The sequence below is a fragment of the Buteo buteo genome, chromosome 6 (assembly GCF_964188355.1).
Source record: "Buteo buteo chromosome 6, bButBut1.hap1.1, whole genome shotgun sequence".
Taxonomy (NCBI): Eukaryota; Metazoa; Chordata; class Aves; order Accipitriformes; family Accipitridae; genus Buteo; species Buteo buteo.
Genome location: NC_134176.1, coordinates 17666730 through 17738818, shown reverse-complemented (window position 1 = coordinate 17738818; position 72089 = coordinate 17666730). Strand labels below are relative to the sequence as shown.

The window sequence follows — 72089 nt, the reverse complement described above, 5'->3', positions numbered from 1 at the left end:
CCTTTGAAATGCTATTTATTTGCACATATGGCTACATTTATAGGATTATGTTTTTGAGAAGCCCTCCTATAATTTGTAAGATTATAGGAAGCCAGAGCATAAGGAAAATATACATCTTTATCTTTCTTTGACAGTTTTTTATAACCTGGCATTTAAAAGAAATAAGTGATCCTCAAAAGAACATACAAAATAGTATGACACCCAAAAAGCTCTGTATCGATTGACTGGTTTGCTATGGGATAGCTTCATATAATTCCCAGCACACAATAAATGTTATGGGCTTCCTCTTTCCATGTAATTACATGGTATCATGCTTAGCCCTGGGACATCCTGACCATGGCAAGCTTTCATGGGCAGTACAGAGACAAAGATAACAGTTATCATTAACATGTCACAGCTTCAGGACATCTTGGCTACCCTTTGCCCCTGAACAGCTAGGTAAATGCATTAAAGCTAAATTCCTTTGAATGTGTGACACAGGTCCCCTTAAACAGATTGTGAATATTCTTCAAACTGGTTATTTAACAATAAACATTAAGATGGCAAGTGGCCAGGTGATGTCAGAAGAGCAAAACAAGAAGCAAGGAGTGAAACACAGTGGAGAGGGATCAAAAGAGGAGAACAGTACATCTAGTGCTGTAGCATGGAGATCCCCCTATTTACAGAACATTAATCAGGCAATGATTGATTTTTAAGGAGAGGCTGGCTACTGTGGATAAAGGCTCATTATTATAATAATGCAGATAAACTGGCGCCCTGCAACCTGTCTGGAGAAGTGTTCTGCATTTGTCTAAATAATGGAGGTAAGGTAATGAAAAGCTCTGGGAGGCTGGAAGCCATCTCTGAGCTCGAGGTGGAGGGCATAGTGCTGTGCAGGAGCAACCACAGTTAACACAGATGGGGAGAGGGAATAAGGCAGATCCTGGCTCACAATGGGACTGGGTTTTTTCTGGCAGCTTGGTGAAGAGACCAAAGGGGATAGATCTTTGCTTTCGATAAAACTGAAGTTACTGGACTCCAGTGGGATACATGACTGTTTACCAGATGAAGATCTCAGCTCATTTCTATGAAAGGAGCAGGCTTATGGCAGCTGCTCTATTTTGTATGAAATTGTGTAATCCTATGGGAGGGACAGATTGCAACATGCAATCATTAGTGGAGCAAGACTGCATTATTTCTGTTCTTGGGTGACTCTTCTTTATCAGAAATTGATAACTTACCCATAAAACAGTTCTTTCTTTCATTACATTGGTTTTTGTGAAGAAAAAAAATGCTATAAATCATGGTAGTATCCAGGAGAAAAAAAATATGGGGAAAAAACCCTCACTCATGAAAACAGAATCAACCAGTAAACAAAGTACTGAACAAAAGAGAGAAAAGAGAAAACAAAAGAGAACAGAATTTTGAAGAGTGGTGTCACTTCTGTTACCTCCATCATTTGAACTTAGTGACTGGGAAATGGGATCAGACGAATGACCTTTTTGACCAGTTTGTCTTTTCCTACAGCACCGTCTTCCAGTAAACATAGGGTGTATGTCCCCTTTGGGAAGTTGAAGGGGCTCTGTCTGAGGAATCACATTTGCCTTCAGGGACGTGATGGGTGCCTATGGAAATAATTGTCTCTGGTTCTCCAGGGCACTGGAAAAACAATTCTCCTGACTCCAGCAAATGCTCTTTGCAGGCCCTGCATTGATGTCTCCAAATTAGTTGCCTCAGTTTACCTCAACTTTGGGACTATGTTCACTGATGCTGGCTAAGAGAAAGACCAATCGTACTCTCTGTGAGCTGTGAAGGCTAATACAAACTCAGCTTGGGGTGATTTGCCTGTTGCCTCTTTCACCCACATGGTCCAGGGAGAAACTGAGGCTTTGATTCTTCCTTTGTCCAAAGTTTTAAAGCACAAGCTAAATCCAGGAAGCATTTATCCTTAAAAAACAAGCAAACAAACAAAAACGCAGCCCTCTGAGACAAGATCCAGGTAGGCAACCAGCAAAGCAGCAGCAAATGCTTGTATGAGCTGCAGTGCTGTATCTGGAGATGAGCGTCTGGGTACCTGCATCCCATCAGAGCCTGACTTTGTCCACGGGTTCTTGTGCCACCTGGCAGGTACAGGAGAGCACATCGCTACAGCCTTGCACAGGTCCCCCCAGCCTGCCAGGGGTCATGGGGAAAAGCTTCTGCCACATCCCTCATTACATAAATTCGGTTTCCATACAGCTGGTGACACTCCCTGAGCTGCTGGGCAATCTCCCCTTCTGGTTTGTGGATGCAGGTGGAGCCCATCAGGGTACAGTTACATTGGTAACAGCAGATGGGGGAGTTTAAATTTGGCCTGAAAATGTGGCTCTTTGCTAAAAATCTGTCTTTTTGTTGAGTTATTTTGAATCATGAAGATGAAGAACCAGGAAAAACACATCACCTTCCTTTTCCAGAACAGTTTCAGATTGTGTTTTCAAGGACCTAGTAGCCTGTTTCATTTATCATAGCAGTAAGACTGATTCCCTAAACGTTGTATCAAGAATGTACAGGCTGGCCTTGTGATTATAATTTGACATCAATCCAGAGAGGAAGACGTGATCTGCACCGTGGGCCTCATCAAAATGTGACAGCTTTTCCCTTTGGTGCATTTCCAGAACTGTGACTTTCTCTGAGGATGGCTGCACGTGGCGCGCGGGGCTGCGAGGCAGAGCAGGATGGGATGCCTATTGCTCAGCTCTGCTGAGTCAAATAGTCAAATAAAAAAATAAAGTCATCTGCTGAGAAAATCACATTTAATTAGAAAGGAATAAAATGAACATGCTGAATAAAAGGAGACCGGAGCTGTTGCAGAAAGGAAGTTGAATTAATCCATCTGGGAATTCTCTGAATAATGATTATTATTAATAACACTGAGCACTTATGTAGCATTTTTTGGGTCAAGTTCATTGCTGTGAATCATCACAACAAATGTGGAATGTAGGTTATTCTTCAGCATCCAAATGTCACGTCTAATTTATATTAGTTAAGTTATCACTATCATATGATATGTGGGTGAATTCTGTCTTCGTTACTGAAGGGTTTTTTCCCCCTCTCCTGCAAATAAGAATCTCATCACTTGTGCATCTCCTTAGTCTGTCTCCTGGCATATTGAGTATGGAATAAAATGTGCAGAACGTAATATGGAATAACTGTTTTAGTTTCCCCTGTAATTTTAAAATGTGTTCCGTTATGCAAAAGGAAATTTCAGACAAATCTTTTATACTTTGGTTTCAACAAACATCCTCTTACCTACTTCAAGCCCCAGAACTCTGCATGAAATGTAACAGCACTCTTCCTGGGCTTGTAAGCCTGAACATGAACCCACCAGCAGCCAGATCCTACACCAGCCAAGTCCATGGGAGCCCAGCCACTGAAATCAGTACACATAGTGCACCACCCTATAAAAACATTAACCACACATGTCTGCTTCTCCTTTTCAGTTCTACAGATCTGGCAGCATCAGAAGATCCTTAATCGTTAGCAGCCAGGATCATCCACTGGGCATCGTACTTTCTGCAATGAATTTGATAGTTGGTATCCCCTTCTCCAATCTAGCATCAAGGGTATGCAGCCTCAGCTGAAGACCTGTCTCGTTCACACACATTATCTACAGGTCATTGTCTTAATTCAGCTACAGTTGAACATTAATACAGGTCAAAGCAAGATTTTAAATTATCATTGTTTTCCAGGCAAACTCTAGATGTACTGATGCATAATCTGACCGAGAAATTGTTCTGAAGCAGATGTCACCCTGTATAGACAAGTTGTTTGTGTAACCAGGAGAGCAGTTACCAGGTTTGAAAAACAATCATGAAATGGCTATTTAAAAAAATTCTGTTCATGCTACAAATAACATCCCCAGGTACATTCCTGTAATAAAAGTGTATTTTCCTGGAGTAAACAGGGCTTGTGAGCTTGAAATGTTTGGGAAAGGTGGATTGGTAGCTGGTATATTTTACATTCTCTTTTTTTAATATTTGGTTTTCTTATTTCTGCTGATTAAATGTAAGTCAAGGCAGAAAATCCCTGAAAACCCCCAGACAAACTCAGTGCTGATTGTTTTTAAGCTTTCCTAAGCTGATGGAGTGTCATGTTACTTTCAGCTGCTCGGTTCCCTTGGAGAAAGGGCACGTCTGTGCAATGCGTGCTGAATTCAGGCGACGGTGACAGGCTGCAGTCATCAGAAAGGATGAGTTGGCTTTTCGGGCACCTCCAGTCATTCTTGTCGATGGCGTGTGACCAGCCAGCTTGGACAGATGATGCAGTCCCTTGCCCTAGGGGCGAGTCAGTTCAAAGGACATTCGCTTCCTCACTTGCTCATCTGAGTAGTTTTCCCTGATATGAGAAACTGGTCAAAACCAGGAGGAAGTACAGATTTGAATGGGGTGTTCTATGGCCACTTCAGTTTTTTTCACCTAAAAAAGACAATGTGTTGTGGACAGGGGGAGCTTAATGTTTTAATACGTTTGTAACCTGCATTTCCATGTTCACTTCAACACTGGAGAGATGGCCTTGCCACAAAGCTGGGCTGGGACCCTGGGCTCCTCTGCTGTATGCTCTCCAGACCCCCGTGAGGTCCCAGTTTAGGTTTCTGTCTCCAGAGAGGGAAGCTAAGCCTCCGAGCAGCCGCGACCCCACAGCTGCTGTGGAAGCCTGCGCTGCGTGTGCTGCTGCCTGCCAGGAGTGAGGAGGATGCACCACAGGCTTTTCAGTTGTCCTGTTCAGTGGATGCCTGACCAGATTGTGCAAGTGACCTCAAAGATATTGTCTGCCCAAGAATCATTATTTTCAGAATAACATTTTTCTACTCAGGCCGAACTAAATTGCATACATGTGTGCTCATACACGCACATGCACACACACACGCACGCACAGAGGTTTTTTTCATATTTTCTAAAGTCTTGTTTTGTATTAATTAATCCACTGTGTTTTTTGGAATGAAGTTGGATTTTCTGTACAAGTTTGTAGGAATATGTCCAGTTCTGGATGGACTGTTCCTACTCTGATTATTGATTATTATTATCCTTATTTTGCATTATTTCCCACTAGGATGGGCATCTAACATCATGGGACTGTATGACAACCCCCTGCTGAAATGCCTGCATGCAGCAGCATCTGCCCTCTCACCATCAATAAATTCAGACCCTGGGAGCCACATCTCGTCTTACAGCAGTTGTCCCTATGCAACCAAATAGGCTGGGGCTATTCAGTCCCCCTGCCAGGCGTAGGTACTTATTTCAGGGTAAGATGGATTGCCATCTGGAGGTGCCGTCTTTCTCCACTGATGACAATATTCTAGATAATTTAGAGATATTAAACACCACACTTTTAGTTTGGTTAAAATTAGGTGAGAGGAATCCTGCCTCAGCTATTCAGTGGCTTTGTAAGTGTCAGGCTTCATAAAACATAGGTGTTGAGAATAAACCTCTTCTCCCATATGACAAATGAAACTGCAATATTATTGAGATCCCTCAAGGTCCTGACAGCAAAAGTTGAGCCTGTTCAGATTACATGGTGCTGGGCAGAGAATGTCTCTCACCACGTTTAGACAGCAGCCAGCACAGTAGAAATACCAAATGGGATTTCACCATGAGACTCAGCTTGGTAAGTTAAAACTCTTTTAAAGGGAATGTTGAATTTAGAGCATCCCTCAAGCTTATGGTGGCTCAGCTTTCTGTTTGTACAGTAAATAGCATTTCAGAGAAGACTATTTTTTTTGGCCCAGAAATGGTAAATTTTAATTCTAAAAGTGCTTGGCTCCATCTTCTGTGGGATCTTAACAACATAATTCCTACACAAAATTACTATTACTAAAATAAACTTCTGGTGCTTTTTCCCATGCCTATTGCTGCTGAGTAGTTCCACTGCTTTTAGTACGGCCAGTGAAGCTGGCAGGTTACCTTGTGGGTACCATACAGTCTGATGCCTCAGCTAGGGAACTGCTTGCTAAATTTGCATTTTTTTTCCTTCCTGGACAGCCTCCTTGAATACAGCTGTGGGTCAGAAAGATCATAATCTGAAAATGATGAGTTGCTCAAATGCAGCTGAAAACCCAATTTGGGGACCTGAATTCATACTGCAGGTGACGAGGCGTGAGAAAAAAACGAACACAACTGCTGAATCTTTTTTTTCTTCATTTGGGTACATTCCTCCATCCCCATAAAGCCTCAGTAACTTCAGATGTGCACTATCAGTACTTCAAAAAGTTAGGAAAAAGGATAAACCCAAAGATATCTCGCACTCCATTTCCCCCCTGTCATTTTTCAAAGGAGAATCAGATTGTAACAATTTTGCCTTAGTGATCGGGGCAGGGAGAAAAGTTTGCTTCAAAAGATGCCCTGAAACACTTTACGTTGCATTGTCATGGAAAATTGCAAATAGTTGCAGCTCACTTCTGGACAGACAGCATGTGTCTATACATATCTGCGTGTGTGTGCCAGTGTGCCTACACGCAGGAGGCATGTTTGAATAGCCGTTGAATTGTAGCTTTGTCTAAGCACTGCCCAAGGTACCAGGAAAGAGGAGGCTGGAGCAGATTCATGTGGTCATTCATCTGAGGGATTTCTCACGCTGAGGGTCTCTACCTGCGTGTATGATCAGCATCACATGTTTCAAGGCGATGTTGAAAATATCCTTCGTTCCCACTAACACAGTGAGCAGGAAGATTCTCCTTTGTTGAGACTGTTTATTTCTGCTAAGTGGTTTTCCTATTCTACTGAGGCCTGTTTCTACCAAGATATCCAAAGATGAGAGCATCTAACTCTCTAATTATTGCAAATATTTGGAGTAAAACTGCTAATTTTTGAACTGAATTTGCAAATAGTTTTGATCCTCCAAAACTAGGGTTTTTAAAACAAATGAGTTAAACTGCTGTTATTCAGCCCTACCCTTGACTTTATTCACAGATATTGAATTCATTAATTCTTGGACAAGAACTGATGGAAATTCAGTGTCTTAATTCTAATAGGAATGTCAGACACCGAGCAATCTCACCGCAGACAGACTTTTCAGAGGATTTACCTGTCCAGTTCAAGTGGTCTGTAAGGAAGGGAAACCATGAGTTTCCAGAGGCTTGTAACTGGCAGTAAAAGCATTGATCTGCTTGTCAAATCTAATCCCTTCTCCAAAGACTTGAGGATTTAGAGATTCTCAATAAAACAGTCAGAAGTTACTGTTGGGTTTTGTTTTAATACCTTTTCCCAAAATATCATTCTTGGAAGCAATGGAATTGTTCTTCTGCAACTCCTAGATGAATACAAAGGCCACCTTGGAGCAGACAGTCAGCATGGAAAATTTCAGCACAAACTGTTCACACTTGAATAGGTTATAAGCACACTGGGCACCGGGTCTTCAAATAGAAAGGCTCAAGGAAAATTACCACGGTATCAGGCATCCACATGTACTGTATGTACTTTTGGGGTTTTATCATCCAAACTTGGTCCTGCATAATGCTTAAAATGAAGAGGGGATGGGTGTGATACATTCCTGAAAATTTTGCAGGTGAGTTTTTCTCCACTAATTCTCTGAGGAGCCATTGAAGGGACACCAAAGGCATGTAGCCTGCCAGAAAAGTTTTACTTGATGATTCATGATGCTTTCATCACCTGCCTCTAAAAGTTGTTTCCAAAAGAATGACTTTGAGCAGCCCAAATCTGTGTCCATCAAAGCAGTCTTGCCTGCCAGCCAGCCGGTCGATAGGTTAGCGTGACCTTCTGCTTCCAGGGCAGTTTGTTGGGGAAAAGACAAATAGCTTTCCTTCCCCTGGATTCAGAGGTCACAAGGGACAATGCATTTAAAGCAAACAAGGCTCTGAAACATCCTTGTTTGAAATTCCCCCTGCAATTCTTGCATTATTATTATAATACCCAGTGTTCTAACATCACAAAGCTATCACCCAAGCAGCCAATATCTCCGTTTTGTGGGCACAGAGCCATGCACCCCGTGGTTCCCCCCCGCAGGGATCTGGCTGCTGGTGCCCAGCCGGGGAGCACAGGGCAGCGGACTCCGGGCTCGGCCCCTGACCCCTTGTAGGCTCCCCGCGTGATGCTGGACAAGGGGCTGTGCAATGCCTGCCGTCTGTGAAATGGGCACAGTGATGGGTTTTCCTGCTCTCCGACTTCTCCCTCCCGTCTCTGAGCGGGCCACAGGTCCGGGCAGGACTTTCTCCTGCCGCGCGGGCGCAGTGACGGGACCTTGGCATCAGGCGATGCCTCCCGATGCCTCGGTGCTATTGAGCATGGGCAGGAGGGATCCAGCGTTCATAACCAGCTGCAGCTCCCTTCCATTTTGCTCCAAAATGCCTGCCTGCCGTTCAGCTACCACCACAGAGGTGGAGCAGGTGGGCGATCAGGTGCAATTGTATTTTAATCTCTCTCTAAAAGAAACATACAGGCCTGGAAATATTCTGTTAAGCAAATGGCTGCAAATTAGGTGTGAAGACCCCAACCAGGGTATACGCCTCATTCTGCCATTTGTACTTCTCTCACCCTGCTTTTGTCCCCTTGCACCCCCCCCTTTTTTTTTTTTAATTTTCCAGGAGGCATCAATTAGGTGAGGGCTTTTCATTTTAAACATTGGGATTTTTACTTGGCCTTGCTAAGGCTGTCAGGTCTAGTTTGCTGCTGAACAGTTCATGCTTTGGTGCTGGACAATGCATGAATGTTTAAATTGCTTGAAATGTCTAATTGAATTATCCTCAAATTACAAATCAAAATGGGAAAGGCTGTCTCTGGCTCACAGGCTCATTCACTGGGATGTGTCTGCCATACCGCTGCTTTTCTTTATATTTTCTTTTCTGCTTCCGACTACGACTGTGTTAAATGAAACCTTAAATACTGAAAGCATTTCTGTTTGTGTGTGCAGGGAGAAGCGATGTCGAATGTAAAGGGAAATTTATTCACGTTCTGGCTCCGAGTTCTTTTTGTGCTGCACGAAAACGAGTTCATGAAATGTATATCAATGCATAGGAAAGCAAAACAGCCAGCTGCTATTTACAAAGGAACTTCCTTTCTCTTTCAGCCACAGTGATATATAATATAAAATACTTTCAGGCAGATATATATAAATACCATTTAACTGGTTTTTTTTGTGAGCTCACAGATTGAGGAAACCAACAAGCCAGAAAGAAGATTTGATCTATCTAGCCAGCATTCATGATAAAATCAGCTCTTCAAAGCCTTGCCATTTATACAGTGAGGTAGAAATTAAAGCCCGTAGGGTTTTCTTTTATAAGTTGCTAAGGGAGGCAGAGCTGGGTCTCCATACATGACATTCGTCCTGTCCAGCCCCCTCCCCAGCAGCACCAGAGGCTGATCAGAAACTCTGGTCAGTGTAATAATACTTCTTTCATGGGTATAATATTTTTATGGTATTTTATAATATATGATAAAGGGGGTTTGACCGCCTACCCCCAGCATCACTCATTTTGTCGCTATACCTTAACTTGTTCAGTGACTGACTGTACTGGGGGCACAAAGTGGGTGTTGGTGCTGCATCCTGTGCCCAGCAGCTGGCCCCATCCCTTCCTCCTCCCAGAAAATACCCTTCAGGGGCTGCACACTTCATCCAGGCATTGGTGCCTCCCTCTGTGGCTGCCAGGACATCCCACGTGTTGTACGTTAGCTGCTCACGTAAGGAGCCCTTGCCAGGGCTCGCAGCACTGCGTGGATGCTCACACCAGGACGGGCTCTGCCGGGAGGACACCAGCATGGCACAGGCACTGCTCAGATGATCAGTCTCATCAGGAGAATTGCTAATGCGCATGTATATACCAAACTGTGCCACAGTGCAAGATAGGAGCAGCAGGACAAGTGTTTAAATGTGGCAGTGAGTGCTTTTGTTTTAACTAGAACCAAAAATAAAACCAGTTCAGAACATGCCAGGAATCTTGGTATTAATATTCCCAGTATTTTTTCCTAATACTAAAATACTAAATAATACTAAAATACTAAAATACTAAAAATATAATACTAAATAAATAGTATATTATATATATAATACTAAATAAAATAAAATACTAAAAAAATAAATTAGACTCAGGCCACTTTCAAGGGCAACTTCTCTGTTAGCTTGAAACTAGACAATTGTTTCTGTGCTATAAAAATGGTTGAAGACATAATAGTTACGAAAGAACCTTAAGGAAATTGCTTAGATAAAATCTTTATTGAACGGAAGGTCAACTCTGAAGGGATATTTTTGAAAGAAAAGAAATATCTATTAATACTAAGAATGTTAACACTTTAGTAGCTGAAGACTAATACATACTAAAACATCAGTTGTGGTTTTTTTTAAACATCTGATTGTTCTGGGACCGAAGATTACACATGCATGAATCAAGCATGCCCAAATCAAAGCATCTTTCAGAAATGGAGACGGCTGTAATTTGAAACTAATTGTACCAGACATCTATTAAAATGATGTAGACCTTGGCAATGGACGTGTCCAGATGAAACCAGTGAAATGCACTTGATAATGATTAGTTATTACCAAAATCACAGAATCCACTGCATGTGTCATTACAAATCTCTTGCTCCCTCTCCAAATAATATCAAAACCCAGTAATCTAATTTCTCTCTTGGTGTCATAACACTGGTTCCCAGTGATGGGGCAGTGGAGGAAGAGCACTCTGTGCAACACGAGGCTCTTCAGCATGGCAAGTTGTGGTGTCTTGTATTATTTACCAATGTTTTCAGCTATGCTCAAGACATAACCCTGGGTTTAGGTTTGGAGCTCTTCTGCCATGCTCTAGTCCAATCAGATTTGCACCAAATACTCCCATTGCTCGCTGAAGAGCACCAGTATTTGGGTCATTTTTTAACGTGTTCATGCATTGATTCCTGTGACCATCTCACCATGACTAAAGCATGATGAGAGCTCAGCCAAATGGCTGTGAATTCTGGGCTGATATTTTTACTGTTAGTAGGACTTGAGGGACCTCACCTGAATTTCACCAGGGCTGTGCCCTACCTTTTTCTGCTGACTGGTTTCCCAGTGGTCGCTTCCCAGTCACGGCAGTCTCCTCTTCAAAGTGATGTCCTTCTTCCTCCGCTGCAGAGTGGAGGTACGGGTGTTGACGCGGCAGCTTCGATGCCTGAAGAAGGGGCCCGTGCCTTCCAGAGGCATTTTCATTCTCAGTGGTCACAAGGAGATTTTAACGTGGAAGTTTTCTTTTGCAAAACATGTCTGATATGTTAAGTCTGCTGGATATCATAGTATATGGCATAATGGTTATTGCTGTAATTCATTAAACTGCCACCTGATCACTTTGCATTACTGTTGGTCTGTCTCATTTAAGGGCTTCCTTAAACTGGGATATGAAATCATTCCCAAGGGACCAGTGAAAACTGTTAGGGAGTACTGTCTTGGGAATTAAAGGCAACCAAGATGTCTTCCCATTTAAAATAAAATCCTCCCACCCCCTGGCTGGTATACAGCTGACCTCATTTAGGTACCTGGTGGTCCCTGGGGAGTTACTTTAGCATCCTTCTGTGGTTGGCGAAGCAAGAGCTCCACCGTGAAGGAGGGTTCAGGTTGTGATGGCCCCTTGGCTTCAGAGGACCTCACACAGACTGTGTTCTTCACCCCTGTCTGGTAAAGGCATAAAACTGTAAGGGGCAAATCCTGGCCAAAGGATCTGGGTTTAGCTACTGTAAGTCAGTGTTGATCTGCTGAAGAACTGGTCCATAATTTGCTTTTGTTCTTGTGTGGAAAAGGGAGGGTGAAGTCCACACAGGGAGTTATAATATAAAATGGTGCACATTATCTCTTGCACCAAAATAAACAAAGGCCCAGAGTATTATGTGAAAGATAAAGAAATCACTCTAAAACTAGAGTAAGTTGTTAGGGAAACTTGCAGCACCTTTGGCATAAAGAGAAGGGGTTTCTTGAACTTGGGGGGCTGCAGGAGTGTGCAAGCGTAACTCCTTCGTTTATGAAGCACCAGTGGTGCATGTATCTGGGACTAAAACTGCAGGGTTAGGTGAGACAGAACCAGAACCCAGCTGGGCACAGGCATGAGCAGCAGCCACGAGTTTCCCCAAAACCAGAACAGAAAGTGTTCACACAAAGCAAGGTTAATTTGGGCAGTAAGGAAAGTTCCTGAAGAGGCACTGCAGCCATTCCTCCCTTCAGCCTTTCTCGTCAATGTGTAGACTCCGTTCTCAGCTACATAACTGACAGGACACAGGAAACTTTTTACAAGTACATTTTTATTTAAAATAAAAATTAATTATGGTGCCTTTTTAAAATAGGGTACTGCACAATCTGTATATGCAACACAGTTTTTGGTACGGAACATACTTATTGAGCAATATCCTTAAATACTAAATATACATTAATGGCTTGTTTGAGAAACATGACAACATTTATTCTGATATTTTTTTTCTCTTTAGTCATTTAACCACTGATACAGATTTCCTATAAACAATATTTGTTTTCATCTGTACATGTGGTACACAGTCAAGAAGGCAGATCTTAGAATATTTACATTCATGCATTGATTTAAACACACTATTTTGCAGTTTAAAACAATATAATTTTGTTTGTACAGGTGCAGGGAGTATTGTAAATACATATCTACCATAGGCCTGATTCTCCATTGCTTGGCAGCATCTATGGTCATGACCTGGTTGGAGCAGAAGGCCCACACTCGCTTCACATGCTGTGACCATATGGCATGCAAGACTGGACAATTAGGTCTCTGTATAGATATATATAAATATATTTATATCTTATACTTAGTAGAACTTTCCTCTTTCCTTCCACGTCTGTTTCTGCAGCATCTATCCAAGGCAGAGATGCTTTCCTGGGCACACTGCCGTGTGGGGTCTCGGCCAGGCAGGGCAGCAGGGCTGGGGCTTCAGCTCCACCTTCCTGGCGCTGCCGAGGACCGAGGAAACTCAACGCTTGGCAGCTCAGGCCCTTAAAGTGCATTCCCTGCTTGCATCTGCTAGTGGTGATCCTTGAGAAGAAACTGTGAGTTGATGCTCTCCCTCAGACTGAACACCGCAGTTTTCTGAGTCTGTCTGGTGGTGGTCAGAGCAGAGCAGTTTTAACTTCTGCGTACAAATCGGCCACCTTTGCACCTGCTGGGGATCTGGCTATTTTGTGAACAGAGCTGTGCAGGACCTTTCTACGCCTGATATTTTGGTGGCTAAAAACAAACTCAAAATGCTTGTAAAGCTGCATTTTGGATTGCCAGTTGCCCAGATCCAGGGTCACGGCTTAGTGAAGCCCTTATCCATCGAGCCTACTCCTTTCCCTCTGTATTTAAGTATAGTACAATAAGGAAGCACAAAAGCCTCTTTTAGAAAAGCTTTGCAAGTAGTCTGTAGAGTGTTAAATGCAACCTTAAACCACATCAGCAAACTTCAGACACCATTCCTCAGTGACACTGCCTATCTAGCCTCTCTTTTCTGAAGACTTACATCTGCTTCCAGTATACTTTTCCAAGTGCCTTTCTGAAGATCACCTTAAATTTTGGTGCGATGTAGTCAACCGTACTTAGCCAGGAATCTCAAGGCAAAACTACCCCATACAAGATTTCCCATCTTTCCCTGCCATGCAGTAAGTGCTGAGAGCTAGAGAAGCAGAGGAACAGCTCTCAGCCTGTGTGCTGCTGCTCTTCTGTGGCCAATGGATTATAAAAGCACAGTGGGGAATGTTTGTTTAAGAGACGCTATGGCAATGATGTGCCCAAATACATTTATTTAACATCAGCATGTTGGATGTAATGATAGTGTATATCTGCCTATACAAATAAGATACATCTATAACTCTCAAAATACTGTCACAGAGCTGGTAAGTATTTTTATCTCGATTATACAGATGGGTAAACTGAGGCACAGAGAGGCAAAATTACTTGCTAGTAAACAGCAGATCAGTGGCAGAGTTGAAAATAGATCCTAGTCCTCGTGCTGCTTCTTGAAATGCCCTGCCTCCCTGCTCTCCATGAAGTTTTTAATGTTTATGTTCTCCTGAGAAGACCTCAGGGGGCCTGGGGTGTGTTTGCTTGTGGGCTATGTCATGCAGGGTTTTCTCTAGTGAGGACATTTTACCATTGACATCACTGAAAATCAGACAGCATTCAGTGACCATCTCTGTAGACTTTTTCTTGTAAAAACAGACACATTTTGATGGACATAATGAGCTACAAATCCCTTTTATGATTTTGGCCCTACAGAACATGCCTTTAAAGCTGTATTAGGAAATAAATAAAATCAACAACCTTTAGGAGAAAGTGCTAATCCTGAGCCAGTATCATGCTAAACTCATCTGCATTCGTACTGTATACTCTCAGCTAAACATGCAACCAGTCTCAAACTCTGCCACACTTAGGCAGAAACAACTGGAGTAAAAAAAGAAAGGCAAACATAGGTAACTACACCAAAATAAATGTTATAGCTTAAAAAATATTCTAGAAATATACTTGCAATATTTTTATTATAGTATTTAGGGGCTAAGTGCTTTAGGCAATCAACATTTGGGATACTAGACTCAAAGTGTAAATTCTGTCATTTTTATCCCACTTTGGATCTAAGAACATATCTCTGTGTCTTGTGCAAGTACACAAAATGAATATGGCAGGGAATGATCGTACTCTTGGGCAAAGGGTTACTTATTCCCTTTCACTTTTGTAATTGCATTCACTTCTCAAGAAAGTCTAGCCTTTAAAAAATAATTTTATGAAGCTAAACTTCTACATAGTGATGACAGGCTAAAAAGCTAAATTAGTAACTCCATAAATTCCTCAACAGCAGTATATAGCAGCATTTCATTTTATCATTGAAAAGATACTTATATTTACATACACCTTATTGTTCAATAGGTAATAGAAAACTAGAGATGGGCCTGAGCTGAAACTGCTGATTTGAACATCCCGGAGCTTTTTTGGGGAAGGTCTGCAGAACATTGTCTTCCTCTACCATCAGGCCAAACTCTACATCCTGGCAATAGACCAACCGCAGACAGGAATGCGTTGAAAATCAAGGTCTGATTTCTGCAGTTCAGGCACATCCTTATATAAAACTGAAAGCATCGGTGTGTTGCAGTACTGAGGGATGCAGCAGCCGGGGCACAGCCATGTCCCGGAGCGAGACTGGGTCGGTGCCTGGGAGTTGCTCACAGACACGGAGACCAAGTGATGTCGAAGCTTGATGTCCAGACAAGAAGCCAGTGTGGAAATTTGTCTTTCACTGCATCGCTACTTTCAGCACAGAGGTAATGGAGACATACACGTGGCGGTGTGACATGAAGGAAAGTTTTCAGGAGGTGGGGAAAGACCAGTTTCTCAGCTAGTCTCATCGCCTTTATCCTAAGGGTTACTTACCAAGTCTAACCTGAGATCCTACGTGAAATTAATTTGGGTGGATTCAGCTTTGCTTTAAGTAGTATGCAATCCACATCATGGAAATTACACCACTAAGCTATTACTCTGAATTTGGCACAATCGGCAATCTCTGCCCAGGAGAGGCAGAGACTGAGTTAACGTGGGCACAACCAGCTTACCAGACCCCCAAAAGTGGTCCTCCAAGCCATACCTACAATGTCCTCTGTGGGTCAGTTCAGGAGACTCGACACCTTCAGGAAACAACACTAATCAGTGAATGAGGAGGACTTCAAAGGGCTGCTAGTCCTTTCAACAGAATCCCGCCCAAATACTCACACCAAGATGTAAGCAACATCTTTTCTGTGGGGTTTTGCCTGGGGATTCAGCGTGATGCAAACACAGAGAAACGTGTAGAATTTCACAAAGGAAGAACTTTTTTAAAGACAAAAAAATAAAGCGTGATGCAAAAAAGGAGGCTGATTATGAAGTAATAACGTACAAAGCACCTCTTAATAATATCTCCCTTTCAATAGCAATGCTAATTGCTAAAATCTTACATTTTGATTTCTTTTGCCTGAAAAGTCTTCAGCCATGGAAATTGCATAGTCACCAGACCGCAGATGAATTTCCTGGGATAAGTCACAAGTTCATGCAATTTTTGGTTGCTTGATGGCTTAACAGAAACCTTTGTTCCCTTTTTAATAATGAAATAGTAAGAATGATAAGAATGAAGTATAAGCGTATAAAACTGCACAGGCTGGAGAAGCACGTAGGTGACACCTCTGACCCTTGACCCTCAGACCCATTTATAATAAGCTGCTCCCACTCTGGCAGATCACCTTCTCCTCAAAAGAACCTACTTCAGCAGCTTTTTGTGGACACTCAATTCAAACTGGAAAGTGGGGGGGGGGGGGAGAGGAAGAAGTGGGAGGCATCGCGACATTGCTTTCACGAGATGCAGCATGCAATGCTTATGCCTTTGTGAGGCCTTTTCTCCGGGCAGCCCGGCTGGGTGAGTTTATCCTCCCTTGGAGAAGCAGCAAGCCTGAAGAGCAGCCTGCTTTTCTCTTCTGAATCACTGATGCATGTGCTATTTCTGAAATGAAGTCCTTGGCCACAGAGCTCCTTTCGTTGCCTTATTTCACCCACCTTGCATACTCCGTGTGTGTGCTTTGAAAGTTTACCACCTCCTGCGCCTCGGCGGGGTTTTGGGGATTATACAACTGCATTGTTATCAACTGTTTTGCTGTTTTGGGAGGAGGTCATTGCATATTCAGCTCGACTGGTTCCATTCTCTTCTTTTCTCATTGGTTTCCTTGGGTGATCCCAGGTTCAGTGATGTATAGGCAAGGTGGAGGAGAAGAAAGGACAGAGATAAATATCTTCTTTGTCAATACAGATTGAAAGCAAGGACATGTAACATGCATCATAATACTGAACTTTTCCTGTCTCTTTTTCCCTTTCTGAACACAGGCCAAACCAGCAGTTAATTTTGTCCAGCCTCATGATCCACCTGGAAGGTGAGAGGTCTGCTCCTAAGGCCTCATGCTAGGCTGTTGGTCTCCCCATGCTAGTCTGTATATAGATACAGGCACGCATGTTGCATGAGACAAGGGCTGCTGGAAGGAGAGCCCTCCATCCCCACCTTCATCCCTGGAATGGAGTCTGGCGTGCTGGGTCAGGCTCTGCCTTGGGGCAGTCCTGGGCCTTTCTCCTCAAGGTGCTACGTCATTCAAACTGGGATGACGACCAGTCGTGTCCAGTGAGGATCCAACTCACTCATCAGTCATCATAAAACCACCGTGCTTGGTCACTAGGAGAGGACTCAGCTGACCAGCGTAGGTATGTACATCCGTGGTGACCGCCCCAGACTACCTTCACAGTCAATGGAAAGAAACAGGCACTCTTAAAACACAGTTCAGAACAGCTTAAAGTGGATACCCAAAATAAGACAGATGCTTTGTGCCCAAGGCATTCGTGTTTCTCTGCATCGTCTGTGAAGGAAGGCTAGTTTGCTAGCCCAGACACAGATGTCCATGTTCTAGGTGTCTGAGTTAGTGACTGAAACACGGTGCCCTGCTGTGATCTACCAGCCCCCCAACACCAACCACTCTTTTTATTTGGCTTGGTGGCCACTGGTACCATTTGGTAACACAGTCCAGGACCACCAATGCTAACTGTGAGACAATTCAGGAAATGCCCAGCAAGTGCAGAAAACTAACAAGCATCTGCCCATCACGGCGCAAAATCATCTTACTTGGGATTTTAATGTGACTCTGAAAAGGGAGACCTAAGCATAAGTCCCGTAACAGATGATGTTACATCATGTAAGTGTTTCCCCCACAACTTCTCAAAAGTGGCATGACCTTTATTTAAAGCTGAAGCTTTAAACATAATAGGAGGAAAAAAATCTGTGTTTTCCACCCAGATATTTCAGACATCAGTGCCTTGAGTTTAAGGTGCTTCTGAGGGCAAAAAGAGGACCAGATAAATGTAATAAAACAGTCAGTCTGTGCTATTGTTCTTGACATTGTTTAACAAAACAAACAACAATTAATAAAAAATGGTTAATGGCATTTAATTTCAGCAAAGTATTAAAGATTTATGGAGAATGATTACAGGAAGATAAATTTGTTTTGCTTGTCATCTCAAAGAAAATACTTCTGGTTGTGATACCTTATGCCTCTCTTTAGCTGGTAAGAGTTAAGGCTTGTTAGTATCAGCCACGATTCCAGCAGTTAGAGAATGGAAATGGAAAGGAAGTGGAGACTAAGAGTTGTTGAGACTAAGGGTTCGTTGAACCATTTTTCAGCCATTAACATGCTATGCCTGTCTGTATCTGACACAAGTTCCTGTGGCTCTGTCTTTCGTGACATTGTAAAGCACCCATCCACCCCGCCACATCCCTGACTAGAGGAATGGAGAATCTGATGGCAATAGTTCTCTTATTTTTTCCTGGGCAGGAAAAATGGTGTGGCTGCCCTTAAATTCCTCTGCTGCTTTCAAAAATTCCATTTTTTTTCTTTTTCTTTCCCCCCAGTTCCAACCCTGACAATCAGCTCTATGAATTGTCAAAAAAGGAAGACATTTTGGCCACTTCTACTTGCTCTCTGTTTGTCTCCTGTTCACCCCTTCTTTATTTTGGTCTCCTATGTGTTTCTGCACCTCTCTAGTTCCATTTTCTTTCCCCATCTAGCCTTCCTCTTTCTTCTTCATGTTAAAAAAAGTCTTCATTTTTACCTACATTTTTATTTTTTCTAGAAGTGATTTCAAGACTGACTTCCTCAGTCCTCCTCAAAGTCTTTTTCCTTTCCTCCCGCTTTTTTTTGCTTCAGTTTCTCTTCCCTGAGAGCTGTCATTTGCTCTTTCCCCTCCCCAGGCTGGTGTCCCACCACAGACCTGGGAGGTTCAGAGACTCTCCTCTGATGGTGAGACCTGTCTGCAGACACTGCTGGGGAGGTTGCTGGTGATATTACACCACTGGCACTAGCATGCATTGGAAATGTATTTTTTCAGAGCCTGCAAACAGTGGAATGGAGATTTTATCAAGGTTCTGCCTTCTGCCTTATCAACTGCTCAGGGCTAGTGCTAGCAAAACAGAGCAACTACTTTCTCGGGTCTCAATGGAATGGCTATTTGAGGCAGTTATTTATTTTTGGCAGACAGAAAAGTTCAGACCTGGAGACTGCTCTGTTTAACTCCTTCACTCAATTGTTTCCAAATGCATGTCAGGTATGGATTTGGAGTCAAACTTGACTCAGTTACACCATTTAAATCACTGGCTTGGCAGACTTGTATGCACTTGTCACAGTGATTAAAATTGACCGATTTATTTAGATACACAAAGTCATTTTGGCCTGTTGCGATTTTTCAACTGCAGCTCTTTTTGTGCCACTAGCTCTGTGTGCCAGTAGGTTTTTTTTACCTCAAATTTCATTGACTGTTGTCCTGGTTTCGGCTGGGATAGAGTTAATTTTCTTTCTAGTAGCTGGTATAGTGTTATGTTTTGGATTTAGGATGAGAGGAATGTTGATAACACACTGATGTTTTCAGATGTTGCTAAGTAGTGTTTCGACTAAGTCAAGGATTTTTCAGCTTCTGATGCCCAGCCAGCAAGAAGGCTGGAGGGGCACAAGAAGTTGGGAGGGGACACAGCCAGGGCAGCTGACCCAAACTGGCCAAAGGGGTATTCCATACCAATAGATGTCACAGCTAGTATATAAACTGGGGGGAGTGGGGCTGGTGGAGGATCACTGCTCGGGAACTAACTGGGCATCGGTCGGCAGGTGGTGAGCACCTGCATTGTGCATCACTTGTTTTGTATATTCCAATTCTTTTATTATTATTGTCATATTATTATGATTATCATTATTATTTTCTTCCTTTCTGTCCTATTAAACTGTTCTTATCTCAACCCACGAGTTTTACTTTTTTTTTTTCTCTGATTCTCTCCTCCATCCCACTGGGTGGAGGGCAAAATGAGCAAGTGGCTGCATGGTACTTAGTTGCTGGCTGGGGTTAAACCATGACAACCGTTGAGATCCAAACATGCAAGTTTTCCTCTTACACACCAAGGGGAACCCTTTTATCCTATTTTCTGCCTGATAAGCTAGATTATGCTTGATCTTCCTATGTGTAATATTCCCAGCCCCCTTTTAGATGAAGTGCTACGGCCATGTATTTATGCATTTCATTTCCAGTCCAGGGTTGCTCTTCATTGGTAAAAGGGATGTTTCAAATTAGTGAGGGAATGAGTAGGGAACTATTCATATCTGTGACATACTCACTTGATGGTAGGTGAAACAGGCTGTTCGCTAAGTGGTTTGCATTGCTTTACAGTATGATTTGCTACACATTGTGCTTTGATGTTTAGCAAACAAATTGGTGCGCTCTTCTTGCCAAACATCTGCGAATGAAAGGGACATGCAACTCTGTACAGCTTAGTACACGCCTGAAATGATGCGTCAGAGTCCATAATGACCTCTCCACCATGCATGCATTAATTTGCATGAGTCCTAAAATCAAGAAAGCATCAAACAGCCATTTAATAGTGTATTTCACATGTCAAACTTAAACTTCACATGAGGTTCTGATCACATTATAACTCTTATTTATCAAAGGAATTCATAGTGGCTTGTGATATTGGCTTGTACCAGTTCTCACCAGAGTCCTGCATAAAGGTCAATGTAATGATGCACATTCAAACGTAATTTGTATGTTCTGTCTTTAGAAAATTTCCTAGAGGAAACACAGTTTTTGGCCCTTTATCATGTCTAGTCACAAAACTCAGTTGGTATATTTGACAAAACCCTCCCTGACAGCTTTAGCTACTGGTGTAAGTAAGTTTGGCATAGACCTACAGTATGTATGGCAGTTTTGTGGTAGAGTACTGGGGGAGGTTTTCACCTCGTATCTCACTTGTACACACTTAAGAAAATCTCTATATATGGCTTTTCAGACAAAATCAAGCAAAAGCTGAGCAGACTATTCATTTAATCTGGACTTTATTTTGCCTTGTTACTTATAGGCTTATTGAAGCTTTGAGGAGAATAAGATCACCTGGAAATGGGAATAGAAGTTTTGTCCAGAAGAGTAAACTGCAACAGAGTTTAAAAGACACAATGCAATCCGCATGCTCATGCTCCTCAAGGTGCTTTGTGCTTGGAAGGGATGAGAGTTTAGAATAAAACCTGATTTCGTAAGACAAGCCTGAGCATTGCAAACCTGTTTCTTACTGCCTACCTCCATAGCAATGTCTTTCTTGAGTGCCAGTGCACCACGGCCAGCACCTAGGAACGCTGGGCCCCAGAGAAACCCAGCCAAGCTAGGAGGGGGTGACCTTGGGTGGACAGCAGAGAAATGAAGGGATCTTAAATTCACCTCCTTCTGGGGCTCCCATACCTGACTCAGCACTGCCAGGAGACACCTGCCTCCGCTTAGGATTTGCTGCCCTGGATTATCCTCCAAGGGAAACACCTATCCTGTTTCTTACAAAATGGGAATAGTGTCATTCTTCTTTTGAAATGCAGTTAGAGGAGGAAAGGCTGCTTTGACCTCCCTCTGCGCGTTGCTGGAGGAGATGCCCAGTGCTCAGAAGACCACAGTGCACCTCCACTCTTTCCTGAGCAGTGGTACAAAACTGTAAATCGTACTTAAAAGGCACCTGTAAAAAATATATTAAAAAAAAGATTGCACTGTATGGGTATCAGTATCAACTGAAAGAGATTTTACCAGCAGTGAGATCTATGAGGCATCTCTGTACTGCCTTTGCACAGCTGTACCTGTGCCAATGTACAAGGCACCTGTGCCAAAAATCCTTTCGCATTTTCAGTTCCTCTCATGAAGGTGCTTTTAGTAACACGTAAAGAACTTGTCTCTCCTCTCAAAGCAGTTTGACCTCGAGGTGGCTCCTACCATGAGCAAAGCTGCTACCAAGCTATGTGGGCAGCCCCACTTTTGCATGTCGCAGCACAGGGCTGTGCTATGGGGAAAGATAAGCAGCCGGAGAGCTGCTGTACCGGCGAGCATCACCGCGGCTCGCGTGTCCCTCCTGCGTTGGCGGTGGCATGTGCTGGGTCGCGTGTGTGCCTGCCGATCCCTGGGGCAAAGCGGCAGAAGGGAAGAGGCAAATCAGAGAGCTGAAGATGTATCGCTTATACGTGCAATGACTTCAAAGCTCTTCTCCATACCGATGAATATTTCATTAGCTATCAACACATAAAAATTAATGATTTTCAATAAAATTGGGTCTTATGCGACACACCCATTTGCTTCATAGGATTGGTCTATCCTGATGTGCCCCCAGCGCGCAGCAGAAACATCCAAGCTACCTATATACCAGTAGAGATACAACTGCAGCAGCATCTTGCTGGGTTACAAAAGTCACCCAAGAAACAGGGCAAATATCTGGTAAGTGTATTTTCACTCAGCTCCATCTCCTGGGCTAGGATGCTAGCAGTACCTGTGGCATCTATGTTTAGAGCTCTTGGCTAGACTTCACTGCTGGAAGCCCAGACAAGATGATATGTGGGCTACAGTCACACTTCAAAAACATCCTTATTTAGCAGATACAGGATGGGAATGGAAGAATAAATTTTGTAATGTTATTCAATTACTAGACCATCTCTTTGAATAACCTGAATGTTTATAAGAACATAAAGAACGTGAATGGAGGCTGTTTACACCTCAGTACTGGGGGCGTTCAGCAAACAGCCACTTGATTCATGCTGGCCATCAGCTATCAGAGGTGAATCAGTTCCCACAATAGCAGCTGGTGGGAGAAGCAAACTTGCTTTCTACGACTGGTTTGTGAACAGGACCCCTGCTACAGGGGCTCAGTGCACTGACAACAGTTGCTTTCTGGCACACAGCCACTGAATTTATGTGCAGCTGCCCACAATGAGCCTTGCCTAATGACTAACCTGGACTGGCCAGCCTGCTGCTATGGCCCAGACATATGGGACTTGTTAAAGAAGGACACTTCTCTGGAAAGAGTTTTCAGAGTCATGGAAAGAAAGTCACATTCTGACTTCTCCCTTTGACTCTCTCAGAGGGACCACAAAAATTCAGTCTGGATATTCTTTATTTGACAATGTAAAGATAGAAATCAAAGAAGAAACCCTAATGATGAAAATTCCCTGAAATCTTGGTTTTTCTCTACTAAATTAGTTAACAGCCATATGTGGACCATCTATCCGTCCAGAAAACAAGCAGCACACTATTCATTACTCGTAGGAAGAGGTTACTGGCTGAACTACCTCCCACGTACAAAGCAAATGTTTTACAGTTATAAAAAAACCCAGCAGCTCCATCTGGACAACTTTCAGCAACGCACTCACTACTACTCAATGTTTGTCAAGGACCAATGTTCAATACTCTCAACCTGACAAGGCTTTTACATGTATTCCCTGTACTTGCATCTCCAGTCTGGTAAGCTAGACAGTCCAGCATCTGAAAGACAAACAAACTGTCTTGCCCCAGTGTTTATTACTTATTATCACAGTATGTGATGTTTCTGCCTTACTCTTCCAAACTAGAAAGTTTTATAGGTAACCTGGATGATATTACCTGCACCATTTGGAAGGACTATGTATATTGGGTTATTTTCAGTTTGGGACATTTGATGGAAGCCTCCTTCCTCAAGCTGCATTGCCCCTTTGCTCCTTATGAAGAAAAAAGAGGTGTCTTTTGTGAATCAGTAAAGGCCGTTCGTTCGCTAGAGACCTTTGAGTACTTCACTCTTAGCCAAACAAAACTAGTAGTCAGCTGATAAATAAGATTTACAAGAGAAAGTAAGCACACAATTTTTAACATCTTCAGATCTTTTCTGTCTGTCTTTTGTGTGTGGAGAAGGGGAGAAGATCTGTACAAGTGCACAGTGCTAGGACCATTATGCAAAAGGGAAAACTCTCTTTCACAGTACTGCAAGTCATGTTGCCGCAATAGGCTTTGATCTAACCCCAAGATACCATCTCATAAGGAGGGTTTGTTCTTTTCCGGCTATTCACATGAGCATTTTCAAGCCATTTTTAGCTGACCAGTTTCTGGAGTATATTTAAGCAAGCCCTGCAGGCATGTGGGTGATTTCTGTTTTGGGATGGTTCGTGCTCCCCTGTGTCAGTCAAATCCCCCTTGCTGTACACGGATTGAAGATCTAGCCTTTGCTGAGTGCTTCTCTCAGGGAAAAAAAAATCCACACGGAGCCACTCTGCAGCCATTCATCAGCACTTAGAGGTTCCCTGAGCTGGTGCGTGCAGGCTGCAAAATGTGGTGGGCAGATCTCTTTCTGCAGAAGTGCATCTATCCCAGCCTGCTGAAGTCGCTCTGGGTATATCTGAAGGGAGGATTTGGCCTGTTCAGATTGCAAGTAATTGCAGTAGATTGCTGAGCCACACGTGAAATTTAAGAAGTGGAGTTTAGTCTTCATTTATTTTCAGCAGTGCAAAGTCAGAGTAATTCCACAGACTTTGTTGGACTTGAGGAGGTTTTGTTCTGATGTTACAGAGGAAAATCTGTCCCTGGGAGACTAAGGTGATGCAATCACATTTCCTACTAGGTCTTCAATTAAGCTAACTTCAGAATTATGCTCCTACACAAAACCAATCTTAAGGAAGAGAAGCACCTTTATTATTAGGATACTGGGCTATTCACTGACATAATTGATAAAAGTACTTTCAGTGACCCCTCACATTAAAACACATTCTTTGCATTCCCTATAATGATCCTTAAAAGGTTTTATTGACTGGAAGGATATTACAGCTGACGTTATCCATCGAGTGTCCTCAGTGCGGAATACATCATCGATATGTTTTGATGATAAAAAAATGAATGGGCCTAATGTAAAAAAGTGAGCTCATGTTGCTGGCCTTCCAGCCTGGCAAAAAGCCACTAAATGAAAAAAAAAAAAAAGAAAGAAAAAAAGAAAGACATTAAATAGACATTAAATGCATGGAATGAAGGCATGAACAAAGCCAAAACATGTCTGGAGGATGGCCATGGCCATGGCTGGCAGCGTGCTGGGCACTGGCAGTGCCCTTTGGGGATAAGCTGGGCACACTCCTGCACCTCAAAGGCTTTTTCTGCCACAGAGCAGTGTAGGCAGCTAAGGTACATTCAGGGAGCTCAGTTCATGGCGCACCACGCTCTGCCAAGCAATGCAGAAACAGCCTCAGATTGTCAATATATATGTAGCACCCAGATAACTGGGATTACATGTAACTTTATTGCATTAGGCACGATCTGCTCTAACAAGTCTATAATTTACAGAGTAGCCAGCTCAAATTTCTGTCCCAGTTTCTTATAGAAGAGAATAAACAAGCTTGAACAATCTAGTCTAATGGAAAGAAAGAGGGGATGGGATTGGTCTCAGGGAACACCAGAAAAGGAAAAGGGCATCTGAAAGGAAGAAATGGGAAGAAGCCATAGGTAAATTTAGGCTGGAGATGAAAAAAGGTTCTTTTACTCTCAGAAGAATAACGGTTTGAACTGAGCCTGCTGCAGGAGGGAGCAGGGGGAGAGGGAAAACTACACAGCTTCAAGAAGGAGACTGATACGTTTATGAAAAGATCAAACACCACAGCGCCCGCAATATGGGGGGCAGGCAGGGTGACCCAAGGGTCTTGTTCCAGTCCCATGTTAGTAAGCTGTCTAGGCTGCCACCCTGAAGTATCAAAGGCGGCACACTGACTGCTTCAGGGAACTGAAACAACCAGTGTAACAGGAGAAATCATTTCACTGAACTTCAGGTGCAGCCTCAGTTTCCCTGGGGTTGATTCTCAGTGATGAAGGCAATACCTATGGTCAGAGCTGGACACAGGGTGAGTTGCTATACTATACGCGGGTCTGGGCGATGGCTGGGAATAAGTAACAGCTAATAATGAAGGCAGTATACTCTCCTACTTTGTTTTTTCCCTATTTCATGCAGATCAGAAGGGGGAAGAGAGTAGCATTTCCCAGAGGCCTCCTCTGAATATCCTCCAGACTAGTGCAGACCAGATGCATTACTGCAGTAGTGGTATTATACTGGTGTCTCACTAAAATCAAAGTCATGGAGCTTGTGTAATGCTGGACAAAAATTTAAGGCTGCTCCCAAACTGGACTGTGCACACTCTCTGGGTTTTTCCGTCCACAAGGTGAATGCACATGCGGGTTTGATCCTTCATTTCTGCACACATCTGTGAGCTCTCTGTGACCCCCACAAACGGAGATATGCACGTTCTCACAGGTGCTGACATGAAGGCAACAAACACTCCTCTGCTTATCTGCCACTCAGTAGTATAAAAACACCAGTGGAAGCCCAAACTGAGATCTTTCTTAGTCCTTTAAAATTCTCCAGTCCTTCTGGAACAGATTGAACAACACTAGCACTGTTCAATGCTTTCTATCTTCAAAGTGCTTAACAAACATTAATTAGGAAATTTGGAGAAGCATGTTTTTCAAGTGCCCAGCTGTACCAATCCTGATCAATACCTTGTTTTTTTTATATAGACAACACATCTAAACATATACATTGAACAAGACATGACAACTACCTAACTGCTTCTGCTCAGATACAGTGAGGCCAGCAAAAGACATTTATAAACTATTACTTAGCTGGGCTCCCAACTAGAAGTTGTCCATACAAAAAGGTATCTATATTGGAAGGGAAAGTGCAGGAGGGAAAAGGTGCAGGAATCCCCTACCATGTCTGCAAACTGCCCGGGTGGTGGTGCCCCCTGCTCCAGGTCAAGGTGGGCATCAGTACTGGAAAAACAGGGGGTTGGAATAACAAGGGGCAGAGAGAGGAGATGAGCAAGGCCTGCTCTTCACTGCTCTTTCACTGTCTCTGAAGGACAGTATGACTCTTACCAGCCAAGTGACTGTAGATACTGCCATTTTAGGCAACGGACATTTTCATCCCCAAACCAAAGTTGATCTTCTGTGCTACTTTGTGCTTAGATTTTTTGCTGAATGTAAATTACCTTGCTATTTGGTCCCTTGCAAACATAGGCAACAATTTGAATGATGGACTTGATCCATACAGAAGAACAAGGCTACTGCTATTTCACAGAATCATTTAAATAGAATTTAGCAAAATTATTTAAATAGTAATGATTAATTTCTGTGCAGATGAACCAAAACTCTCTGCAGCTTTTCTGTTATAGAAATGTTTTTAATAGAAAAGTGTCTGCAACACAAATAAATGCAAGGAGCTGAGAAGAAAATTAAAACTTGTAAAATGAACTGACCTTTGCAACTATCTAGATCACTTTGCATTTGAGGCAATCTGTCTCTGCCACCAACTAGAGTAAGACCACTGATTTCCAAGCAGATGCTTCTGACTTTCTCCACCCACAAAGAAGAGACTGCAGAGCCAGACCCTGCTCTTTACAGGATAAATGCAACCCACTGTAAGTGGACTGCACAGGGCGGTCCCAGACTTCCCGTGCTTTAGGTGTGCAACGGGGCAAATCCATACAGAGGCAGAGCAACCAGCAAGTCGTGCACACCTTGATGTCTATGCAATGATTCGATTTTGTGCAGTTTGGGAGCTAAGTGGCTTTAGACAATTGTAACGGGACAATTTCCGAGGAAGGGTTTGAGTTCAGCCAGTCTCCACACTAGCTTCCCAGGGCTCAGAGCAACTGAAGGGAAGAACCAGGTTAGTCTGCATGTCCTGCTTCTTGGGAGCATTAGCATCTTTCATGAGGTTTCATGCTACTGCCTCAAAAAGCAAGCACCAAAGAAGGCACCATTTCTCCACCTGGGAGCTCTTTGCATGGCCTCTTTTCAAAGGCCACAATGAGGAATGTCCCTATTTCCCCACTCTTGCCTTGCACACAGCTGGGATCAGACCCTTTACATCAGACCCCCTGTTAATGTTTCACTCCATCACCTGGCCTTAGCTTGGGGAATGGATGCTGTGATGCTCATCTCCACAAATGCTCTCTGACATGGCTATTTAGCCAACAACTCTCCAAGACGGACAAACCAGGAGCATCATTCTCCAGCCCAGCCATACCAGGGGTGGTGGGTGGCCACATGCCTGCTGACAGAGGGGACACCGGAGTCAGAGTGAGGTGAGCATGTGGCAGGACCACCCCAGCAGATGCCATCTTCTCCCACCCCCAGTTCTGCCCACGCTGACCTACTGCGTGTCTCGCCTTCACGGCACGGCTCTCCCGAGTGGGGAGCTGTGTGCTGCTTAGCAACCCCAGAGCACGATAAATATTTAGCAGGAAGTATGGGGGGTGCTGAGAAGGAAGGACAGAGGTAGCAGAAATCAGACGGTGCGGCCACAGGAGTGGTGGCAGCACAGCTGCGAGGGGCTCGAGGGCGGCTGCCAGCGATCGATGTCCGCCCGAGGAGCGTCGCAGCTCTGCAAAGAGGGACCCTGCCTGCACCCTTTCCCCTCCCAGCAGCGTGGCTGCGCGGCAGCAAACACACAAGGTGGGGGTGTGTGTGATGTGACCTCCCTTCAGAGCAGTGGGGACCCCCGAAACCAGCTGGTGTGGACAAGCACCCCTGAGCCTTCCTTTAGCAAGACCTGCTCTCAGCTAGGGCGTGGAACAGCTGAGATCTTGTTTGCACACCAAGTTGTGACTAGTTAGACAAAGGTGTGAAACTAACGCACATAAATTACAGCGGGAAATAACACTGCCGCCGTCAGATGCCTCCTTACCTCTGGCTGAGAGTCCCTACACAGGAGGAAGCGCATCCGAGCTCAGCTCCTGCCATTCCCTGAGCTCTACCTTTCCCCAGGGTCTCTGCACACACAAGTCCCAGTTAGAGCAAGGCATCAAAATCAAAGTCAGCAGAAGCCACAAATTAGAGGAGCCAAGGGTGACACCAAGCCAAGGCTGCTGGCCAGAAGCGTGCCGAAAGGTCAGGCAGGAAGGGGGCATCTTCTGCGTGGTCATATCTGGGGCAATGTGGGGGTGATGCAGGAAATAAAGTTCTGCAGATAACAGGAAAGGGCAGAGACTGGGGGGGAATGGGGCACGCACATGGGGCTAAGAGGTGTGCTGAACAGTCCTGATCATCCAGAAGGTGGTTGGATGCGTGTGGCGGGCAGGGCTCGGACTGGTGCTTCGCTGCTCCACGGTGAGGTCTGGCTTCTTGTCACCCCGAGGCGGAGCAGAATGAGTCTGGGCAGAGCCCGCCTGGGCATGTATGGGAGCTGCTAGGGCATTCCCATACTTTTCTGGCTTTCTCCTTCTAACTTTTAGGGTTTTAGAGCTCCTGCAAAGCCAACGTGTCCACTGAACCCACTGGGAGCTGCAGTTGTTCGGCCACTGGAGACAGGCTTTACTGCTTTTACTCCAGATGCACTGCAGATCCTTTGTGGAAAGTGAAAGGGGGCAATAAAGGCACCCAGCAGGTTCCTATGGGATTCTTGTTGTGTAGAGGGAATTGATCTTGTTGGGTGACACAGAGCTAGAGTAACAGATCTACACCCCCCACCCTACTATCGTGGGTACAATTTCCTCTGAGTCATAAAAAAAGATTGTCCCAGGCATCCCAGGATGCTTCTGCTGGGTTCTTGCAGGCTGTAACAAACACAGTCCTAAGCTCAGATGTCACAGATAATCAAGCCAAAAACTTTCTTCAAATGTCCCTGCACACTGTGCTGGGTACATCTCAGCCACGGCTGTGGCTTTTCACCAGCAGGGTCAGCCACAAGTGCCCTCATGTCAGCTTGTAAAAAGTACGATTGGCTTAAAAATTAAATGAATTTCTAAGAAAACTTTATTTCTTTGCCTCGTAGGATTTTGAATATGTAAGAGTCCTGAGTTTAATGTCGCTTTTTAGACTAGTAGGTAAAGAGAACCTTGATCTCATACTTATTCAGATTTCTTCAGAAGTTACAGCTTCAGGAAAAAATGTAATAAAAAACCTCATGGTAAACCTGGCAACTCTCCTATATGTCTCAAAGCTCTAGTAACCACTTGTATCTTCTAATTGTGCTGGGGTAAATCAGGAATATTTCAAGCAATACAATCAGACCAGCACGAGCATTACATTCTGGCATGAGCCTGTAAAATCCACCCATGGCTGTTACAGAGTTGCACTAAGACACTAACTGTACAATACTTGAATCTATCACAAGACATCTGCCCATTCAATGTGGTACCCTCGTCAGCAGTAGAAAACAGGAAAATGGCAATTTTGTTTCTGGTAACAGTGAAAAGTTGATTAATCACAGGATAGACCATAATGCTCTACAGACATCACAAATTAGGAGTGAACAAGTGAAAAATGATCCATAGGAGAGTATTCTGTGAAACATTTGGACCACTTGTTTTATGCTAAGGACTAAGGCCTCCTTAAGGCTTCCAGTGTTCCCAGTTATGAGAAACAGTGGGGCATTTTACTCATTTATGACAGCAAACTTCCTCCCTAGCAGAATGTGACTTTGGTATAACTTAAAAGAGACAGAGAACTCCTGCCCTGTAATAGTTATGCAAACATGTAGTGCTTATAAAAATCCCAGACTGATAGCACTGAAGAGCAGATCCTCCTCCTTATCTGACCAACGCATACTGCACAGGTAACAGCAAAACAAACTTTCCTGCACAGCACTGCCCATGCGGCTTGGCTCAGCCATCTCTCCGACTGAAAGGGTATTTTATCCACGTCACTCATCAGCCCTTGATCTCTCAAACGGCTACTAACAAGTAGCAGCAATACTTTTGCTATTCTATTTAAAAGATGAGGCCAACCCTTCCTCATCTTGATGCACCCAAAAAACATAGGGCGGCGCCAACTATTAGTCCCCCATCCAAAATCCCCAATGATGACATGGAATCAGCAGAAGAAATACAGCAGAGCTCTGGCCTCTCCAGGGGGCTTGGGTCAAGTTGTAAAGCTGTTCAACAGCTTGTCTTATATAAACTACCCTGGAAACTGTTGCACAACCAACACCCAGGCTTCCATACTGTTTGGAAGAACAACTGATTTTCCTTGTACTAGCACTCAGTTTTCATCAAGCAGGGCTACATTTAGTTTAACAAATAGTGATAGCTTTGAAAGAACAGCTCTAGCTGACTCTGTTAGAGCAGAAGTTTGGACTAGATGATCTCAAGCTGTCCCTTCCAACTTCAGCCATTCTGTGATTCTATGAACTCATTTCTTGATGGTTAAAAAATGGGATGTCCTGCAGAAAGATTGGGTGCTGGTTGGTCAGGGTATTTAAATTGTCATAAGTAGATCATCTGCAACATCATTCCAAGGATGGGAGTAAATTCACCACTGGGACATGATTAGGCATAGAGGTTAAGCAACACATGGGGACATTGGGTTTTGGTTAGAGGTGACAGAAGACCTGGACAGTGGTGCTCAGCAGTAGATGCTGAACCTGTTGTTGATAAGCATCAACATTCAGCCAGTGGAAAAGATAATCAGTCTACAATGTGACTGTCTTTTCCTTGCTTTTCCAAAAATTTGAAGTTTGTCTTTCTTTCAACTGCCCTCAGTGATGCTCCCAGGTCTTTCCAATGAAGACCATATTCCCTTTTGAATGGCACTTCTTCGGGCTTGACCCCTTTTGCAGAGCTGAACTGGTTTGACGTCAATGAATTGCATCAAAGACACACAGATCTGCCCCCACAGACCTTATTCTTCTTCCCTTTGAGTGTCCCCCACTCAAACAGTACTTTTTAACTCGGCTTTTCCACCAACTATCTCACTTTACCTTCTGAGTAATTACTGTCTTTCCAGGCACCTGCTGAGAATTAAGGCACCATTTCAGTACGAACCCTTCTAATCTGTCAGGGAGAATAGAAGAGATTAACAATCTCAATTCACCTTGACCTGTCTGTCTTCAGTCACGATGTGAATATCCACTTCAAAGCAATTAAGTAAGTTTAGGACACTGTTCCATCTTCTCTCCCCGCACTGAGAAGCATTGTTTTGTTGCAGTTAATAATGACTTTGGACTAGATTGTGCTTGGCCTCAGTGGCTCATAGGAGATAGCCATGTGGAGGACTACACAGTCCTTGCTCTTTGGGGAGTAAGTGGTACAAAATGGGCTGGGGAAGAGGTGCAGGGCCATGGCCTGCTTAGTGGGACATACATCCCTGCACCATGGGACACGCTTACCACAGTCCCAACTCCCACTTTTTGCCCTCCTTAGGAAAGCCTCAGTGTTTTCCCCTCGCAAGCACCTGCCCCATTTTGTTAAACAAAACCAACTTTCAGAACCTTGCTCCCACTACTGAAACTAGACCTTGCAGTATACAGGGTCCATAAATCATACACTAATGCCAAGTACCCTAGAAAATACCTGAGCAATGAATTTTAAGACAGTTAAAATATGACCTGTCATTTTATTTCAGTACAATGTTTTCTTCCATTTAATTATTATTGAAGGTGACCTCAGCGCCTATTTAAGGAAATGCATATGTAGGCATTTATGGTACCTTTCTCTCAGGCTATGGGACACATATAAAACAGTGGCTTGACAAAGTTAGAATAGTGAGTAAAAGGTATATCATGTAAAACTTTGCTATCATCAGCCTGCTTTCTCGGCTGACTTAGCAAAAGGGCTCTTTGGCAGCAAACCCTGCAGCACATCTGAGAGCAGAGGTATCCATCCTACCTAAAATCCAGCAGAGCCAAGGAGTCACATCCCTAGGCATAACGGGCTGCTCATGGGTCATCTCAGACCACATGGATGTTCTGGAGATACTAAGTACAGGTTTTTCGCGTGTTGGAAAACCATCTGAAACACCTCCTGCCAGGCTGCATAGCTGGTGCATCAGCTGGCATGGAGACCAGGATGCTCAGCTTTGCTTTCCCCTTTGAGGTTTGAAAGATGGCTCCAGTACCTTAGTTTTATACAGGGAGCCAGGGATTTATTCTTCCTGCTTATGCAAATATCTTACTCCCCTCACAGAAACTGACACACCAGTGAGCTGCAGAAATAGGAGTACGTACTGCAGGTCCCTCTCTCCCCCATCTCAGTTGCTTATTTACCAAACAACCCTTGTTAATCCTCTTTACTGTGTTTGCTTCCCAATTCCCTCCAGTCTTACTGTCTAACTATTATTCAGGTGCTTGAAGATGTTTAAAAAAAGCTTAAGACACAGTCACCTCCAGAGCTGAATAAAATCAATTGAACTCCACTGATTGTTTTTTGAATCCACACTGATTTACACCGGATGAAGGTTTTTTAGAGCTGCTGGCATTCACGGTGCACTTGACCAAGTCCACAAACCGTGTAATAGTGAAATGATCCAGCTTACTCTAGCCTGTGCTAGTTTATGAATTGTCCTCGGACCTTCTGCTTCTACTTCTTGGTGACAGTCTTCCAGGGAAGGAGAAAGAATGGCAGGCTTTTACAGACACATGGTAAAGAAATACCTGCAGGTATTCCAGATTTTGAACCAGTTATTTGTCTGCTCTTGCTGTGTGTTACAGAAATCGCTAGTTGTGAGACCACTTTCCTTATCCATGAAATGAGCAGAAAAGTCCCACTGCTTACAGTGGGTCTGAGCCCTAGCCAGTGATTAACCTTGTCCTAGAAATCTACAGATGTCACAGGCTGTGACTGCTGCCAGTGCTAAGTGCCAATCTTTAAATTTTTTTTAAAGAGCCATGGAAAAGTTTCTTAAGAGAAAATTTACATTTTGTAAGAAGAGGAAATACCCCTCTGTCACCAAGACCAGAGAAAATAGCTGTTCCTCCACTGCCAAACTGAGGGTGCTATCACCACATGTGTAACCATGCTGCAGCACAACACAGTATCACCTGCGATCTCCTCTGGTGCTTGATCTGTGCAGCAGCATACATCTGTACCTGGTGTGCCACTCATGCAGTGTCCAACACTGCAGACACCAGCATCACACATAGGAAATTTAGAGGTTGCTTTAAGAGCCTTTGAAGAATCGCCCCATATGTGTCTTCCCAAGATTTTAACCTGTCTAGCAGTTCTGAGTATTAAAGCTGATTGACACGTTTTGGTATTAGTTCCCTCATGGACCAGAGAGGTCAAATCCATCCACTGGAATGGACTTCAGCATTTCTTATGACCATTTCCTATTGGGAGAACCTGAGTATTTCCAGGGGAGATGCAGGGATGAAGGTAGCAGCACGCTTGCTTGGTTCTGGTAGTTATTTTATACACAGAAACACCAATCCACTAGGTTGTACTTTATCACAAAAAGCCTTAGTGCCTAAAATTGGTCATATGCTGAAGTTTTAGCTTTTACGAGGGAAAACAAACCACCCCAGGAGAAACAGGTTTTATACAGATTGAATAAAAATACAGTTGAGTTATGTTACCTCGAGGACAGTCACTCCCTCTCCTCCTGCTACAGAAAAGCAGAGAGTTTGATTGGGTCTGGCCCTTTGAAACCAATAAATGAGATTTTAACACAGTAGGATTTTTCTTTTTCTTCCTACTTCAAGTTCGATTCTTATGAAAGTGAGGGATTAATACAACAGATCCAACCTTTATGCAAAGAAATCCCTGCTTGCACTCTCCTGCTAAAGTATTTAATTCTTGCTACACCCTACAACCAGATGACTGCTGTTATTTCACTCTTCAGTATCTCTTCAGTGGAGGTGGGAGACAGATTTGTCACAGATGCTGCAGTGACAGAGGTCCCAGTTCCTGGAGATGTGCAGGAACAAGGGCCCGGGAGGAGGACTGCAGAGGAGAGCTGGTGGGATGGGGGTGTGAGAAAGAACGAGGCAGAGCACGGTTGTGGAGCTGGAGGCTTGGAACACACTGGAGGGACTCTTGGCTTCAGCATCACCCAGATTAATCCCCTTACTCTCTCTCTAGCCACGTCTACCTCCCAGCAAAAACTAGAGTGAAGGATTTCTCACACTAGCTAAAGCCAATTCAGCTCAACAATACGTGATAATACTCTGTGTCAAAGGCAGAGATGCTTCTCTTGTGAAAAGTCTTATCTTATTTCCAAGCGTTTATCAATAGATATCTTTTACAGTGGATTAAGGAACCTGAACTACTAGGGAATGCTGCCAGGCACTTTAGGGCATCCTTTTAGCAGAGCTGTTTTAGGAAGGACTCATTGATGAAAAGAAATGCTCTAGTTTTCTATAAAAATATAATTAATAAGATCTTATTTTATAGCTGTCCAGCCCACATCTGAGCAGTTTTCAGCTTAGCGTTTCTCAGCAGTATGAATGTCGACAATAAGAAGATCTAAGAGGAATTTTCACTTTTCCCTGAGCCTAATGCCTATTTAAGTGGCTGACTTGTACGTTGATATTCACACTGTTGACAAATAATGGGTGTCTTCATCAAGTATCGGTATTATTCTTCTCTGACATGAAGCATGAGACTGTTATGTGAACTCCCAAAGCCTTTTCAAGGCAGCTCTAAATTTGTATGCTTAAATTTCTTTTGTTCCTCCCATCTACCAGCATCACAGCAGATTTGAAGAGCAATTCCTCACTAGCCACAAGTTGCCCTGGAGAGTTACTGCTCCTGTAGGTGTATTTTGCAGCCTTGGCAGAAATCATTCACAGTTTGGCACTAGGCAGACCAATACAATAGCTGTTTTTGAAACGAATACAACTTTCCACATGGAATTGGATCAATCCCCTATGAGCAGACAATGGTAGATTAGGAACTACAAGTAAGAGATTTGCACTGTGGTACCAATCCAACTGGACTCCAATCTCAGTCATCCAGAGATGATTTTTTAAAAGTGCAGTTGCTAGAGTGAAAGCTTTCCAACTCCTCAAAACTAATAAGCATTCATTTTAGCTAAACTAGAATAGCAAAGGTAGTTATGTAAATTTAATAAGAAATTAAATACCGACTTCTGTCTTCTCATTTGAATTCTCCCTTTTTGACGCTCTTGGATACACCATCCTTCAAAACCTGCATAGATTTTTCAGACAACCACAAAGCATGTGCAATGCTCCACCATTGCAATATCCCTGATAAGGCTCATAAAAAAAATCTTGCGATTACTTTGCACGCAGATAACATTTTTCATGAAAGGTACTTTCATGTCTTTTCCTTTTTTTCCCCAAAAATATCACTCAAAAATCACAAAGTTGAGAAAAACATCATTTAATCCAAACCACAATTCAGATGTCACTGCAGTATCTCATGAGTTATGGATTGCATATTGTATTCTCTACTGCAGGCTGGGTGTCCCAGCTGTACTAACAGCTCCTGCCCAAGACTCCCATGGTATAAAACAGTGACACCATGAAGCCACGACTGTGGGGTGTTGTCAGAGCCATACTGAAAACAATAGAGGAGAAAAGAAACTCCATCCATCTGGGCTACAATTCCCACAAGTTACTTTCTTCTCTAAATCAAGACTGTGGACTTGCAGTTGGAGCCTTCATACAGAAATGTTCAAGTTTTGACTTTTTCCACCAGAAATATGAAATATTACTTAGGTGAAGAAATTATTCCCACTCCCATTTTTCTATGTAACTTTCTAACTATTGGAGGCCTATTCAAGCACATCTATTGCAAAGACAGTGAGCTGAAATGGTTACTACACATTGTGTTGTACATAAGCTTCACACAGGCTTTTATATTAAAAGAGACAAGTTTTGAATTTGATTTGAATACTACCAGAAGTGGATAGGACAGGGTTTCCTACCTCTACACTTGGCCAAGCCAAAGCTATTGACATTCCCCAGCAACCTGCAGCAATTTGACTTCGGGGAAGTTCTTATTAATCTGAACATTGTGGCTCTGTCCCATTTCTAGTTTTTCGCCTCCTCATGCCCATGACTGTGCATTGAACCTCACCCTTTACATAGGCAGGATACAGTACATAAAGTGACTTTCCAGTGAAAACACACATTGACTACAGGATGTGTTTTGCCTTTAGGATGCCTTTAAACAGAACATGGTGTCAGCCAAGTCTTGGGACAACCTTTGTGGGGCTGCATTGCACTAAGCATAGTAAAAGCATCTGGAGTCTTACCTTTTTATGGCTTTGTAGCAAATGATGACAACTACGAAGAGGAACACTAGTGTGGCGCAGCATACTGCAATGATAATAACCAGGCCTGGCCACCACGTCTCTTCAGTGGGACAAAAGGTAGACTTGGGAGCTGTAAAAACAGTGTGGAAAAATAGATGAGTTCTCCCAAATGAACAGTGTATAATCAGATATGCTTCAGTCACCCATGCAATAGTACTATGCCAGGGCCATAGATACATGCAAAGAGGTTATTTGGCATTTAGGACCAATTTTTTTCCCAAGCAATCAACTCCTCTGTTTGGTACTAGATATTTCTTGACATGGTCCCCAGATGACCAAGCTCTCTGTGTCAGTGTTGTCCACAACTGGTGCTCAGCACGAAACAGAAAGGCTCAGCTCTGCTACCCATGGGAAACCTCTTCTCCCTCTGCATGTGCCATCTCCTGCTGCATCAGATTTAGTTTTAGAGAGAGATGTTGGGGCTTTCAAACCCCATTAGGGGAGGTTTATCAGGGAGCTGCAGCAGTGCCTACCAATCAGTATTGCAGCCGCTATCATTTTAACCTTGGAGCGAGGAAGGGGGATTTGTTTTAAAAGAACAGGAATTTTATTACACTTATTAATTGCTTTTAGAGGACTATAGTTGACAAGCTTCTCTCCTGTTACATCATCTTTGAATTGTAAGTCCAATAGTTAAGAAATGTTAACAAGAAGAAGTGTTAACTTGTGAAAATACAAGCAATTATTATTACATTTTTTCTTACTCGATTTAGGCCTAGACTTGTCTATGTAAGTACTGCTCAAAACAAGCAGTATTTTGCATCAGAAGGAATACTGGTGGCATTTAGTTAAAATACTTTCCGTTAGGGCCATATTCCTTTTCCCATGCTTTGAGGGGACACTTGCTTCCTGAAGGGTGGTGAGCAAGAGACAATGCCATGTGCAGTACCAGTGTACTGCAGGGGGGAAGAGTGCAACACAGTGTGTGCAACCCCATAAACTCCATGAGAAATTGGGTCACTTTAAATGAAGTTTAATAATGAATCAGTCAACAAGACTATCTAAATCTACATGTTCAGTTAAGTAAGGGAGAGAATTAAATATAGCAAAAGGCGCTTTTTTTTTGTGAGTCTAATTATTTGATCCGATATATCCTGTGTTCTGAACTTCCTGTTATACACATCACAAACAGCTGCACAAGTTCAAATATGGCATCACACCTGCATCATTTATTGTGATCTGACATCTCCTGTGCCTCTCGTGTTTGATTAGGAAAAGACATACACATATTCTTCGGTTAACCCTCATTAGGTTAAATCCTGAAGTACACAATTACTGAGAGAAGATTTTTTCCAGTTGCATGATCTATAGAAGAACTAGCAACATTCACTCCGAGAAAGCTGCAGGAGCACCTTAGAAAAAGACTAGGTAAAGAACTGTAAGAAGCAATCAAAATAATAAAGCCAACAGCTTGATAATTTATAGGCAGTTCAGCATTTGGTGCCACATAAGAGGTCCTATCTTTCTCACATGCATCAGCCTTCAACACATGCTATCAGCATGATCATACTCGTCTAGAAAAAATTGTCTTCAATTTATTGTATATTGTATATATATTGACTGTGAGGGTGGGGGTTTTTGTGTTTGTTTGGGGTTTTTTTTCCTACGATAGAGAAAAATAAAGCTGAAAAATTAAGTGATTTGAAGAACTAGTGGTTCCTGGCTCCTCTTTTGACAATGTGTCCACTCCCAGACTATCTCAGCAACTGAATTTCTACTTTATTACTATGTCAGCTGCAGAAGTCAGTTTTCAGTGGGTGATGGAACTATTTATTGTGTTGTGATAAAGCTAATGTTTTTAATATTCTCTGAAAGTTTTCAATATTGTTATTTTCTAAGATTCCAGAACAGAAGGCATTTCAAAGATGACAAAATATTTGCATGAAGGAGCAGGCAGTGTCAGGGCCACCTCTACGCTCCTGGTGTTGTCCTGAAAAACACAAAAGGTTGCAGTGAAATCAAAGAAAACACATCCATCAGCAGATGCCACGTAAAATTAGATGAGATCAGAAAAAAATGGGGCAAGTACATGTATCCTTCGCTAGTCCTTGTTCTTCCTCAAAGGCAGGATCAACCAAACTAGTTGTAAAGCAAAATGAGATGGTGAGACTGGGTTATTCCTCAGCACAACAAATGAGACTGACAAATGGCAGAGACAGGGTATAAAGCAAGGCTTGCCACGTGCCTGCGCACCGTGTGCTCCTTCGCAGCATTTTTACATAGAGAATAAGCAGATATACGTGGGATTGAATAGTGAATATGACTCCTGACAGCCTGTATGTAGTTATTAATGACAGGAAATAAGAATTGCTGATGTGGAGGCAACCCCTAATCCACCTGGCTCAGTTCCCTTCCCCACTGATCCAGACCAGGCACTCAGAAAGAAGCATAAGAAATCACACTGGAAGCTATCAAAGTCAGTTTCTTAGTGGCTGGTGGGTTTATATAGCTTTAAAAATTCTTTTCTATTTCTACCCCAGTGCTAGGTAATCTTGTTTTCCTTAGAAATGTCCACTCTTTTTCCAATAAGCTCCTAGTTGCGTGCTCTTTTCTGCATTTCTCAGTAGGCACTCACATAGCCCTCATTACCGCGGCATCCTTAATGCATTTCTCCTCACAGTTATCCTCTGAGGAAGAGCAGAGCTGCTTTTAATCCCCTTGCACTGATGGGAAACCCAAGCCCGGCCCACACGGATGCCTCTGTGTGCAGCTGGGAAAGTCAGCCGAGAGGGGAACTTCCCAAAAAGCCAGCAAGGTGCCTGGGAAGCGCCGTGTCCTCAGAGAGGTGCCTCTTGGTGAGTTCCACAGTAAGCTCTTGATGTTAGGGAGACGTTGATGTCTCCGTCCCCTTGGGCTGGGGCTCACAGCTCTGTTCCCTGGGGCAGCCCAGGGCTGGGGAGGTTCTTCGTCCTGTGCCTGGGTCCCAGACCCTAGCTCATCACCGGCAGTGTAGAAAGAACAGGTCGCACCCGGGAGGGGCTGAGCCTGCACGTGTCATGCCCTCAATCAGAAATTATCCTGGGGTGAGGACACCTGCAGCACCCTCTTGCAACTGTGCCACTTGACATGGAATAGCAATGCATTTCTTGGGAACTTTCTGGAGGAGCGAAGACATGGGTCCCAAACCCTCCTCTACGGAGAAATTATTACAAAAAAACACCGAGCAGAAGATGTCCCACACTACTGGTAACAATGACAATGTCCAGTTGTTTCATCGTCTTACAAAACCCTTGACAAAATGCAGGAAAACACTTCAATTCTCATGGTCACCTCCTTCTTTGTACCACCTCTTTCAAATCCATTATAAACCCCCAAAACATGTATGGTTTCAGAACCCAATTGTGCCCTTTCCCTTGTCGTGTACAGAAACAGCCAGCCGCGTACTGCCATCATTCACAGCAGTGTATTTGGGGAGTGGAGGACATCCCTGGGCACAAGGAGTCCCTTCGTCATCACCACAGGACTACCAAGAGCTGAGGGCTGGCCAGCCTGGCCATGGTGTTTGCTCCCTTGGCACCCATCACTGGTCTCATGTGAGCAGCTTCAGCTGCTCCCAGCGTGATTGCCTCCTGGTTTGACTCATTCCTGGCTGCTCTTCATTGGTCTCAAAATCAGCTGAATAGAGAAAGTGATTTTCACAGTGCAAAACAACTGGAGGAAAATGTGCTTTTCCTCCTAAGCCCTGAAGTGTCGTTCTGCACATTGAACACACCATTGGGTGGAAAGTGGTAGGAAAGTGGTGACATTTTAAAGAAGATAAGCAGGGTGAGCTAAGCAATCACAGCCCATCATCCTGACAGAAATCCTGCCAAAATAATGAAGATCTCATTCAATTAATATAATATTATAATAAATAATTGATGCTAAACAACATCAATTCTCATGATATGTTTAGGAAAACACATCAAACTAACTACATATTTTCTGAGGAGAGTACTAGTTTGGTAAATAGATGTATTAGATCTGGTCCGATAACTTCAGACTTTGGTTTGACATTTGACTTAATTCCACATGATGTTGGGGTTATAAAACTATAAAGCTACACAGTAAGCGTGGCACACATAAATAGAGTTAAAAGCCAGAGAACTGGGATGTCTCAAAATCTAACTATACATGGAAAGTCACTGCTGAGAGAATTTGTTTTTTAACAATGACTCCCCCCTTCCCCCTAAAATAGGGTGATGGATACTGGTAGAGTTTGTAAATGACTCGGGAATGTACTCCATTACAAGTGGAGACTAAGCATGTTTAGATTAGAAATAGGGTAATTGTTATCATTAAGGGTAATTATCCATTACAATAGTCTACCAGCTCTGGTGGAGTATTTAACTGAAAAATTTTGTTTAAGGTAGACTTTTCATTTTCCTAAAAGAAGTCTAAATTCAGCTAAAGAGACTGGACTCAGAGTAAGAATTAAGTAAAGAAAATGCTCTGTCTCTGGAAAGCCCACATGACCAGAATGCCTTTTTTCTCTTGGCCTTAAAATTTATAAAGTACAAATGTTGGTTAGGTTTACTCTTAGAGGGCCAACACCTTCTCCTATCCCCAGCAGTACCAGGCCTAAATAAATACAATGAATAAACAGACCCATTGCAGATCTGCAGTGGGTGGCTAGATCCAACTTAGTGAAAACAAATTAATGAAAAAGTACTTTTAGAGCAAAGGCATCCTGCAAACTATTTCAGCACCACAAAAATCTTACACACTTGCTTTCTTTGACTAAATTTGTTTTGAAGGCTCAGCATAAAGACACAGCTCCAGTTCTAATGTTAGCAGGTATTTGTACACACATGGCTCTAGCCAGAAATGTGCATACCGGGAAAGATTAGCTCAGCTACAGAGGGTTTCCCTCAATGTCCAGGCACAAAAATAGAGGTTGTGTCACTGGAAAGGAAGTTTCCATAAAATTACAAAGAAGTCTCTGATTTCTTTTTAGCAAATCTCAGAGTGGGTCACTCTCAAAATTGTCCTGAGCTACTAAAACCAGAAAACAGTGATGAAGCTGTCTTAATCTTCTGGATTAAGCATTACATCGTTTTGTGTATGTTATAAAAGCCACACATACTTGTACTGCCTGCGGCAGTATACAGAAACGGGACTTGGAATCCTTGGATATGCCCTCAGGTTTTCTTTAGTGGACAAGGCTGTACTTTATAAAGCTCAGATTTTGGAAATCTAGTACTCCTGTCATTTATTTTGATTAGGATTATTACTTTCCATTGCAATATGGGTTGCAGGCTAATGGCTCTTCACATGGGAATGCTGGGACATTAGCAAGTAAGACCACCAAGTCTGTCAGGAGAGAGTAAGTGCTCCATCAAGGGGGTTACGCTGGGCTGAGTGGGTGCCTGTGTGCAGCCCTCAGCAGCGATGCCGAGGCAGGGAGCTTGCATCAGGGCATCTCTTTCCATTGGCCCTCGCCCACTGGCCAGCCCAACAAAGCAAAGCAAAGCAAAGCAAAGCAAAGCAAAGCAAAGCAAAGCAAAGCAAAGCAAAACAAAACACAAACCCAAACCAAACACAGGGCTGAGCTGATGAGTGTGCACTGATGCGATGTGGAGGGGTGACAGTGACCACCCTCACCTCTCTACGACAGTAACTTCATGCCTAAAAAAGGAAGAGTGCTTTCAAGATAAATCAAAACTGATTACTGTTTTTCGTCCTGCTTTTATTCCTGTTCTTGCAGAAAGGTCAAGAGTGCTGGCGTAATCATCTTTATCAGACATCTGCCCGTTTTTAATAGTGTACACTCACAACAGGCTAAACCCTGCCATCTCTATGCCTGCAGCACTCCTCTTGCTATTGTAGGATTGCCTGAATCAGCCATGCACTTTTAATTAGCATGCTAGGAAGCGAGACTGGATTTTATTTTGAAGGCAGGATCATATTCTGAGGGCCTCAAGTGTTTTATCAGTCTTGGTTGGAACTTAAAAAGGAATTGGACATGCAGGCAATGTGTTTCTAGCAACCTCTATGTATGTCACATACTTTAGAGACCTGTTGATCTGCTGGCTAAGGCAGGGTTTGGGGTTCTAGTCTCATGTTCATTCTTATTTGCCTTATTATTTCAATATATTTACATAATTTGCATGTTGGCATCTCCATTTGCAAGACAGAGAGAAGCCACTAGTGCCTACAGCCATTATCACACTGGAATGCAGGAACAAACCCAGAAAACGTGGAAAGGTTTAGATGTGATTTCAGATGTCAAGGTATACGAAAAGACTCCCAGGACACTCCATGCCCAGTTAAATATGGAGAGGGATTTTGAATCTATTGCAGTCTGGGTCTCGTCACATCAAGGTGTCTCATCCAATCCCCTGTGGAATAGAGTTCAATGAACCCCCTTAGTAATGTGAAATAACTTGGGTTGTGGGAGGAGAAACCTTACAGAGGAACAGTTACACACACACAGACACCAAGGCTCAAACACTAACTCTATAAGCATTGTATTGTGCAAAAGATGAGAAATAAGGAGAGCCTCCATCACATGCTCACATCTTTTCTGAGAAAGCTGATTTCAGTGCTGAGCCTGAGGTCACTTGTCTACTTTCATGTAAGGCCCTTCACTCCCCCCAGCAGTGTAAATTCACCCCAAAGTGAGTGCTCATTAACTTAATGCTGATTAACTTAACTGTACATCAGAATGAAGCCTTAGGCAGCTAATTAAAAAAGGCCAAGAGCTCAAGTGATGTAAACTGGTAGAAGTCCACCCACTCGTGAGACTGGAGACAGCTGAGGACCTTGTCCCAGCATCTGCATGATGACAGTCATAAGCGCTGCTCCAAATTTTGCTGAAGGTCAGGAGCTCAGTCCCCAGAGCCCTGGAGGCTGTGGGCTCCCCGGGTGCAGTTTTGTTACCTAACCCGGGGTGACGTGGAGAGATCTGTGAGTCAGTGTCCGCTCAAGCGTCCCCTCTTTGTTTGCTGTATTTCGTCACGTAGGAACCGCTACAGATGTGTTTGGGTAATCCACGTGGTAGGAACATGCTGTGTGTACCCAGGGCTGCTAACAGCGAGAGGCAGCCAGCACAGGAAAAACAAATCCTTCAAAAGAGCCTTCTAATGAAGTTTGTGGTACTGCTAGACCTTGATACAAATATAGATCTTCAGCTGTTATTCTAAAAGGCATTTCAGGAACAGGCAAAGTATATGTTCCCTTCGAACCATATACATCAGCACTCTTGGATTTGAGGGGAAAATTTTTGTGCGAGGACAGAGGACCTGGATATAGGGGGGGTCTTGGTGCCTCCTTCCAGGGCAGAAAGCCACGCGTGCGTGCATGCCATGCAGTGGCTCCTCCGCTCGCCCCAGCCTCACGTTTCGCCCCGACACGCAGGCCCTGGGGCTTGTGTGTGGCCAGAGGGAAACCTCAGCTCTTGTTCTCATCGCAACCACAGCTGCCCACAGAAGGCAATGCTCAGGCTGGTGATCAGTAGAAAGACAGGCTCACAGAAGGAAGGATTGCCATTTTCCACTGACAGGTGAAGAGGAGGCTTGTCTAACTGTGTCAGGTTTCTGTGTGCTGTGAGAGGAGCTCCCTGGTGTTTGTGTATATATATATATATACACACACAATATATATGCATACATATATGTATATACATATATGCATACACATATGCATGTATATTTATGTGTATAAACACACATATATATGTGCAAAGGATATATATGATATATATTTTTAATGTATGTATATAAAGGGGTATACATATGCATCCATGTAAATGAAACTGCTGCCAATAATTTTGTTAAATGTGTTTGCATTCTGAGTGGCTCCTCAGGATTAATTAGTAAGTGTTGGTGACAGAATATGTGAGAAACTCTACCAACTCCTTTTTTACTTCTCCCTCTTCCCTGCACTTGAGATTCCTTACATCGGCTGAACATGTAAAGGCAAACATCCACATTTGGGGCACCTCTGTATGTGTCTGAAATGATTCATTTTGAAGATACGGGAGCTAGAAGATATGAATGGTTGCACTTTGCTGTCTCCCTGGCAGGTCCAAAAATCACCTCATCAACCTCCCTTCAGACAACGCACCCAGCCACGCTTCAGCTGCTGAAAAGGAGATGCAGGAGCACATCACATCAAATGCCAAAGGCCATGCCGGTATCAACGTGAGGCCCAGGGCTGGGTCAGCCCCGCTCCCCAACTGGCTGGCCGTGGCCCTGGAGGCAGCCCACAAGAGGCCATAATCCTCCTCTGCGCTGCCTCCAGACCACACAGCAAATGCAGAGCAAAGACTGTGAGCAGACTCAGGGAGGGGAAGGTAGAGGCATTCCCGGATTTCAGCTATGGGGGATCCTAGACGGGAGGAGTCCGAGCAGGTCCAGCCTCAACCGCATGAGCTGGTGGTGGCACCAGGCGCCACTGCCAGCGACGTGTACACACAATTAAACCTTGAAGAAAGATAAACTGGATTTGGCCACAACTGCAATGGGGCAACTTCTTTGCCCCGTGGTAAGCCATGGTCATAACCAAACCCACCTAGCTGCTGGCTGGAGGGCTTCGGGCACAGACTGCCCCCCTCCTGGCAACCCAATGGCAGCTACACTCTCGGCCCCCTAGCAGGTATGAAATGACGTAGAGGAGATACTGGGAGCAGACCACCTTAGAGGAGCAAGACGGTATCACATGCACTGCCGTATGCTTGCACATATTTGCCCAGAAAAGTTGTGGATGCCCCATCCTTGGAAGTGTTCAAAGCTAGGTTGGATGGGGCTTTCAGCAACCTGATCTAGTGAGAGATGTCCCTGCCCCTGGCAGGGGGGTGGAGTAGATGAGCTTTAAATGTCCCTTCCAACCCAAACCATTCTGTGATTCTATGATATTTAAATGTCCAACAGGGAGGTGCTTTGGCATTGCAGCTTCTGGGCACAACGGTTGGGACGTGGCCCCAGCCCTGCTGCTGCTTTGTCCTTGCTTCCTCCCCATAGAAGCACAAACAAAGCAAGCTCCAAAGGAGAGCTCCAAATGCTAAAGCAGTGTCGAGTGGATTAAATCCAGCAAATACAATAAAATATGAGACTCCGACAGCACTGTGGCTTCCCAGGGCTGTTCTGCTCTAAGCGATGGACATACTGTTACCTGTTGGGAGGGAAAAGGGTGCAGGATGGGCAGCACAGAAAGCCAGATCTATTAACAGCCATCATTAACTTAAGGGACCGGGCCAACACAGCAGGAATGTAAAGCAGGAATGGATGACAGCTTCAGTAACAGATGAAGTCCACTTGGAGCGAGTTCACCTCCAGTAAATCCAAACATGATGGAAAGGATTTGGATTACCACGGTTCTCAAAGAGCAGGGACCCAGAAAGCTGCTTTCCTGGACCTGTTCCCTGAGAACCTGCTACAAAGAATCTGTACAGGAGGAGCCAGCGAGGAAAGACCAAAGAACTGTTATAGATCAGCAATATCCTATCCCACCACCCTCACCTCTGGAGCATGGCTGTAACTGTACACAATGTGCAATAGACTGGCTTAAAGAAAATAAGAATCCCCTAATTTTGGAGCAAATTTTGATCCAGAAAAAAAAAAATCTATGTGGGTTTTCTTTCATTTTTTTACTTCCTTACACATCTGCACCCTTCCTGTTGCTTGTAAACTTAGGGCCATTTCCAGAGCGCCATGAGCTAGTCGGGTAAACAACTACTACCAGGCAATAGTGGTGTGCTCAGCAGAAAGCCTGTCCTGATTTACTGTCTCCCTGGAGTAGCTAGATTAATAATACTGGTAGAAATCAGCTATTCCTGTAGCAGATGATACTTCTATTTATCACATTATGTTGCAGACAAGTTTATATCATGCAGCTGCTCTGTGCATATGTTCCTACTACAATTTTAAGGGGGATACTGCAATCACTACGCAGTGGGAACTTCTGCTATAATAAAAACATGTGTGGGATGATGCCGGAGAAATTCCCTCCCCCGCAGCTTTTACATTGTAGACGCTGTTATTCTACACTCTCGGTTCCCTCATCTCCTTAGTTTTCTCCCCCTTTCTAAAAATACTTCCCTTCTGAAACAAGAAACATGCTCAGTTTTGTGCTTAGTTTTGGAGACTGGAGTTTGCAGGAGGTGGAGGAAAGGGGCAGTTCTGCAGGAGTTTTCTGAAGGTCATGGACGATAGAAGAGTGCGTAGCTCATTGCAAGAAATAGGACTGGAACCGCCAGTGAAAAAAAACGAGCCTGGATACAGCCAGTGAAAAAGAGAGGAGCTGGGTGGGGGAGTTTTAAGTGTGGTGCTTAAGATCTAAGCTTTAGACGTTATTGAACCTGCATGCATTTAGGTTTGGGTTTTGCAGTGGATTTCACTAAAGCCTCATGTTGCTCTGTTGTCTTGGTAGGTCTCGTGCAACTGCTTTTCCCTGGCAGATTTGAGAGTCCTTTAGATAACGAACTTATCATTAGGACCAAAATAAAAATAATAGCAGATGAAAGTATCGGTCACCCAGGCAAAAGTGAAGCACATTGTGAGGAAATGGCTTGCACAAAGTCACCGCAGCTCAGTGAAAAAGCCAGGAAACAAAATGTCTTTTGACTCCCAGCCAGTCGCACCCTCTGGATCATGTTGCCTCCTCCTTGAGAGTAGACGCAAACACTGGATTTGGCCATAACTACATTACAGGGGTGGAAGCAGCAAACTCCCTTGTTGACTTTCCGGGCAGGTGCCAGATCTCTGCCCCAAGCCTGCCCTGGACCTCTGTGCGGCCGAGACCTATGGGCAGAAACGAGGTGAGATCCCATAAGGTGCCCAGGAAGGGCTGATGCTAAGCTTGTGGGATAACTTCTATTGGTTTTGCATGGCTGCAGAGGAAAACTAGTATTTCAGTTCAGAGTCCTACATTCTTATGGAAAGATGATGATGCATACAGCAGAGCAGTCAAAGGACTATCAAAAAAGGTAGGGAGGCAAAGTCTGTTCTCCAAGTGATCGACACGCTGAGGGCCAGATCTGCCAGCCTTAACCTTATTTAGATTGTTGATGAAGCTCACGGGACCTGCCAGAACTGAGGTACGACCCCACAAATAGGAGCAAAACATGGTTTCAGCTGCCAAGGTCTTTTGGAGGAGAGTGGGGTTAGCGAGCACAGAGGGATAGTCTGTTCTCTAAAGCATGATCTGGAGAAGTGGTAGCATTTAAAGGCCTTGTGGAAAAAAGGCTTTTAAGGAGATTACATCATAGCTAGTTTCTGTGTTAACACTCGGCTCTGGCATTTATCTTTACAATGGATGCTCACGTCAGCCACTGCCCTCTGCTCTGACTTTGTCACATGTTTTTCTAACCAGCAGTCTCCCGATGAGATGCCGTTTCTCCCTCACCATCTGATTCTCCCTCAGCAAAAAGGACTGAATTGTTTTTACCCTGATTAAATCACACACTATCGGTTTCTGTCCCAAGCAAATGAGAACTGAAGCCTGTGCCTTGCAAGGCAGCCTCCTCCTCGCAGCAACGTGGTCATTCTGGAGGGCCTCGTGGGCACCGTCACATTTCCCTGCTCTCCACAACCTGGATCAGCACCAAGCTGGGCAGCACCGAGATAGTCCTAGTGACACCCCCAGATAGTCCTAACTGCTGCCTCCCCATGAAAGCCGTCACTCAGGCGGATCCTGCCATACTCGGTGGCCTGCTTTCTGAAACGCAGGAGTCATCGGTCAGATTAGTGGGTATCTGGTGCCTCTAAGAAACAGGTCACAAGTGCCTGAAAATCTGCTGTTAAATTAGTAGCCTGGAATTTATTTTAGAAGGTAACCTGATTTCCAGAGGTTCTGAGCACTCAAAAAGCCAGGATGCTCTAACTTGGGTAGGTAGCTATATAACCTTAAGTTTAATCTTCTGAGTTTTATCACACAGGCTTTAACCTCTGTTTACTTAGGCAGAGTGTCACTGTGGGTAGAAGACAGAAATTCCTCTCAGCTTTCCAAGCTGTTGGCAAGATGTAGCGATAAAAAGTGCAACATAAGGCTGCATGTCAGCACTGTTGTTATTCCTTTCCCAATTCTCTAATAGGGTAAATACGTACATTTTTAAGTACTTCATCTATATTTCTACAAGATCTAGCTGTATTTCCCTGACCTTCCCCTCAACTACCTATTCAAGCAAACACAGCAGCGAGGCCATGGTCTATGGCAGAACAACAGCAGCACAGCACTGACCTGGGGACAGTAATTCTCAGTTCTTTTGAACAGAGGCACCACTGAGAGGCACAGAGATGTGCCAGCACAGTACCATCCACTTCATAGCACAAATACACAGTCTGGCTCTCCAGCAGCGAGCAACGCACACAGAGAGCACCGGCTATCCTTCAGTGGGGAAAAATCAGTGCTGAGGATCATCTGCTTGCCCCAGCAAACTGTGGGACCTCGTCACATTATGGCAGTGAAAAGAGAATCCTGGAGAAAAGAGGCCTGAAAACACTGAACCTTCATGCTAAGTCTGCCTTTGCCATTTCGGCACTCTGATACCTGAAAGCGTATTAGCATCAGTATTCATCAAGCACACACAGAGGCACACATACATACATAGAGATATCTATATATGTCCCTCCCTCATTCTGCTTTGGCTGGCACAGATTTCCTAGAGAGGATCTAAAAATGAGTAAGATACTCATGAGTGAACTCCCAACGTGTTTTAAGAATGAACTTAACACCTGTAACAGGCTGTAATCAGCCTTGCAGACCAAGCGAGTACTGCAGCCCATCCCCTGCCAGTGTGTCCCAGGTATGCCTGTCCTGTGGCCGCTTCTTCGAGGAGCTGGTCGGCCACCCCAATGTGCGAGGCTCTGGTTTCCTCACTGCGTCTCATAACAAGGTTGAAGAAAATCAGAAGCTTCTGTTCTGGCATTTGCTGTGGCAGGCCTCCTGCCTGCTGAGACTCGCAGAGCTCGGTACAGGTGTGAGCAACTTTAACATGGGCAGGAGAAGGTTTGCTGCTATGAATCAAATACATGGAGATTTCTTCAAGCTTCTTGGGAAAAGGGCTACCTTTGCTTGTAGGCTTGCGGCACTGGGCCCTGAGGCATTTGACATCAGACAAAAGTAGGGACCAGTGAAAGAAGTAAAGGGTCACTTCCAAAGTGGAATTCACCGGGGACAGGAGATGCATTTTCCCACAGCTTTCCTCCTCCATCACATAGCCAATATCACCTCCCATATCCACCACAGTAAGACAGGTATGAAGAGAAATGACTCTTCTGGACAGTTGTCTCCCCCAGTCAACCTGGCTTGCTTTCAGGCTGTTTCAGAGGATGTTTTGGGGCAGAAGATGGGCTTGTGACCAGCTACCAGGTATTTCAGGGAGAGACAGGCTCCTGCATGGGGCGGTGCAGCTGCAGAGGGCATCTCATGAAGAAGTGACTGCCAAGGAGCAAAGACATGAGTAGAAAATTAGCCTCACCCTCCTGGCATTCTCCCTCGTGACCTGCTGGCCACACTCGCCTCAGATCAACAGCGAGGAAATACTTAGTAAATAGCACATAGAAGGCATCTGTCCTCTCCAAAATAAGGTGGAATGGGCCATGGCTTAGGACACTTGCTGGGAGTTAAGTGGTTTAGAGAGCTCATTCAGCACTTATCTGCGTTTTTAGGTGATGAAAGCCCTTAAAAAGCTAGCCCTTGCTTTTACGGAGCCACAGGCACCCTTGGATGAAATCCATGACCCAAGAGGTGCTGTGAAGGCAGGTACAGCTGAGCCCCTTAAGGTACTGTGGTAGTGGCACCCGTATGGACACTGTAAGTACATACAATCATAGCCCTTCCAGGCTGTTAATTCCCACATCTGCCGATACACGCTCCTGTGTCAGGGTTTTGCTGAAGCCGTATCATCACTGACAGAGGAGAAATAAGACCTGACACGGTGCTGTTTTGCACCATGGGTTCTTGTCCAGCCCCTCAGGCTGCCTCTTTTCTTTCATTACCGTGGGGTGGTGGCATGGCCATAGGCTCTGCCTCTTGCTCCCAGCATGGTGAACACCTCGTCCTCCTTGCTGCACGGTGGTGCAGCCTCCTCTTCAATGGGTGGTAGGACAGGACCTAGCTGATCAATTCCATAGCAATTACTGTTCACTCTTCAGCCTAAAAATAATAATAATCTTCAGTGCTTGAGGTCCAGTAGTCTCAAATCCAAAGTTTATGGAGGTGAAAAAAAATCTCCATTTCAGATATGATAACTCTGAGTGGCTGATAGTGTAGCTGACTTTCTTGGGACCTCTCAGCAGGCTGGTGGCAGAGGGAGAAGCAGCACCCTGGACTCTCTTTCCACCGTTCCCCGCAGGGTGCGCAGGACACCGCCTTTGCAGGAGTCACAGTACATCACTGTCGAGTCTTCTGAGAGCTTATCCACCTTTCAGCTCTAGCAGTGAACCCTCAGGCCTTCAAGGGAGGGATGATATAGGCTGAAATTCAAACAGCTGAAATATGATTTCAGAAGTCTAAGCTCCTACATTGATGACCAGTCTTTCGCCACCAAATGACTAACAAGATACCTCAGGGCTGGCAGATTCAATTCCACAGAAAGATGACAGATTTTCTTGGTATAATGTTTTATATATAGATCAAATTAAGGTCCAAATCTGCACAACTTCTTCAGGCTGAACAGTATTCACATGAGTGGTGCCATCAACGTCACAGGCTATGAAATGTGAGTAAAATTCAGTGCTACTGGTATGATTAAGATGATATCTCTTAGATCCTTAGGGCCTTTTCAAAGAGCTCAGGAACCTCCAGATAACAGCAAAGATTGGACAAGCCTCACATCTTAGAGCTGAAACTTTCTCAAAATTAGTGCCTTCAGGGAAGGCAGATACAAAACTAGCTTCAGCCAACTGCAGACTGAATTTCCTGACACAGATTGTGGAATACTGGGAATATTTTCCGAATGTGTTAGTAGCAGCAGTTTCTAAGGCACTGTCTTGTGTCCATTTCTGAAACATTAATGGTTTGCCTGTTGGGCATTCAGACACTATATGGAGAAAGTGACTACAATAGACATATAATTTAGATTGGTAAGTATAGACGGCTTTAAAGAGTTCACTTTACAAAGAAAGCCATATTGCAAGTCATATGTCTGAGTTTTAGGGAACAGCCGGCTGACTATGTAGCAGATACTTCTGTTAGTGTATAGCATCTATATAAACATAATCCTCCTGTTTGATATTAAATAGTTTATTCGTTGTACCAATTCAGTGGCTCAGTTATTGCTGGAAGTAAGGGCCACAGCTATCACTTAAAAATGTCCCTGAGGAGACCAATTAATAATTCCCATACCTAGTACACTCAAGTTCCTTTTCCAAAATGTATTCAGGTTCAACTTAAGGGAAGCAAAATTCATGACCCACCCAGAGTAAAATGGAACTGAAGTGTGAAATGCCTTCCAAACCAGGGGTTTAATTCTAGTAAAAATAAAATTACATCTATCAACTGATAAATTTTCATGCAGTTTCCATAAAATATAGAATACTTAAAATGACAATTCATCACATTAACAGATCAAATCATTTCACCATACCAAATGCCCAACATGAAGTCCTCAGTCACCACTCAGAGTATATTTGTAACTCTCTGAAAGCTAAAAGACAAGGCACAGGCCACCTTACAGTCGCAAAAGCTAGCAAATTGGTTGCTATCATCTGCACTTCCCTCAGGCTTTACACAGAAGTCTGAACCTGCACAGGTAGGTGAGCTTTTGCAGAGATGCTGCTCACCATCACTCCCTACTGAAGCCTACAGCAGTAGGCAGCCAGTGCTGCAGAATGATGCCCGGTACAGCTGAGGTAGAGCACCTGCAGCTTGCCAAATCAAACCAAGGGTTAAACAAAACCCTCCCTTTGCTCCACTGGTAGTCATTTCCTTTGATAGTGGCTATGAAATAAGATTATGCACTGCTTCTAAAAGGAAATGAAAATGTCCAGGGATGATTCAATAGAATCTGCTCCACTGGTGAAAGTCCAGTTTAATAGCAGCAGTGCTCCTGGTAAAAGTCCTGTTTAATAGCAGCATTTGTCAAGGAACAGATTTTTGTGTAAAATATTTCTAACCAATGAACTGATGAAATATCAGCTCCATTTAAAAGACACTTCAAAATTATAAAACTATTAATTTTAATAACAATTAGGAATTCACAATTTGCTACTATATATATGTGGTTATAATGTGAAATGATTTAATAGTGGAAGTGTTAAACTAACTTGCATAATTATTATGACAGTTTTGGGCAGTGGCATCAGTTATTAACCTATGTTTGTACTATATTAATGGACACTATGTACTCATTTTGGGATAACACCCTAAATGTGCAGACTGCTGCTTCCTTGATCTGCTACATTGACTTAGAAATTACCCGTAAGTTGCAATTACACAGGCAGTCCAACACCTTTATATCATGTTTACAACAAAGACAATGCACAAAACCATTCCAAGAACATAGATTTCTGTGGGTCTGCTTTACCAAGGTCAGTTGCTTAGCCCTCCCTGTTAGAACAGCTTACTTCTGACTTGCTGAGATGAGGCACTACTTCTTCTGCCATGGACAGGGGAACCTACAACTACTTGTAAATCAGCAGCCTCTGACTCAACAGTAACTTCACTAAAGATTTGTTATCTTCTTAACCAAATGGACTGCCATCCACACAGGGAATTAATGTCTTCAGCTTAGCCAACTCCTTCTGCTTAAAAAAAAAAAATCAAGCTGTTGGAGTATGCATCTCAGAGTAGAAATTGCAGAATCAGTTTAATATCTGATGCTTCTTTTTTCAAAATCAGACAATGCTTTTAATCTATAGATAACAGAACTCCCACTGATTCCCGCACTGCAAAATCTGGCCTGAGGCTCTTACTTTTAAATACTTCAAAATGTATGAACGAGTGCATTTTCAAGAGAGTGGATTTTTCCATAATATGGATTTATTACTGCATGAAAAATTCAAAACAAATCTGCAAGGTCCCAGAGCAGGGGGAAGATTCATCACTTGCCTAAATAAAAATTAGACTTGACAAAACATTTCAGAATTTATTGTGGTGAAAAACTCTGAATTGGGAAAGCAATGGAAGCTGTGATTGACAGTCTGATCTAACCAGTGTTTTACAAAGATAGACAGAGAGTTTACGACAGCTTAATATGAGGAGATATTAGGTGCACGAGCGATAGCAGAATCCTATCATGAAAGTATTAGCATGAACCTTTCCAGTCTTACGGGCTTTCTAGTCACTAACCCAACTCTTCAGACTTACTATAACATCCCGGATGTCCAAGCTATTTCAAACTTCATATTTGATTGCTGCTTGAGATATCTCCTCACCCTAAATAATCTTCTCATTTTGACTGGGAGGTGAGGACTTCTAACTTTTATTCTTATGCCAGAAATAACTGTGCTAAATGCAAAAACATTTAGGATTTTTAAGTCTTTATGTCTTTAGTGATAAAATCAGAAGTGGCTGCAGTTTGTGGTAGGAAATCTAATTATTGCATTTCTGATTTAGGTGGGTGAACTCTGCCCAAATCCCATCTTGGATGCTTAATGATTTGGTTCACTGTGCTAACAGAGAAGGTAGTGTCTGTGATGTGAAAACAACGCGATGGGGAACTGGACTAGACTCTGCATGTGCCATCATCCATGACTCCAGGCTGCAGGGCTGGATTTCAATTTAGATTTGAAAGCCTCAAAATCCTACTGCCAGTTCTTAGAGTCACAATCCTTCAGTAAAATGAAAGTGTATGTGGGAGAAGACAAGAACTGAATTTTGGTTTTGCTTTGTAAATTACAAACAATGCTCTCACACAAGACTGTAATTCACAGTATGACAGCTGTGTTACCAAAACTGAAAGGGCTTCCCTGTTTCAGCATTCTGCTTGCATTTAAAAAAATCACTGTCTAGACCAGACTTGTGGTAAAACAATATTCTCTCACAGTAGCTGTCATTACCATAAATGTCTTGGTGTAGCAGGCAATATGCCCCCTGCCATTTTGGTGCTACTATACTTCTCTTTCATTACCCTTCGGTGTTGGTAGTCGCTATGTTGTATGAAGTATAGAAGAAAACATCTTCCCCATATCATCAAACAAAACCATCCCCATCTGTTTGCTAGCAATTCCTTTGGGCATCAGCACTTGGGAGAAGTTAATCCAAGACTCGTCGAGTGTGCCCAAATATCTCAAAACTACTCACAACCGGTCCTTCTGGCAGAAGGGTGGTAGGTAAATGCTGGTGCTGCCAGCTGAGCCCTTAGGGTCAGAATTGCACTTGCAGCGGCTGTTTAGAAAGGTGCAAAGCACTCACAAGACAAAAGGCCTTCCCAAAGGGGAACTTAAGGTCAGAGCTCTTTGAGACGCTCAACTCATATTGCAGCAGCTACACCAGACTGCCTGCAGCAAATTCTTTGGCACCTCATGTTTTAAAACATGTGGTGGCCTCCAGGAGGATTTCAATTCAGTTTGCAATCACAACCTCCCCTCAACTCCTGGGGGACAATCATAGACCTCTGCCAAGGACAAAAGTCCTTTTGGCACTGTGTAGGCAAGCGCATCAACATCTGTACCCATGCAGTACAAGAAGTGATGTGGTAAGCATCAGGACCATGCTCAGCTCTCCTGTTTGAATGGCCATGTGGAGACAGTGCTCGGCATGCGGCTCAGACTCCACGCTGTCCATTCTACCACCAGGATTTAGGTCATAGAAAAGCCTAAGGAAAAAACGTTTCTTATTCTTTTATGTCCCAGAGCCATACGTTTTTTAATTCTATAAGAAGCTCCTGCTGTGAAAGGCTATGTTGTTAACTGTCAGCAAGCCAAATCTGCAAATTTTACTTGCTTTAAAACCTACTCAAAGTTTAAGAAGTTCCAGAGCATTCCTGTACTTCAGATTCCTGCCTATATGCACACATTATGACCATCTGTCCTAAAAGATCCAAATGTCCTTAGCTTTCCTATTTGCAGTGAAGGGATGCTGCACACTTTCTGAAATTAAGCTATACATCTGTGCTGATATAGTTGCCAAAAAGTTGCACCCTTCCTGCAGTTGGTCATTTTTATTTTGGCTTTTTCACCAGCCCAAATAATTAGTTAATTAGATGCACTATCTCCAAAGATAAAGGAAAAGATTTCACCTTGAAAAACAAAACCATACAATTACAGCCTGGAGATTAGAATCCTCTGCAGTGATGTCATTCACTTTGGCTTTGCACTGACTTGATTGTGCTTTATCTCAACTGATAGATCAGGGCAAACTTTCACTGAGGTCAGGAGCTGTAAAGGCTTCACTATGTACCTATGTGCAAGTGTCCAACAAGTCAGAGGTTGGTTCATGTATCCAGACTCAGCTGCACTAGTACAGCTTGTAACAATCTCAGATAAAAACTTTTATTTAAGTTTCCTCCTCTAAATTTTGACTGAAGCAATGTTTGACTGGACACTTCCATCATCCAGAGAAGGGATGGCAGTACCATGGACTTCTCACCCAACGTGGGAGATGGGTAGAGCAAGTAGGAGTTCATGCTGAACATCCTTTCTCTTCCTTGTACCATTTTGAAGAAGTCACTTCTGAAATGTTTTTTCCTCAAACGTTACACAGGTTAAAACTGGTACTGACTGCAGTGTATGTCTAGCTTTAACCCTTTCCTGTTTTGAAAGCCTAGCTTCTACTTCCAAAGTTCTTTCTTCTTTGCAATGCCCCTGGAGAAACCTGTGTGCACACAACGTGTTCAAGAATTGACAACAGCAGTATTTTAGATTTTGAAGGGTCAACATCATTTGAACTAGCTTAATCTCACAGGTCTGTGAGGCTGAGTTAGAAGTGCTGCCTAAACAAGTACTCCATCCACCTTGCTTTAGTCCTGGCTGAAATCCAGAGACAAGGAGGAAAGCAGATGAGGGGAAAAAAAGAAACAGTTAATTAAAGGCCAGGTTCTGAGCATCTCTGTCTCCTTCAGGTCATTACAGCCACATCTAGGGAACACACTCAATTTCATTGAAAGTTCCTCCTTTCTTTGCTGTCAGCATCTAAGCTTAGTTGGCCTTAGGCCCCTGAAAGCCTCATGAGCTTTCCCTTCATTTCATCAACGAGCAGTTTTCTAGGCACAGGTTAAAGAGCAGGCTGCTGCTTGCGTAAGGAGAGTTACTGCGGAAGCATCAATATGCCAGACCATCTGGAGGAACCGCAACTGGCTCATCGACCATGTCTCCTGACAGTCCCCACCATCCTAGTTACTTCCAATACAGGCTGAAGCCCCTCTCCTTGAAGACCCTCAGTAAGGTACACAACTATACTGAACAAGACAGCAGTATCTCAGTGGGACACCAACAAACTGCATCTGGAATGAAGCTCGGGAAACTCAAACCTGAAATGGCTCCATGTGTCCTACTTTACAGAAAGAGGCAAGGCTGAATTAGCAATATTGAGAGAACCAGCATCCACAGGGACCAGCATGGCTGATCCTAGCCTTCATTTAGATACCGTAAAGTGGACATTCACTGGGGCAGACCAGGAGTCCTCCACTTAGCAAGGAGGAGGCACACAGATAAGCTGCCATGAGGGAAAGTCCCATGACAGCTCCAGAGCAGATGCAGTGAAGGCAAGGACAGAGGTTGGAAGGGACATGGGAAACGCCAGTGGTCTGTGTGAAGGAGTTGTTAGAAATGTGGGAAAAGGAGGCCTGGGGTCATGGCTGAAGGAAGACAAAAGCAGTTTATGTTTTCTTCCCTGGGGCCTGGAGTTCTGGTGGCAGAGATGTTCTCTGAATTCACCAGTCCATAACTTTGTTGTCCATATTTGGAAATACACGAGCCACATGATCTAATTTAATTTCCCATATTCATATTGTTGAACAAATAATATGCCTTCTCAGGATGCACTGAAACACACCCCACACATTGCTGTTGTAAATACATGACTGTAACAGTGAGGTGTCTCCTAAAGCCTGTAAAGTTGATGTTTCTACTACCGTTCATGTATTTAGACTGACTGCTAAGCTGTGTGTGATTCTACTCATCTTCTGCGGAGGGAATTAGCTTATCATCCCTCAGAGTAAACATATTTACCAGTCATTATATGTGAATTCTGGAATTCACAACATTTAACAGGTTTTGTATGAATCTATCTGCAGGAAGCAGAGCTAAAGATTTGTTGCTGGATCAACCTGTCAATATTGAAATGTCTAAAGAGACACTAAATGCACTGTAATTGTTCCTCAAAGTCCTCAGTTGTCCTCAAGCACAATAAAAACCTTTCAGGGAGTGATTCAGCTGCTCACAAACAGTTACTCAGTGCTATCCCATACATCCAAGTAGGGTTTGCAAAACATTCAGGTGGGACTGATAGAGAGGACACAAAGAGGGTCCCCTGCTTTTCCATAGCAGCAGCTGGGGACCAGACAGGACATGTCAAAGAGCATGAGATGGCTTCATTTAGCAGATAACTGAGCTGTCAGTGTCCGTAGTAACTGGATGGACAGGAATTTTGTATCTGTTGGCTTTAATCATCAGGCCCAAACCACAGTAGCTGTTTTAGAAGGATGTAGAGATGATCTAAACTTTCAACAATGTTCAGTTTGATTGCAAAAAGAGCTTTTAAGAACAGTGCCTAGCAGGCTGCAGCCTTTTGTGGCTCGCAAAGCCTCTGAGAGCAATGCCAACATCTTTACGAAGTGCCTCATAGTGCAGACACTGTACCTTGTAAAGGTAAAAAAAACCTGCAGCTCCTGGGCTGCTGCTTTTTTGCAGAGGTCTTTCCAGTACTTAATCACTTAAAAAGTGGAAAGTGCAAGTCTAGCATCCACCACTTAACAATAGCTTGTCTTGCCCCTTTACTGCCTTCTCCTCCGAATGCTGTTTAAAAGCAGTGTCTATAACATCAATATTTAACCACGAGGGTTGCTCATTCTCACAAGGATGGGGACTGCTGTACATGTGGGCTAAATCACAGTGCCTAGACAGCTGACAATAATGAAAGCATCTTTCAAGATGAGGCACTTGATTGCTACTCTAAAGCTTACTGGTGAAAGGAATGTGTAATCTATTTTTTTTATTGCATTTGAAATGAAATAACTTGTTTAAATATTAGTCACCTGGATTTATACAGCTCATTTTTATAACTGGGTTAGCACCTGGCAGTCCAGCCTGAGTAAGCATCAGGCTACCCCAGTCGCAGGCCCATTTGATTTCTCTTTCCTCTTTTTGCAACGTGTGACAGACTTCTTTTTTCTGATGTGATTTCCTTCCCACTTCACAGGAGACAAATCCATGTGCTCAGCCCCGGCAGCCGCGGGGAGGGGAGGCAGCCTGGCGGCAGTGCCCTCCTCCCGGCACAGCCGAGCAGCAGGCTGGTCCCTGCGCTGACACCGCTCTGCCACGGCTCCTGTGGGCAAGAGCAGCTCCCGCAGGGCAACGGGGTACCCCAGGGACAACAAAACAGAGTGGCCAAGTACTTTCTTTATTTTATGACTGCGAGAAAAAAGATCAAGGGAATTTTCAATATTACTGTCCATGACATTTTCCTGAACACTGAAAGAGATTTTTCCTGCTATTAAAAAAAACCTTCATCTCTGCTTTCCAAGCTGTCTTTGTACTTCCTTTCCCAAGTGTTTCACTGTTGGTTTTTTTCCTGCCTTTGCCTTAAATTTCTGCACTGTGGCACAAATACAAAGCACGCTCCTGGCAGAAAACACACTGCAAAATTCTGCCTGTCTTCTGCCTGGCTAAAAGCTGTGCAGAAGCCTTCTTCGTGTCTTCTGCACATCTGGGGATAGCGCTGATAAAGACAAACAGCCAAATGATGTTACCTAATGATTTCTTTTCCCTTGGGGGAAGCGCTGAGAAGGATACTAGATATACTTTGCAACACTGTTCCCAGGGGAGTTTATCTAAGCAGGGAGAAGAATTAATAGGCAGCCTTTTAGGGAGAGACAAATTTGTGAAGATACAGAAGCGTTAAGGAGATTTGCTGGAATACCTGAGACCTAAGAGTGTCTGTGCAGGGTCCAGCCCATGTCCCTGCACCCAGTCAGTGCAGGTAGTGCCCGTGAGCTCTGTCCCACTGTGGAGGGACTGCCGCCCTGGGGACCACCAGCACGCCTATCGCTCTCCAGAAAGGATCTGTGCGTCGGGGATCACAGAAATACTGAAGTGGAAGGAAGCTGGCAGAGGTGGCCAGCAGGAACTGCAGGCACAAGGTGTGCCGGACATGGGGATGCACAGCTGGAAATTCAGAGGAGCTCGGATGGGCTGCATAAGGCTTGGGAGCACTGACTTGTATAAAGAGAAATAGATGAGTCTTAGCCTGTATGTGCATTAGTGGGAAAACTGCCCACTTGCCATTGACTCCTGACATGCCTCTGACTTTTGTTACAGTTGTAAGCAATTTAAAACCAGTGAGCCTGACTCACTGCTATGGTAAACCAGTCGAGCTCCGGTGTCTTGAACACAGCCAATCTGCAGGATGGTCTAGGCAGAGTGTTTGAATTTTTGCCTGCTTATAAATTAATTTGCCTTGGAGCACCCAGACCTCCAAGCTGCACACCTGGTGAAACAGGAGGTCATGTAACTCAAGGGTAAGCACAGCGCTACATCTCCATAGGAAAGCATTTCCCAGGGCTAGGGCATTAGGGACCCATTCAAAGCTAGGGAATCATACATAATACAATGAAAGCAGGGAATTTCTCTGGCTTTCCTCCAAAAGCCAAGCATTATTCATTGATCAGAAAACAGATCTCCATCTCTACTGAGAACATTTTTTCCTCCATTTGCTAAGTGGAAAATGACAAATGAGCTAGCTGTGCCCTCTCCCACATCCTTTCTGCTTCTGTCTGTCCAGGCATCCCCATAGCTTCACCCTCCCTCAGTGCACTACAACCATACCAGTGGCTACTTACTCGGCACCACTAGCAACCTCGGGGGCGGTGGAGGTGGAGGAGGCGGTGGTAACGGTGGAGGTGGCCGGCACTGGCAAATTTGCTGGCAGCTCTCTGTGACTTTCTCTGCTACAGGCTTGGAGCATGACTTCTGGGGCTCACCCTGAGTGACCTGTGAAGAAACGAGTCATTGCATGAGCAGCAGAAACAGTGAAAACTGATTCTCCATGAATTGTGTTTCTCGGACTTGAGTACCCGAGTGGCACCTCAGACCTGTAGCAAGAACTGAGCTCATGTTCCTCACTGAGGCCACTACAAGGAGGTCTCTTCCCTACATGGTTCCCATATTTTATTTTTTTACTTAACACAATATCTTCAAGACCTCTTTCCCTCTGTCAAATTTGTTTGAAATTGACCAGCTGCTTTCTGAGTTATTACGGGGTAAGGAGAAGGCGGGTAGTGGCAGACAATATGATTGCGTAAGCCTTCTTTCCTTAGGAAAGCCATCTAGCAGCATGCATTATTCACAGGGTCGTTGCTGCCAGCCAAAGAGAGCTAATAAAAATTACAAGACAGTTAGGGTCAGGATTATGTTCATTTTCCTTATGGCAGAACAGAAAGCCAGAGATCTCTCCTCTGCTTTGCCAGCCTGGCTTTGATGTTCAGAGAGTGTTTCACAGTGTTTCACTTCCCACCAGGAGGAGAGGGAGCCCACATTTTCCTCATCTGTGCACCACAGCAATGACATGGTCAAAATGGAAATGCCACAGACTGTGAGTTGTAGCTTCTGTAACACGCAGTGTTGGCTAGTAATAAAGTTGAAGGTGGGCACTGCGGAACGCAAGCGTAGGTAACGCTTGGCCATGGACAATGATTTAGCCAGTACTGGTATACAATATATTGAATGGGTTGATTTAGTCGTGACAAGGACCATTTATTAACAGCGTATTTTTCTTACCATCGGTAATATTTACATGACTAGGGATTTAAGGCATATTCAGTAAAATTCCTAATCTAACGCTACAAAATGGAGTAAGTCCCTAATGAAAAGGAAATTTGCTGAACATCGCAGGAGCTTCTGAGAGGTGTTAACTTCAGAGGTCTCTAAGCAGGTCTTTTTGAATGGACTGATAGATGGAAAATACTGGATACAACTTTAAGGAGACAAAGTCTAAAAGATGAATAAGCACGTTATCTAATGAGCACTTTGAATGTAGGATTAGGAGACCACCTGGGACAGACTTGTGTCTTGCTTAAGCTATGCTAGCATTCAGCTGTTGCCTTGTCTGGTTCGGTCTTGGGTGGGTTATTGTTCTAATAGTTTTGGCCTAACATCATCTTCCTTAATTAGCTCTTTTCCACGACATGTTGTCATTACAAAGAGGATGTCTCACGCCATGCTTCCTGACCTGTTTTAGGCAGGCCTCTTCTGTCTCCCTGCCTACCCCCAGGGTCACCCAGGGTGGCCTTCTGCCCCCTCCTCTCTCCTGCCCAAGCTTCGTTTCCCTTCCCCTGCCAGCTCCGGGCACACAGTCTGTCTCCTCTCCCCTTTCAACCCTTTGCCCCCAGCCCCCAGCCTGGCCAGCCAGCCTCTCCCACCACCCATGGCTGGGCACCAAGGGTGCTGTGCAGCCTCTTGGCTGCAGGAAAGCCGTACACAGTCATTTCATGTATTTCTAGCCAAAAAGAGAGACGTGGCTAATTAAAACAACATCACTGCACAAAGGACATGTTCACATGCGTAGGAGGTTTCTAAATGCAGAAAGATGCATTACTCTGGCCTCGGGGAAATGGAGGTAGGGCTTTGTTGCTTAAATATTACAGAGAGGGAGGAAAGAATAGAAGAGGCTATGTGTAGCTGAGTTGGAAGGATGGCTCGGCACAGCACAAGTCAGAAGGCTCAGCTCTTTAAACAGCTTGTCAAAATCTATTACCAAACACAGGGAAAAACAAATTCAGCACAAGTGCTTTCCAAATTTCCCCTTCACCATCAGGTAACAGCAAGAGAACAGTTAAAGACCATCCCAGACAGCAGCCAGCAACTTACACAAACTCTCTGAATGCTCTAATGAATCAAAGTGACTCGGCTTCATAATCCCTCATGGCTGGTAATAAATCTGTCTGCTAAGCTGGCTTATTTATTTTTCAAGTAAGTGATCACAGGCAGCAGAATATCCTCCATACTGCTTCAGCTCTTCCCGTGCTGTTCACACGCTGGGTTGGGGTGTTAGGGTCTCTCCCAAGAGGAGCTCCGTCAGAAGAGCACCCGCTCCGCGCAGCGGGGTACCTCCTAGTGGTACTGGTGTGACAACATTTGCTGTGCTGGCAGAAGAGGCAGGGTGACATCTCTCCACTGGCCCCGGCAGCTGATTAGGAAGCAACGATTAACTCCTAGCTACAATTACCGTCCCTTACCTAGTTCCCTGGTTGCTGACCCCTACGGCTCGCTACAGTCTCGCAGGAGCCAGTGCGATGGGAGAGGATAGAGACAGGGCGGAATAACATTCAGCAGACTTGGAGCCAGCTGCTTTTGCAGACCAGAAGCAGCTTTGTGTATAAAAGTCTGAAGACGGTGCTGGTGTGGAAAAGCTACATTGACTTATTGCTCTAACTTAATATCAACCAGAACCAAAGGCTTGCTCTGTCTTTTTTTAGAGCTATTGACTGCTTTTAAATCTCTGGAGGCTTTCCTACCTTAGGCTAGTAATAGAGTGTCCTCAGAAACCAGTGGGTATTTTTCTCAATTACTTTGCAGACAAGATTAACCCTATACATGCCCAGCCACTCCCTGCTCCTGTGTACTTGTAAAGTATTATTTGGAGAGGGGGAAGTTGCTTTGTCTCTCAATACCTTAGTTTGAACCTTTATCAAAATTCCCCATGATCATTTTTAAATGCTCATTTAAAAGCATGGGCTTTATCACCTGTTTGTTTCCCTTCTCTTGTCACTCAGTAAAATGTCTGGTTGTTAGAAGATACCTGTAGGAACACAGATATTACCTCGCCAGGGGTTTGTCTTAGAGGGTTAGTTTAAAATAACAGAGATATCATAAGCTGGCTGAAATCTGTCAGGAAAGGGAAAGACCCAAATCGAGGTTGAGGGCCTCGAGGAGGAGAGAAATAGTCAAGGACTGCTGCAAGAAGATTAACTAACAGTAGAAAGATAGAATTAAGAAAAAAATAAAAGACATTTGGCTCCTTTTCAAGAAAAAAATAAATCCCACTGTTGATGTCTATTAGTCTTTTTATGAAGGGAATGAAGGCTATTACTTGTGTCTTCTAAAGGTAAGCAGAACAAATCACTAGAAAATATGCTTTAGGGAACAATCTTGCTCTGGCAGAGGATGATGAAATAAATTACTCCATGTTTCTTTCTTACTGTCTGCAATTCAAAGTAAGCTGCCTTTACAGGAGATGGCAGGAGAAAAAAGGCATGTTGAAAGAGCCTAATCGTTCTCTGGCCAGGTCTGCTAATTTGAGCCCGACCTCAAACTTTACTGCTTATTTATTCTGGTGGACACTACCACAGCCCCAGAACGACTTTGGAAGCACTTCACAGATAATGACTAACCAGACACCCACCAGGCTGCCAGGCAGTCCATGGCACAGAGGTTGCCTTGGCAAGAGGTCATCTCTGGAGATGGCCCACACAGGACTTGCTCCCTAGTTGTTATTTCTGCACCTTCCAGCTGTTCCAGGTGCAGGAGGAATGCAGGTGTCTCCTCGGCCTGCCTAAAACTTGGTTGCTTGTTTGGCATGAGGCTTTCTTAAAACACTCGGCAGTTGGCCGGTTTGGACATATATGTTGCCTGGACTTAAAGCTGATGCATTTTTTGCCCTGCTCTTGAAAATACATAGAGTTGACTATATGGATCTGAGCACTTGATATGAACATGCCTTGCAAAAAGGACGAATATTTTTAAACACTCATGGAAATGAAAATCTGATCCACAAATGTCCCAGGAAAAGCAAACAGAAAGTGGTAACTGATGGTTTCCTTTTGCAGCCTCTCTGTTGAAATTTGTGCCTGTGACGTATTTATTTTTAATCTGACGTTTCATTCGGAAACAGTGGTCCTAGTCCTGCTTTGCACAGAGTGGAAGAATAAATCTGCGTGGGGTCAGAGCTGTTTAGTATTTCAGTAGAGTCCCCTGGGGTTGCAGCAGTCCATGAGCATGCTCTACAGAGTGGGATGGGAAAAGAGGATTAATACCGTCCCCAGAGGGTGGCCCTCTTGTGACTTTTTGAATCAGGTAAAAGGAGGAAAGCTTGAACAGAAAAGTGCAGTTGACTGAAAAGGCACAGAGACCTCTAAAAGCCTGCTGATGTGGCAAGAGCTTTGTCTCTTGGAAGCAGTCTACAGAGATGAGATCTCAACACTGCTGCGTAAATCCCAGGACAGCTCTGCATAATTCACATCAGAGTTAATCCAGATCCATGTTTATGAAACCAGAAAAAACGTGACCCTGCTATTTATCATGACACTTACTGCTCTTTTTTTTAATTATGTCAAAAGCCTCAGACAGAATCATCCCTTCCTTCTCGTCACAGTGCTGGCTACGATGCTAATAAGAAAAGATTGTGGGTTTTGGTTCAGTTTTGTGGGTATTTTTAATCAGATAAATGCTTCTCCTCTGATTAGCATCTGACTGATTCTCTTAAGTGCCTCAAGGCAGGGCCCGAGGAGGGAATGCAAAGATGTGGGAGGGAAGGCCACACCGCGCGTAAGTCATCGCAGGGACGAATGGCTGAAGAGGGGCTGGGAGAAGAGACGCGAGAAAACACGACGGCTGCTATAGATGGAGCAGGGGCAGGGGAGCGACATGATGCGACATTACTGAATTACTCCAGGAGAGTATGGCTTGTGAGACTTGGAAGAGAAGAGCAAGGATTATGACTCAACATAGGGAAAGGAGTCATGGGAGGGATTCAAAGATGAGGGAGTTTCAGTCACAGGAAGGCCGGCATGCCGGTGAGCGCTCCACACCTGCCCTTCCCATTGGTACCTGCTGATGGGAGCCTTGGATACATCCTGGTTTGGGGAGAGCTGGAAAAAAGCTTGAGCATGAGGAGATTTCCACAGAACAGCAGGCAATAGCACAAGTACAGCTGACAAATGGGACAACAAAACTTCCAAATTATTGCAAGGAAAGGCTGGGCCCCTTGGCTTTTGCATTTCTCAGAGCCTGTTTCAGTTCTTACAAATGTTAATTATTTTTGAAAGATTGGCTTAGATCATCTGAGTAGTTTGCCAGAAAGATATTTATGCAAGTTTTTTTTTTTTTCCTGCTTGATTGACTGACTGATTACAGGAGAGAGGTTGCAGAAGGCATCTCTTTTTACACAACTGCACTTCGCTTAAAAATGCGGTTCCAGTTTTAACTTCAGCTTAGCCACCTGAATACTTGAGCAGGACAGCAGGAAGGTAGCGCTGGCAGAGATTTCTACGACGGGGGCATTGGTTTAAAGGAGGTTGTTTTTATTGTATTTCTGCTCGTTTTAATCTCTAAGGCGCACAAATCCTCTTTGTCATTCACGGCAAGAGGCAGGATGCTAAAACAAACACCATCTCTCTCTAATCTTTCGGGAGTCACTAAGTTTAGAACAGGGAGTAAAAGACGTGGAGTCTCCACCGTGTTTTCTCCAAGAAAGAAACTGTAATTGTTCCGTTCTTGAACAGCACTTGGCTGGCTCATCAATCACTCCTCTGAAGACATATATTATAAATAAACTTCAGAATCTCAAAGTGACGCATTTGAGTCGAGCTTTGCTGCCGTTCTGATTCTCGGAACTGGATGGGCGCTCTCCCTCACCCTACACTCCTCTCTCCCAGCCGGCCTCGCCGGCCACCCCACTCTGCAAGCAAGGTCACACGACATCACGGCGTCGGAGTTGGCGAACGCCGATTCAGCCCTTTACCCAGGGAATCCTCGGTTCGCAATCAACATCGAAACCCCACGGCAAACCACCACCAAAATCAGGCTGCCGGAGCTTCGCTCCGTGCACCCCTTCCTCCCGTGCACCTCGCCGCCCCCAGCAAAATGCGCTCCCAAACCCTCCGGCCGCCGAAGAAACTCAACTCCCTCTCGCCCGGGGAGCCCACGCCGAGCTCCGGCGCTGCCGGGGTCTCGCCGCCGGCCGCGCAGCCCTCGCACCCCGTCCCGCCGCGGGGGGCACCGCGCCGAGACGAGCAACAGCTCTCCCCGCCCCGGGGGCCGCCTGCGCCACCGACACCGACACCGCCGGCCCCGGCCCCCCGCTCCCGCCCCGCCGCCCCCCGCTCCCGGGCAGGCGGGGGAGGCGCAGCTGCCGGCAGGCTCGGGCGGCCCTACCTGGACGGAGCCCCAGAGCGGGTGGAGGGCACAGTGCAGCAGCAGGGAGGGCCAGCAGCAGCGGAGCAGCCCCAGCAGCTCCCGGAGCAGCATCCCTCCTGGGCGGGCGGGCGGGGGCGCGGGCTCCGGGCGACCTGGGGAGGGAGCAGAGCGAGCCGGCAGCAGAGGCGTTGGCTCGCACCCATCCCCGGAGCGCGACTGTCCCAACTTTAATTCTGGAGGGGAGGGAGGGAGGGAAGAGGGAAGGCGGGGGGGGGGGGGGGAGGGAGGCAGGGAGATGGGCGGGTGGGGAGGGGAAAGGGTGGTCGGGAAAACCCAGCGCCCTGCAAGTCCCGGCTCCCCCAGCAGGGAGACGTGCCTCCACCCCCGCCCTGCCCGCCCCCCTCGCTCCCTCCCTCCCTCCCTCCCTCCCCGCCCGCCCCGCCGGCTTCCCCTCCCCGGGATGCTCCGCCGGCCGCCGCCGGCAGCCTGCCCGCGCCGGGGGCTCCCCGGCCGGCGCTCACCGCTGAGCCCGGGGCTCCCTCCCAGCCCGGCGGGGGGAGCGGGCGGCGGAAAAAGTTTGGAGCCGGGCGCGGGGGTAGAGGCGCCGGGCGCTGCCGGGGGCGCTGCCGGAGCCGGAGAGGCGGGGAGAGCGGCGTGGCAGCGCAGCCCGGGGATTGCATCTCCCCCCTGCCCGCCGCCGCCGCTGCTGCAGTGATTTTTCAAGCCCATCGAGGCAGTCCCTTGCGCGCTCGGCTCCCCTCGTCTCTCCCTCCCCGCCCGGGCTCCTCCCGGCGGCGGCTTCCCGCCGCTCGGCCCCGGCGGGGCCGGCCCGGGCCGGGGGCGGCCCCCGCGGCGGCTCGGGGAGCTCCGGCGGGGCCGGCACCCGCCCGCTCCCCGCACCCGGCAGCGGGACCAAGCCGAGGGGGGGGCGAGGGATCCACCGCGGCACCCCCGTGTCCCGGAGGAGCCTCATCCCAAATGGCAGCCAGGTGTTGTTTTGGTTTTTGGTTTTTTTGGGGGGGGGGTCGGGTTTGGGGGGCTGGTGGTGTTTGGTTGGTTTTTTTGGTTGATTTGATTTGATTTGTTTGGGGTTTTTTTTTCCCCTGGAGCGATGCAAAGGCTCGTCCTGTGACAGGTGGGAGTTGTCCGGTCTGCGTCCCCAGCCCAGTGTCTCTGGGATGCAATGAGGAGGACGCTCCATGGCATTCGTGTTTCCACGTAGTAACAAAGCACGCGGAAATGTTTTAACAGTGCTTGCGGGGAAGTGGATAAAGCGTCCCCCAATATCAAGGCGCCGCAGCCTGGCCTTCCCATCCCCACAGAAAGGAAACAGTAGAGAATTGAAGATGGAGAGTGCAAAATCAAAGATGAAGATGGTTTTGCTTCCAGTGAAACAGTTAATGAGCAGAACAGTTGCTCTGTGAATGGTGGCCGTTGCTGCAGCTTGGCCTTGGTGGGTTTCAGGATGACCATAAATGTCTGCTGTTGGGTCCATGGCACGGGGGTGCTGCTTTCAGTGTTTCGAATGCAGTAAGCAAATGGGTTTGGACAAAATGTTGGGCCCAGGGTTTATATTTCATACCCAGAGATGAATGAGTTTAAGGATACCGAGTTTAGTTTTTCTTTGTACTTTTGGCACCCACTGAGCCAAGTTTAATAATCAGTTTCATAAAAATCTGCTCAGTGAAGCAGGAATGGAAATACATTAACCTCTCAGCTGATAGAGGGCTGAAATTCTCTTTTCGTACCACTGCTACACCAACCTATCTCCATTCATTTCAGCCCCAACAGACATGGGTTTAAATGTTAGGACTACCAGGCCCAGCAACATCTTACAAATGAGAACGGCGTAGTGGAATTTAAATGAGTTACACCTGAGTTGAGGTAGACTCATTGAGCCTAGACATTTATTTCTAAATCTCCATCTTGGGGGGTTTGTAAGGGCAGAATACAGAGAGGCAGAGATGTTATGACCATGGGTATAGGCAGTAATTGTACAGCAAATATATATTCTGTAATGATGCTGAAAAAGATGGCGTCCTTTTCTGTAAATCTACTGTGTAACACGCAGTGCTTAATATATTGTGCTCATTCAATTATAGTTTTAGTGAGCTGGAGTCACAAGGGACAGCAAAGCTTTTCAGGCTTTCTGGTGATTTCCTGAAGGTATTTCAGCACTTGGTCACAGTACAGAACATAATAAATTGCACCATCTGTATACATAGTTCTTGGTTCCTGACAGAATGAGAGATAAGGCTTTAGGCATTGTACGCCAAAAAAATACAACACAGATTTCTTTTCTTTCAGTATTTACAATGCCTTAATGTCAGAAGAACGGTGGATTTTTCTGCCATTAGCAATTGCCCAAGTAGCTGTCTCGAAGCGTTGTTCCTGTGCTTCAAAGACAACCCAGGGAACTGAGGACACACAGTCAAACTCGACCCTCAGTCGCACGGAAGCAAGTGCAATCAGGGATGTTGTTCTGACACAAGCAAGAGCATAGTTTGGCCCAGGTAATCAGCATCTTTTCTGTTTTGCACTGGTAATTGACAGTTCCCTTGGGGAAATGATTGGGCTGTGGATATATTAAATCCAGTCTTTGGCCCCAGTCATGTGGTCCATACACAGGCATATTTCCCATTAGACTGAATGGCTGAAGAAAGGGCTGAATTTGTGCCCTATTCTTGTCCACATGATACCAGCGCTTTTCATTAATTGCATTGGCTTCTATTCTGTAGTTTCCGTGGAGAGAAAATAGAGTCCAGGAGTTTTTCCCACTTATAAGGAAGATAGATGACATGGTGCTTGTAAGACTGCAGGCCCTGAATCAATGACAGGCTTGAAATATGTTTTGCTTAATAACACATTAAGTGTTTTGTAGCACCAGGACTGGTATGAAGAAGAACGTGATGATTTGTCTGCAGCAGTCACACTACTGAAGTGTTGAGGTGGATATTGGCTAGGGCTACGATCCCTGAACCAGAACCAGGCTTTCTTGGGTTGTAGTCCCACTACTAGCCACGACTTCCTCTGCTTCCTTGGGCACATTTTTAAAGTTACCTGCACAAGGTTCCCTGCCTGTCAAAACAACATGGCCAAATCCAGCTACCTGAAGGCTGCAGTGTGTTTGGTGGTGGAGGCAATAATGGGGTCCTGTCCTCCAAGACATATTTAGCACATCACAGAAATCGGGAGCAATGCCAGATACTCTGCTGGTGTGATCAGCACAGGTCCATGCTCTGACTCCGTGCTCTGGAGGTGAAAAGTGCCTTGCAAGTAAGTGTCACAGCTCAAAATAATAACTTAAGCTATTTGAAAAGATTGTTTTGTTTGTTTTCAGAAAAAGACTGCAGAAACAGCACCATTCAGGCAGTCTCTCAAAAATTTAAGATGAATATTAACACTCAGTAGAATGATGATCATTACTCTTTCTCCCTTTCATCTTTGGTTTGGTTGTCAAAGAGTAGTATTTATCTTGCTCGCTTTGTGGGTTTTTTTAAACAGTTGTGGCTAATCAGAACAATCATGATTAACACTCCAATACAGCAACTACTCAGGCAACATTAGTAAGGACTGCAACACTGATTAGCTGTACAAACAAATATTACCGTACCCCTTTAATCTAAGTAGCCATAATGGTTATAATGGACTCTAAGAGGCTATTTAGTTTATCGGTATAGATTAAGTTTACAACATGTATTGAAGTGTTCAGAGGGCACGGGAGAAGGTTCTCTTCCAGGTTGACTTGTCAAAACTTCACTAAAATCAATAGATACTCACCAGTCTGGCTTCAGGCAGAATTTGTCCCTATGTCTTCGGAGTGGGCTTTTAGCCTGAGCCAGCAGCAGAGGAAGCGAAGGTGACCACTTCTCAGGCTTTGTGGTCAGTCAGGCCTAAGAAGAATCCACTTAAGCTGTTTTTGCTAATGACATTTCTGGATGTGAGTCAATGGACTCAAGAAGAGTGTCCGAACTGGTGAAACGCTAGCCAAAACATAAACAGAAAACATTTCAGCACTGAGATTTCAAAGCCTTCTGCAGCCTGAAAGCACCATCTCTCAGATTAATTTTTGGTTTTGAGTCTAGAATACCATCAACAGGCTGGTAAATGTACAGCATCACTTTGACTTGCACTGAAAATACTTTTGTTGCTATTCTTTTAAAGATATTTTTATTGGTCTGTATATCTAAAGTAGTGCTCTCAGCATGTGGAAAGCAAATTTATTGGTTTGGGGTTTAGAGTGTCTACCCAGGAATCTACACCTTACTGGGAAGTTTTTAGGAGATCACAAATTAACAAAGGTCACAGCAGCAGAAACAGTGGAGGAATTTGCAGTTTTCCAATCACCGTCATCAATTCTCAGGGAGAGGAGAGGGTTCTTCTTGATGATCCCAGTTATTTTAAAGAATACAGAACAACACTAGGACCCTTAATTTTATTTACATATACAAGTAACAGATTTGATTTTTGGAAGACTTCATCGTTCAATTGTTTGATAATTCCAGCTTGTGGGAAAAGATTCCCAACTTTGAGCACATCTAGAACAAATTGTTATGACACTGATTCTTTCATTTTTTTTTCTATTAATTTAATAGTTAATCAAATTTTAGAAGTGGGTTTTAAGTTTTAAAAGTGTCTGAATTTCAGGAAGTGCTCTTCAAGTTTTCTCCCAGATAAATATGGGCTATTGCATTGCATCTGGAAAACAAAGGCAGGTTGTCTCCTTTCCCTTGGTATAGATCAGGAATACCTTCATCAAAATCAATGGATCCACGTCAGTTTAGGTGAGGAGTGAATAGGACCAACGTGGGAAACTGCATCATGTAATCTTTAGCTCATGCTCCAGCACCTGAAATTAGAGGACATGGCAGATTTGTATTCATGGTCAGAAAAGCTATGGCTATACATCATGTAAGCGTGTTCTTGCCTTTTCAGTTTTCTAGCTCTGAAATGCTGTGTTCAGTGATAAACAAGCCTCCTGCTCACTCACTTTCGGTAGTTTCTCACAATTTGTTCTCTTCAGCAAATGGATTGCTCAGCAGTATCACTGTTCTTTGTTTATAAATGTAAAGGTAAAATGCGTGGGATTAGTTATTAAAGTGTCCAGAAAAGTCCCAGATGTAAGG

General features: G+C 44.5%; 1 protein-coding gene across 1 annotated transcript; it reads right to left on the bottom strand.

Annotated features, from left to right (window-relative positions):
* Window positions 1–12226: 12226 nt before the first annotated feature.
* Window positions 12227–67103, bottom strand: PRIMA1 (proline rich membrane anchor 1). Its single transcript, XM_075029920.1, has 4 exons — window positions 66982–67103; window positions 60672–60822; window positions 36752–36881; window positions 12227–16658 (listed from the first exon to the last, which is right to left on the bottom strand). The coding sequence occupies exons 1-4, from the start codon at window positions 67072–67074 to the stop codon at window positions 16559–16561; spliced, it is 474 nt and encodes a 157-aa protein (XP_074886021.1). The 5' UTR covers window positions 67075–67103; the 3' UTR covers window positions 12227–16558.
* Between the last annotated feature and the right edge of the window lie 4986 nt (window positions 67104–72089).

Excerpts from the sequence above, each read along its gene's own strand:
- PRIMA1 (XM_075029920.1), bottom strand. The coding sequence starts at position 67,074 with ATGCTGCTCCGGGAGCTGCTGGGGCTGCTCCGCTGCTGCTGGCCCTCC. Across the intron at positions 60,823-66,981 it reads CGCTCTGGGGCTCCGTCCAG|GTCACTCAGGGTGAGCCCCA; the intron begins GTAGGGCCGCCC and ends GTTTCTTCACAG. Across the intron at positions 36,882-60,671 it reads GAGGTTGCTAGTGGTGCCGA|CTCCCAAGTCTACCTTTTGT; the intron begins GTAAGTAGCCAC and ends CTGTTTTTACAG.